Source organism: Protopterus annectens, chromosome 6.part0 (assembly GCF_019279795.1).
Source record: "Protopterus annectens isolate FY-2018-M chromosome 6.part0, PAN1.0, whole genome shotgun sequence".
Lineage (NCBI taxonomy): Eukaryota > Metazoa > Chordata > Ceratodontiformes > Protopteridae > Protopterus > Protopterus annectens.
This window is the reverse complement of record NC_056737.1, coordinates 329,819,101-329,891,189: the sequence shown is the minus strand read 5'-3', so window position 1 is coordinate 329,891,189 and position 72,089 is coordinate 329,819,101. Positions and strand designations below refer to the sequence as shown.

The window sequence follows — 72,089 nt, the reverse complement described above, 5'->3', positions numbered from 1 at the left end:
TCCCTGGATGAGATACCTTTACTTATGAGGTGGGCCATGTAGAAAGATTTCCGTATAATGGAGGCAACATGGAGGTCAAAAGTCAGGTTGCTGTCAATCTGGGTGCCCAAATCCCTCACGACTGACTGTGTGCTTAGGACATTGTTATTAATGTGAAAATTTGTGCGGACGTCACTCACCCCAAAGGGGATAATGATGCTTTTTCTGATATTCAGCTTGAGGCCATGTTTCTGGCTCCAGTCATTTGTTTGGGTGAGACCCTCTTGGAGGATGTCCACTTCACTAGGAGAACTGATGACAGCACCCAGCTTGCAGTCATCTGTGAACTTGGTCAGCCATATCCCTCTGGTTTTGGCCTGCACCTCAGAGAAGTATATCCCAAATAAGAGAGTCCCCAAGACCAAACCCTGGGGTACTCAGCTCAATATGGGTCTACTGCTTGAGGTGGCTTCCCTATTTTGACTAGGTGGGTTCTATCAGTGAGCCAGCTAGCTACCCATCTGGTAACATACAGATTGATGCCTAGATGAGAGAGGTTATCTATTATGCCTGAGTGGGGAATAGTGTTGAAGGCTTTGGCCAGGTCAAGGTAGACGGTGTGCACCATCTTCACCTCATCCATGGCTTTGATAACTGTCTCAAAAAAAGTCAACTAAATTTAATAGACATGAACTCCCCTTGATGAAGCCAAGCTGTGTGGGATCAGGTGTTTTGAGGTTGCCAATGTCCTTGTTCATGAGGTCCGTGATAATCCGTTCCTTGGCCTTGCAGATCAGGCTAGTTAGGCTGATGGTTATTGAATTTTTTACAAAATGATATTTCAGAACAAATACTGCCTTTAGTCTCACTTCTTACATGCAGTCCCAGCTTTCACTAGCAGAAATAGCAGAATTTTACATGCTCATCTCACTTTCTGTACTTAACAGTTCTCTAAGGGGCCTCACTCAAATTAATTTCTTTTCATTTTTATCTTCTCTTTTTCATTGCTAACATCACTTAATGTTTGGGTATATATTTGTCTTGAGCTTATTTTTACTATTGGTTGATTTTCATTTCTTATAGTGACTTTGGGTTTCAGTTGTTATGTAAATGGGATATGTTTCTGATAATAGTCAGGATACTTTTAACTGACTAACTTTAATCAAATTCTAGCTGTTTTTGAAGGGGTTAATGCCAGCTGATTTTGATTCTGGATCTCAGTACAAGTGGTTCTTTGTTTTCCCTCCTCCATTCTTATAATGAATAGCTCTATCAAGCTGCATGTGCTGTACTTCATTGTTGTTAAGTGTAACAGCCTGCCACACTGTGGCTACAGATTCTCCTCCCCCCCAGTTTTCCATAGTGCTTTGAAATGTGGAAAATCTTTTTGTCATGTTGCATCATGAGTTAAATCAGGGTTTACAGCCACAGGAGGTAGCAGTTTTCCTAGAACTGTTTGAATTTTTACATGTGCAAGGCCTACTCTTTTCTCCACCACAAATTCATACAGCGTCTCCTTTTGGTGATTACTAATATTATGATCACACACCAGGAGACCCTTGCCAAGGGAAATCATACTTCCATTGTCTAGCAAAGTTTGAACCTCCCTTCCTTCCAGAAATGCAATGTACTTCTCCAGCTTTGCTATAAACCAGTGACATTGCACTAATTCTATTATTCTATATGTAATCTCCTCATTTAAAGCATACATTTAAATGTTTACATTCTCTTACAGGACTCAACAGTGTGAGCCCTTACACAATTTATAACAAATTAACACTTTACTTGCTTTTTACAGAAGAAAATACATTTCTTATTGCAATTTTAGCATTAATAGTAGATGAGTCATCATCAAGTGGTGTATCATTTACTAATAAGCAAACTGTTATGATCTTATCAGATTTCTTGAAATCACTTTGTAATGAACATTTTCTTATATTACTGTGCAGAGGTCTTCTAAACCTGTCTGATACAAACATTTCTAATATCTTTACTTTGTTGTTATTATCAGCTTCAAGCCAAAATGTTAAAATATGCTTCAGCTCATGCATCTGTGCACTTATTGTTTTATCTATATTCTTTCCACAAATTACTTCACCCGTCCTCTATCACTGTCTACCCTCTTTCCCACTCTCACTCTTATATTTATCTCCTTTCTCCATCCCACACTGTTGCATTTCCTGTCTTTCATTTCTCTTAAACACTCTAAATTATCTAGAAAATGTATAACATCTCAATATTAAAATGTTATTAGATTCAACCTGCATATACTGTAAATACAAGTATTTTTTATTTTATTTTATTTATGTTACAGTTTATTTACAAGGATAGTCCATTGGGCTGAGAAGAGCCTATTTTCAATGCAGTCCCGGGGAGAAAACTCCATAAAAGACATTATACAATATAAACAAATCATAGGCAATTGAGTGATATAGTAATACAAGTGAAGAACATAGTAATAAAATGTCAATATACAACAGGAATTTTAAAAGAAAAGAAAAAGCAGTTAAGAAAAACATTAGTCAGTATTTACAAATATTTACAAATACATTTATTCGTGCAAACGAGATTTAACAGTAGAAGCAATGGTAATTCACATAGGTATCATATGAGAGTAACAGAAGGATAAGTGGGGCAGGAGGAGTTTTATGCAGAAGTAAGAAAGAAAGGAATAATAGAAGAAGTAGAATAAAGAGTTGGGGGCTGGAGAGAAAGGTAGATTAGGTGTCATATTAGGTTACAGTGAGGTATGAGATGAGGCAGAGTGTAATGCTGAGGGAGTTATTTGGGGTGAGAGCAGAAACATTCCCAGAGGGATATAAGATGAGAGTGAAGCAAGGTTTTAAAGATAGAGTGGTAATAGGTGGATATTCTTATCCTAGGTGCATATATTGTAAAATGTCTGTTTATCATCCTAAATACAATACTCTAGGTCATATATCTGTATTGTAGCCATCATCATTAACTGGAATTTTTTTTCTAACTTTCATAATACTATATTGTACAGGGTTGTGCTTGTTATGTATTATTTGTCTCTAGAGCCTTTCTCACCAATTCTCTGCTGAAAGGGGGCTTTGCCTCGGTAAACTTTTCCAGTAAAGAAATCCAAATGAATACATAAATAAACAAAATAAATAACTAACTAAATTGGAAGCAATTTGGAAGTGGATGGTGAGGGACACCAAGTATGCTTCCTAAGGACGATGTTTAGTATGGAAATGTTTGACTTTTGAGGGAACCCTACCTTATCTACATGATTACTTATTAGAAGTGGGCCCTGTCATTACAGCCATTGCATTTCACCATCAGAAATAGGCCTGGCAGTAACTATTTGAATTTGGATGGGTTATCCAGTTAACCAGGACACAGGTACGGTTACTATAAAGGTGCTGTGTATACAATGTAATGTAGAATAGTATAGTATAGTATAGTATAGTATAGTACAGTATGAAATTAATGGTGGTGGTATATATAGATAATACACTATTGCAGCAAACATATAGTAGCAGAGTTTAATCTGAATTACCTGCAAATGTGTTGTTAAAAATAACCCCTATAACCTAAAAAGGGAAGACACTTTTGCCTGTCTTAAGGAATGATTTTTCGAAAAATGAGTAGAGCCTTTTGTGGGCCCCTAACCAGAAGAAGCAGCGGAGTATGAGGAACTTAACTTTGTATTCACCTGTGGAGTACCAGAAGCCTACCTGTGAATTTACTTCTGGCGTACCAGGATCCTAATTATGGAGGGGTACCAACAGTATAATTCTGGTCGTGTAAGGAGTGTAACCAAAACTTCAAGACCTGACTAGTATAAGGAACTTTAACATTTCATTAAGAGATTTTAAAACTGGACTGACAAACACAGTATGGGAATTTAAGCAAAAAATGTACTTGTTTCACTTTTCAGTGAAAATTATTTATTTTTTTATTTTAATTTTGCAGTGGAAATAAACTGCCCTTAAACTAATGATAGCATCACTTTCTATTGCGTGTGTGTGTGTGTGTGTGTGTGTGTGTGTGTGTGTGTGTGTGTGTGTGTGTGTGAGTGTGTGTGCATGCGTGTGTGTGCATGCTCATACATACATGCATACGTACACACAGACACACGTATGAATATATGAGATTTTGATGGTCTGATTCAACTTGTATATAGAAAAAAAAGCACTTAATCATAATAAAACATATTGTATTTCTTCTTGAATTATCCTGGTGGATCTCATCTTGTCAGTGTGGTTGTTTTATTTTTTGGTTCACTCTCCACAAAATCTTCATCACCTAGGTAAGGGCTGCTCCCATGACAGACATTTTCTACATTTATAGTTTACTCCTCTTCACTGCCACTGCAGTACAATCAGATTAATCAGACTACCTGCAACAAAGGCAAGTACAATTACAATTCGAAGTGTTTCAGACTGAGGAGCAGACTGCAAATGAAAATCACAGAATAGTTGCAGATGTTCGTGAATCTTGACTCATACCAGTCTAATCTTAGATCTAAGCACAGCAGCAGCAGTCATATGGGTAGTAGTGACCTCCTGATGGCATGAAATTAATGGAATATATTCCATCCAGATACTCCATAATCTCATAACCTGTGGGCCATAATATTTTCCCTGAATGGCTAAAATCAAACTGTGATTTTTCTGGTACTGGCCTTGAATCATTTGCTTTTTATTTTTGGGCTGCTCACAGAGGATAGTCTAGCACAAAATGAATCCAGTAGTTATCTGATGTATTGTGGTTGCTACAAGATCCTGTTTTGGCACCACTGTTGTTCACTGTGTATATGTTGCCACTCAAAGATGTCCTGCAATACGTGCTATACTCTGTATCAGGAATTTTTACCAATCACCTGCTTACAATAACTCAGGAGTCTGTGACAGACTTTACCATTGGTGATGATTCTCTGGCATAATTCCATGAGGAGGAATCAAACAGCTGATACCTACTGGAAATGGTGCTAGCAGATGCCGCTATCCATCACATCTTTCTCTCCTTTTCCCTTTATTATATATGAGGTGGGTAAAATGGAAATTTATTCATAAGTGCATGATATGGGAAGGAATCTGATAATAGATTTCATGCTAAAGGAAGAAGTGTCATATCTCATCAATATGTATTTCCATCTCAAGAATATTGGTAGCTCTCGAATCTTATTGCATCATCAAATCTTGCAAAAGTGATCCATGCACTATTCTTATAATGCAATTTGCAGTACTGTAATACTGTTTATTTTGGGTTTACAGACAGGGACTTAACACAATTACAGTGGCTGCAAAATTCTATGACAAGCCTGCTGACTGGGGTAACTCACTCACTTATGCCACATAATGTCTTTATTGTGTTATTTTAACTGCCTGCCAATTAATGCCAGGTCATACCTTAATATTGTTATCATTTTATATTAGACTCTGCATATCTTAGGCCTTATTTATTTAAAACAGCTGCTGGCACCCTATTCTACAGATAAGGCTTTGAAGTTGTCAGATGAGGGCAGCTAGCTGTTCTGAGGCCACATCCTGAAACATCTATTAGATTATTAGTGAAACAAAGGATAATTCAAAGTACATCCATAGGAACAAGACACAGCTGCAATACAATTTCTCCATTGTTATAGGATTCTGTAAACGCCCAAAAATGCTGCTGCATACAACATAAATTAACTCAATATGCTTTATTGGTACCAGTAAGCACTTTCACCATTAAGGCTTCATCAGACCATGGTCATTCATGAGAGCACCCAGCCTGCAGTCATCTGCAAACCTGGTCAGTCATACCCCACTGGTTTTGGCTGCACCTCAGAAAAGTATATCCCAAACAACAAAGGCCCCAAGACTGATCCCTGGGGTACACCGCTCGTTACAGGTCAACTGCTTGGGGTGGCTTCCCCTATTTTGACTAGGTGGGTTCTGTCAGTGAACCAGTTTGCTACCCAACTGGTAACATATGGATTGATGCCTAGTTGAGAGAGTTTATCTATTATGGCTGAGTGGCTAGGTCAAAGTATTTTTATTTTTTATTTTATTTTTATTATTTATTTTACATTTGTTGACCGGGCTAGTCCAACTGGATATATGTTCATTTTCAGTGGAGGCCCAGGGAGAAAAGCTCCACAACACACAGTAATATTTACAGTAAAATACATTTTACAAATACATGTACAAAACAGATTTTTGCCGTTCCTTGTGATTCTGCTTGCTGAATCTGAGTACTTTTCAGCTATGGTTAGACATACAAAGAAATCTCTAATAACACTTTAAACAGTTAACTCACACTCTCTTTATTGTTAATAGAAAAGTAACTAGCTTATACAGGTGTGGAGATTAATAACCAGAGATAAGTGAGGTAATTAATCAAGGTTAGCACAGGGACATAACCACTGTGATTTAAAGTATGGCTTCAGTTTGCATTTAAATTGGTTTGTTGAGGAAAGGGAGATTAGGTCACTGGGGAGGGAATTCCAGGTTTTACCAACAGTGTTAGAGAACAGAGAATCACCAGCCAAATTGTTACTTTTACTTATTTGTACAAGTAGTTTATTTGATGAGCGTAGGGTCTTGATGTTATTATACTAGGGAGATAAGGTTTGTAAGTATAGGTGTGTTAGTAAGTTGATATAAGATTTTGTGGGCAACTGTTAGTTGGTTAAATAGTAATAGATTTGGCAACTCTAACCATCCTAGTTGTTGAAGATTGTTACAATAATGGGTTCTATAGGTAGATCCCATTGCAAATATTGTTGTAGGACATAGCCAGCTTGTTCAAGTTGCTTTTACTTAGTTTAGTATATATAGGGGAGGCATAAAGAAAGGTAGAGATTAAGTGGGTATGGACAATAGTGGTCTTGGCTAGTGGGGTCAGAAAGGGTTTGATACGGTAGAGGGAACCCAATTTTTTGTTGACTGTTTTTATAGTAGTGTTAATATGGGAATCATAGGTAAGGTTGTTATCTATTAGTACCCCAAGTAGTTTAGTAGTAGTATCAGGAGATATAATAGTACCATTGCTTGATGTAACATTAAAATTAAGAGGGGGGCCCTATGGGTGGGAGTGAAAAGTAGCAGTTTTGTTTTTTTGGGGTTCAAGATGAGACATCGGTGCAGTAGCCATTTTTCAACTGTATTAAACATGTTTTGGGTTAGGTACAGTATGTTTGCTGGAGAAGTAGCAGAGCATATTAATGTGGAATTATCTGCGTATTGGATACAGGTAGCTTGAGGTATTGCAGAATGTAGGTCATTTCTAAAAATAGAAAATAGAAGAGGACCTAATATGGAGCCTTGTGAGACACCAAGGGCAATTGGGAGGTGGGAAGATAAGTTATTTTCCCATAGAACAGCCTGCTGCCTGTTGTTTAAGTAGGACTGGAACCATTGTATAGCCAGTGTGTCTAGTGACAGGTTTTTGAGTATGTTTATGAGTAAGGTGTGGTTAACCATATCAAATGCTTTTGACACATCGATAAAGAGTGCAGAGGATAGAGTGTCATTATTGCGATTTTTATTTACAGTCAGAGAAGGATAGTAGAGCAGAGGTGGTACTATGAAATGGCCTGAAACCATGTTGACAGTTAGCTAGTAAGTTGTTTTCTAATAGGTAGTTTAACAGTTGTTTATGAATGCATTTCTCCATGATTTTTGCCAGTGGAGATAATATGGCTATGGGTTGATAGTTTGATAAATCATTAAAATTACCTCCTTTATGCAGGGGATTATATGTGAAATTTTCCAGATTGTTGGGATAGTTCCTTCAGTAATGGTTCTATTAATCAGGATGGATATGGGGTAAGCTATGGCTTTTGCAGCTTTTTGCAGGTATTCTGCAGGGAGTAGGTCTGCAGAGAGGGTGGTAGGTTTAAGTTTTTGGATAAGTGTACAGACGAAAGGGATGTAGAAACAGGTTGAAAGTGAAATGATGGGGATGGGTTAGAGATGAAGGTGGATGAAGATGATGTGGATGAGTTAGAGATGGAGGTTGATGAAGATGATGTGTCAAAGGATAGCTGATTGGCTAGAGATTGAATGGTCTCTGTGAAGAATGTGTTAAAGGTATTGGCTATTTGCTTGGGACTATTGTGGTCAGAGCCTAAAGGGGTGGGCATGACTGAATGTCCTGGGTGTAGCAGTTTATTGATTTACAAAGTAGGTGGTGTGCACCATCTTCCACTCGTCCATAGCTTTGGTGACTGTCTCAAAGAAGTCGACCAAATTTAACAGACATGACCGTCCCTTGATGAAACCAAATTGTGCAGAATTGAGTGTTTGGAAGCTGCCAATGTCCTTGTTAATGAGGTCCATTATAATCCGTTCCATGGCCTTGCAGATCAGGCTAGTTAGGCTGATGGGTCTATAATTTCCTGGATCAGTGGACACTCCACCTTTGTGCAAAGGGACAACAGTGGCTGTCCTCCATTCAGCTGTGATGAAGCCAGTGCTCAGGCTTTGGTTGAATAGGGTGCCTAATGGTGCTGCAAGTTCCTGCCTGAGTTCATGTAGGATGCAGCTTGGGATGGTATTGGGTCTCATGGAGGCTGTATTTTTTGCCTTTCAGAGGGCAGTGATGAGTTGCTTCCTAGAGATAAGGGGAGGTGCTGGAGATGTCCTGATTTACTGATGGGTGGGAGAGAGGGGTGAAGTTTTCACTGAGCCTGTCTACCAAGAGGTTGGCTATATCTATGGTGTTTGTGTATGTGGTGTCCTTCACCACCAGTTCTGAGCAGATGTGAGTGCTTCCCTTCAGAATGAGGACATATGCAAAGAAAGCATTGTGATTGTCTTTAGTAGATGTGGCCAGTTTGGACTTGAAGTTTGCTTTGGAGGATTTCACTAGTACTCTTATTTGCTTGTTCAGGCTAAGGATCCTTTGCCAGAAGCCTGAAGCCCAAGGGAGACAGATACTGGCCATCTCTGGCAAAGCATCGTGGCTTGTTACTCATGTCTTCCCAGGCTGTCAGGTACTGGAACCCCTAAGAATGACACCAGAAACTAAGCCAATTGTTAAAGTCAATCATTTTCTGTTTGTATTGTTCATCATTCTAGGTAGAATACTGCTTAAGGCTAGGAACATACCTACCTGGAACACATATTCAATGAGCTCGATCATGTTTCTTTTCATATACTCCAGGGGGGTACATCTCAAGTCATTCATGCCAACGTGGACTATGACAGATTCATAACAGTACCTGTTGTGGGCAGACTTGAGTGCATGGGTGATATGGTGGATTCTGGCACCTGACAAACAAATAACCGTGACTTTCTCCTTATCCAGCCTGGTGAGGGGCACATCTGTGTGTCTCACAATGGAGTCTCCTATGACTAATATTTGTTTTAGGTTTATGTTTAGGCCTTAGCGGCTGTGCGACACAGGTGTGTGGACTATGTGTGGTATGTGATGTGGTGGGCAGTGGAGTTTGAGTGTGTTTTTGCCTCAGATGTCTCTTTTGTTTGCATATGTTTTTGTTGAGGACCTCAGCATACCTCAGCATATGTGGGTGTGTGTTGTGTAGGTGTGGGTGGTGTTTGCATTGACAACCTTCTCAGTACCAGATATACTGGCTTATAAGGGAGAGAGCATTGACTGTAGGTTCTTAATGTAATTGTATCTCTCACAAATTGTTTACCTAGATGGTAGTAGTACAGTCCATGTACATGAGGCAGTTGCTACGCTGTCTCAAGATGCCTATATCAACTAGACTGGGAGGAGAAAGCAGAGAAATTGTTCATCTGTATTTGTCATAAACAGAGGGAGAGAGGCAAAAAAGAGCTAAGAGGGTAAAGGGTAGAAGGTCTAAAAGTATTACTAGTAGGTGGTCGCATAAGTGCTACTAAGGGAGAATTTGTAGCTGGAGTACCTCACAAAGGGTTTAAAACAGTGCAGCTGCAGCTCTGGATGCAGCAAACCTGTATCAGACTATGCTACTCAATTTAAGGTTAAGAACACAGTAAAACTCACAAGAAAGCACAGATTAACCACTTACAGACAAAAACAAAATTCACAGTATAAAAAAATACAGTTAATCAGTAATAAAATGCAGTTAGTCAGTAAACTGCTTTAAAACAGTAGAAAATGTGATAAATTAGCTCACAGTCACAACAGTAAAAAATAGCTCAAATAAGGTATAAGGCTACCTTCAAGCAGTGACAAATGCGGCAGACTAAATGCAGTTGAACACCTAAGCACAAGCAGCAAAATGAAGTAGGAATAGGCACAATTTTTTTTAGTAAAAAGCGAGGAGACAGAAGATAATTCAAGGTTAAGAAGCTAAATGGGTGAGCCTTCACAAATGATCTCATTGTACTCAGTAGACTGAGCTGATGTAATGGGACTGGGGGGAGTGTCCAATATCATATTTATAATAGAGGTGGGCAACTCAAAAGCCATCAAGCTTTAATATCCCAACAACACTTGGGCAGGTGGGTGGCATACAAGATCAGAACAGAGGTAAGGACTGAATTCATTAGGCCTAAAAAATAATTGCACTGTTTAAACAGATCAGGAAATGTTGTTTTAAATAGACGTGCAGAATCAGTTGAAAATAAGTACTTATCTTTTGTAGTCTCACAGCATAAAACAGCAGATGAAGGGCAGAAGGCCTAACTCACTGTAGCTTTGAGCAAACAAGTACAAATTGGGTTAAACACTTGATATTTAAGGCAGAAAAACAGGAACCAGCCAAATTATCAAATCAAAAAAGCAGAGCCCTGTGTAGTATCTCTAGCCAGATCAGACCAGACTGAATCATCTCCCACAAAGAAACAGCTAGGCTTTGCTAGACAAAAGATTGAACTACAAGCTCCAAAGGTCACAGTCATAGATATTCAGCTCTGTGCTAGTGTTTTTCAAGTACAGCAACAAGTAAAATGCACAGCTCTAGCCAGAGCAGACCAGACTGAATTCCCATTCCATGTAGAAACAGCTAGGCCTCTCTAGACAAAAGATTGAACTACAAGCTCCAAAGGTCATAAACAGTAATTGATATTCTTCTCTATGCTAGTGTTTTTTCAAGTACAGCAACAAGTAACAGAGAAACAAAAAGGAGACAAAGATCAGAACAGAGATAATGATTGAATTCACTAGTCCTGAAAAACAGTTGCACAGTTTAAACAGATATGCAGCAATTATTGTTTTAATCAAAAGTGCAGAAAGCAGTTGAAAATAAGTGCTTATCTTTTGTAGTTTCACAGCATAAAACAGCAGAGCAAGGGCAGAAGGCCTAACTCACTGCAGATTTGAGCAAATAAGTACCATGTGACTCAAAGGCCCAGTTTAGAAGGTCACCAAACTATTACTTTGTTAAGAAGGTATTCATAAATCCACTTAAAGGCTCTGCTTCTGTTTTTATGTTCACAGATGTATTGTAAGTGATACCGCTTGATCTTTTGACATAAATATGTTTTCTCTCTGCCCTTTCAGGTTACTAATAAGTTCATAGGCTCATAAATATGTACTAGGCTAACTATCCATGTAGGCCTTTTTAAGCCTAGGCATTTTCCAATTTGGTGCTTGAATTAACCAATCCCATTTTGATGTTAGATTGGCCTTACTCATCCCATGGTCAATAATTAATACTTCAATTAGTGAAAATAACTGAGATCATACCATGGGTAATCTGAAGGGACCCATGAATGGGAGAAAGCATTTAGGAGCTGCCTGTGTCTATTAGTACAGAGTGAAGTCCGGGGTAAATTTTCTATTGCCAATCTATGGATTCAAGTTGTGCTTGAATATGGACAGGGATGAGCTTTGTTTTACATGGATGGGGAGCTTGTACCAGAGCAGTGGTATCTTCTGTGAAATGTACTTGTCCATCCAAACCATTGTATTGATGTTGCAGGAGAGGTTTAGATCCCTGCACTGAGTATTTGTCATATCATTTGACTTGCTGATGTACAGTAGGTCCATCATACTGGGTCAGAGGATGCATTGTGTACCAGACACAGGCTGTCTTTTAGTAGTTTGCAGGATACTGAGTAGTGACAGATTTTGACAGATTGTTTATGCCTTGTACTCTCTTAGTAAGTCATCTCTTTGGGTGTTTCAGTTGTTGCAAGTGTCTGGACAAATACATGCCATAGGCGGCATTTAACTGACTGAGTGGCCTAATGGAGGGGTGGGTAAAAAGGGCAATGGCATCTCTAGATCTAGATGGAATATCTTTGTTTATAAACTGCAGGACTTTCTTAGGACAGTGGACCATCAGTCAGAAGTTAGGTCACTATCCAAATAAGTTCCCAAATCTCTAACAAATAGGTCAGCTCTTAGGGGAGTATTGCCAATGTGTTAGTTCTCCAGGGTAGACAACTTCACAAAGGGTACAATAATGTATTTTTGGCATTTAGTTTCAGTCTGTTATGTTTACATTTGCAAAATTCTTAGCTTTAAGTGATTATTTGGGTTCCTATTAGAATCTAGAATGCTTGAAATGTCGAACGTCATATGGTCGACACCACATGATTGACATTTCAAATGTTCGAAGGTTAAGTATAACGACACTGTTCAGTGCAGAATGGGAGAATTTCCCTTTTCTGCACTGAAGTGCGATCTCAAGAGTTGGTATATTTAAGTAGGGGGGTGTGGGGGGTGCATGGGGGCTTGCCCCCTGCCTGCACTGTTAAGGTAAGTTTTTGTTTTGTTTTTTGTTTTTATTATATATTCGAACTTTTGAAATTCGATCATATGTTGTCGAACATATGGGATTCAAAATTTTGAAAGTTCGATTATATAATATAGACCCAAATGTTTTAATAAATTAATAAATACATTTTGAATGTTTGTACTATAAGAGAATATAATGCACATAAAAGTTGCTCACAAACAGCTGTTCATTGTCATTCATTCTTTACCCACTCAAAGAAGTGTGGGTACAAAACAGACTACAGAAATTGCTGCAGCCATAGCTGGTAAAAACAGAAAAACACTGCAGGCCCCATTTTGTCAATGCTGGTAAGCAGAGAAATGAAACTCAGCAGTCAATATAGTTTACATATACAGTAATTCATCTAAGCAAACATGAGGTGCAAGAAATTTTAAAAATTTGAATAAATCGCATTCAGAGTATTTGAAGAATGTACAAGTATAATAACATGAGCATCTGGATACATATAAACTCCTAACTCCTTAAAAAACAAACAGCATCAGCTGCACTGAAGCTTATGTGCATGCATCAGCCATGCCCATGAAGGTATGTATGTGCAATACAGAAATCAAGTTCTGTAATGTAATGTAATGTCATTGAAAAGGTCTGTTCCTTTTTAATAATGTGATTGTATAATAGCTGCATATATCCTTTTAGGTTGTGGGATTCAGAAATTCACCAATTGTTGCCTTTATCTGCCCTTATGACCCTCGACACCAGTCATGGATGATTTGCATATTACTTAAACCTAGACAGCATACATTGCTTAAACATTCAATGTTTCCTTAAGAAGGAAGAAAAATGTCAGTACTCGACTGCTTTTCAAGAAATGCATTCCCTGAAGCAAAACTATGTTATCAATTAAACATATATTGGGCATGCATGTAATACAAGTAGAAACAGTGCAAGACTAAATTGTAGTCCAGTAATTAAAGATGGTCCCATTTTCTTCTGATACTTAATTCATATTTATTTATTTATTTATTCTTTTGTGCTGCACAGAACAGCAGTAATATACATCTGTATAAGCAATAAAAATCAACATGTTATAAATAATTAGATAATGCAACATAAACACAAATACATATAAATAATAGAACAAAACACTTTTTTTATCTCAGTTTCATATAATAATATTAACAATAAATATTTAAAAATAAAAGAAAAAATCAATTATTTAGTGCATAGTTTCAGCTTTGCTACACATTTGAGATGCTCGTTGACTAATTCCAGGAGGCTTGAAAACATTTTGGCTTTTCTGCACTCTGAAGGCTAAAAAGTAATAAATCACAACATTATTATGAGCAAGCAAGCAAACAATTGTATTGAGCTTTTCACTAACTATATTGCATATCACTGTATCAATTGGCTGTGCAGAGTTTTGTGCTCTATGCAATTATTAAGCTGTAAAGATAAGTAGAATAAATGTATTCAAAATAAGTATGCATGTATGCAATAAATATAAATGTGATATATTCATTTCAAATGAAAGGTGTAGCAATACTGCAAAGCTTGCATAAAATTAAATAAATAACATTAATAAAAATATTTACCTATTATAATAATGTTTTCACACTGTATCAATTCATCATCAGTTAATAAGTATAAACTTAATAAAGTTTTGCTGACATGTCTTCTGAAAAGCAGCAATTAATATAAAATGTAATGTTTATAGTAAAGTAGGAAGTTAATATATATGACTGAAAAGGTGCTGGCATTCATTTATTATAAGTTCCTCGCCCTCTCCAGAACCTCTGAATGTAAAACTCATGCACACCTGCTCTGGAAGGTTAGTAAGATACTTTGGCAAAACAGAAGTAAGCTTCACTACAGCAATCTTCTCAAATGAAAGGGGGATATTATGAAATACTGGCAATGTTATAGTGTAGTGGTAAATATCACCAAACCAATGGATGAGGGCAAGACTCTGCACACAGCTTACCTCGACCTGGCCAAGGCTTTTGACACAATACCCCATTCAGACATTTTAGACAAACTCACTAAATTAGGTATAAACCCTTTTATCACCTGCTGGAAAGCACCTCGCTCACTGATTGGACCCAGTAGATCAAAATAGGTGAGGCCGCCTCCACCAACAGGCCAGTCAATAGCAGAGTCCCCCATGGCTCGGTACAGGGCCCACTCCTTTTTTGCATCTAATTCTCTGAAATGGAAGCAAATGCTGAAAGTTTATGGCTGAATAAGTTTGCAGATGATTGCAAGTCGGGGGTTATCATCGACTCCCCTGTAGACACTAGCATTCTTCAAGGAGGCCTGTCTCTGACAACAAGTGGTGTGAAAGCCACGGTCTTAAACTCAATACTAAGAAATGTATAATTGTACTCTTTGGGAAGTCAGCCATCCTGGTTAATTATGACCCTAATGGCCAACCCAGGGATCAGGTCAGATACACATGTAGACAGTAGCCTCAGCTTCAGCCAACGTACCTCTATGTCATGCAACGTATAACTAAGGGCATAGCATTCAAGTCTAAAGAGGTCATTATCCCACTGTACTCTGCTGTTATCAGACCAATCATAGAGTACAATGTCCTATTTGGATACAGGATGCCATTATTCTTTTGGGAAAACTTGGCTAGGCTTAGAAAGGCCCCCTAGGTCATGCGCCTAATAACAGTCTATGAATCGATGAAATCAAACATGTCAAAGAACAGTGTGGTCCAATAATGCTTAGGTATGTAGAAGGACAAGCACAGCACTGCCACTCCGAGAAAAAGGTTACATATAAATTAGAACAGCTGCATTGCCAACAGCAGTTGTACTACTGAATACTAGAAATGAGATTAAGCTTCAAGAAGTCACTTTACCTACATGACACGAACAGAAGGGTGGTGTGTTAAGGTCACAAGCATTCTCAACACTCTCAGTGAAGATCGTCATGGTAAGCAGATCACAGAGGGCCAGCATACCAAAATGACAGTTCAGTTCCCTATTTAAATTGGGAGGAGAGTAGCAAGATTAAAGGCTGAAAATTGGGAATATGAAGCAGCGGAATACATAAAATCGCATCCTTAAGGAAAGATAAGTTGGAGGAAGGAAGGTCATATTTTTTGTGGAACAGGTGCCTATTTTATATTTTATAAGAAGAAGGGAAGCTGTTGAAGATAACAAGGAGCTTCTGTTAAGAAGGTAAAGCTAGAGGTAGGAAAGGTAGCATGGACAGACAAGCAGACATAAAATGTATACATAGAAAGGTGAATTATGAATGCAAAGTGTGGAGACAACAGTAGAGGAAGGCATACATATAGAGGGAGTGCATGTGGTGATGGGGAGGTCTGGACTATCAAGAGGGTATGAGGAATGGCACATAAGGGAGACAGACACCAGGATGGGGAATAGGGTGAAGTATAGGGAGCCTGTCTGAACAGCCCATAAGACAGCCCACTCAGGCATCAGTCACCTCTGTGGCTGATGTCATGGGCAGTCCACGCATTTCATGACAAAGTTGTTGTGATGACTGCTGATGCCCCAGCAACAGGGGCATCCTCCTTCATTACGCTCTGGTCCATACAGCATTTTTCCAGTTCAGCCCTGCCTGCTTCCAGCATGGCAGTCTCCTTCCTCTTTCATTTCTGAAGACTAAAGTTAAGTGCTCAGTCAGTATTTGCTTTTTCCATGGTTTCCGTAATCTTCTTCTCACTCTTACTCATCCTGGTCAGGTCAGTGAGTTTGTTCTTTTTGCAATATAACTAAAATACCTTCATTACATTGGGAAAAGGAATGAGATGGGACCATAAAGATCCTGGGTTTATCAGTCTGATATTTACATAGTTACATTTGTCCTACTTGCTGCAACTTGTTTTGGTAAAGTCAATTAATATTTGGGTGTTTATTTACTGCTATGTCATTTACACAATAAGCGCCTGGGGCACTAGAATCTCCAAAATTATTTATTGTACTTTTATTTTTGTATCCTGAATTATTCAAGATATCCTCATGTTCTAAGGGGGTATAAATAGTGTGCATTAGGTTCCTGTAATATTATATTTAATAGCAATGATATTAGTTACAGTGTGAGTGATTTGCACTCCCCTGATTTCTTGGTCTGTGACTTTATCTCATCAGATTGTACAGCAATGAAAAGAGGTATAACCTGAAATTTGTGATTTACATTTTGGCAATGTCACAAATACTGACATCTTCTAAACACTAAAAAGCTTTGAATTAACTCATTTTGTTTTTGGGACATCTTGCATTTTAATAAATTTCTTTTTATCTGTAATCTTATCATGTATGTTTTTTTGTTATGTTTTGATTTATTTATTTTTGGGGGGAGGGGTCGGGGAGGTTTAAAAAAATACATTTCTGGTACATGATCTTCCCAGGGTAGCAGATAAATTCCATCCAGTACAAAGCAGTCAGGCTACCCATCTCAATGCAGGCTGACAGACACTGAAACCCCTGTCAGTGACACCATGTCATCAGCTACTGACTAAATGCCAATACGTTTCTTTCATATGCAGGTGGCCTTTAAGGTGCTGTCAGGATTTAGCTAACCACATGTACTTTTCCATACTAGTCAGGATGTATGATGCGCCCACTACATTGTGTTGAATATCTCTGAGGAAGGACATCCTTAGATAGTTCACTCCGGCATGAATAGTGACTTTGTCTAGAGGTGTCCATCATTTTGGCCCCATGTAAACATGACACTGTTATGAAGTTCTTGCAAAGTCAATTGAGATATTTTTGATTTTGTGCAAAATGCTGCTCTTCTGGTGACAGTGTCTGCCTTACTAACTTCTGAGCCTGAGTTAGTTCGCTTTTATCTCCTGATAAAATGAGTTTAGCCTCAGTGTTATGGATATACTTGACCTCTGACAGATATTCAAAGTCTGATCATTAAGTAATATATATTCTATGAACATAAGATGGTTATTATAGGACTTGAGATTAATTATTTAGCAAGTTTTTGAATGTTAGCTCAGAAGTTACTCCTATAGCTAATCAAAAGAAAAATTACTCCAAACTGAGAATGAAAAAATAAGGAAATGCATTATGCTACTTAAAATCTAGTTTGACATTTGACGTAAGTTTTCATTTTAATCAAAGTACTTTTACATCTATGTCAGGAGACAGTATGAGATACTGATACTCACTGGAGATTTGAACAGTGAGCTACAGAAAGAGGTGAAGCCGATGATACTGGAGTATGCATGCAGTGGGTGTGAACATATGAATGAGAGAATAACTGAGGTTTAATTTGTTTTAGGGAGAACCCTTCAAAATATGATCTTGTGGTAAACGTTGGTAAGAGTGAATGAGACAGGAATGGAAGAGGCTTTTAAAATGAAATCAACATAAGAACTCTGTAACTCAAAATCAAATAGAACATGAACAGAGCAGGTGAAGTGAGAAAATCAGATTTCCTCACACAAGACTTTGCTCAGACAGCTGACTTAATAAAATCTTTATACAAATTTCCTTTTTACCTTACACAAATGCGATTTTTTTGGATATCATCGCAAGTCACAAGTGATTAATTTCTCATAGACCTCAAGAAAATGAGCAAAATACAATATTTGCCTTTCCCCTAACCTGGAATATTAAAGTTTCTAAAAAAGCTATCTTAAAAATAATGCATTTCTCCAGATCAAAAGAAGGATGTAAACTGTATACAATCAAAGAAAATTAGATTTTCCCCTCACACAAGTCTCTTCTGTAGTTCTAATTAATGTACTGAGGTAATATCTCTTACTAAACACAAGACAACTACCTTCTGGAAATGAGTCATTTCTCTTTTCCAGTAGCAAAAGACAAGAACGTGTAGTTACATTACTGCAGTATTAAGCTGCTTCTTGCCCTGTCATCAGTTATACCCAGTTTTATTTGCATACTTATTGGTTGTTAGCATAGTAACTGGTTTGACTTGTAAACTGTTTATTACTGCTAGCTACTCAAAAAATAAATCAAGCCTATAACTAGAAATTATTCTATTAATGTAAATCCGTATTAACCTGCTAGAGCCATAGCAGCATGATGCTAACAACGCCTTATCGGTCTTTCATATAACTCAGCTTATCTCAGTACACATCATACCAACTTACATTTGAACAAACCACTCATTAAAAGACTAGGTTGTTAATTACAAAAAGTGCAGTGTTTATGGTGTACGGGTATTACCACAAAACTGAATGACCATTAACTTCTCTCTTAGTATAATGAAAACAGTACTGCCTCCACCGTATCCACCCTTATGATATACTTACTGTAGTGCACATATATACCTTTTAGTCAGCAAGGAAAGGGAGTGGCAAGCATTGTTGGATATCTCCCTGAAGTATGGCATCTTCTGATAGTTAGAAATCTTATCATGGCTAAGTGGAAACATTGTCCTGAATGATTTTACAAGAGATTTCTTACTCGTAGAAAGGAATGAACTAAAAGAAGTACTTAGAGGCTGAAGTCAAAGTGCTTTAGAAACAAGCATAGTTATTGTTATAGCCAGGATATTTCAGAATTTTATGCCAGCCTTCAGAATGTAGTCCTTCTGTCTCACAATTATACATCACATCACCCCCCCCCAAAATAAAAGGACTAAGAATTTTTTAACCATAGCCCATTATAGCTGTGTATTTTTTTTTAAATTTTAGCAAATTTTAATGCAAAAATAAACAGATTATTATTATATTGTAATGTAAACAGAGTATGCCCGCATACACTAAAAATCTTGTGATAAGAAATGCATTTCTTGGCTGACTAAATCAAAGAATGTAACATCCCTTAGTCCTTCATGAAGATAATTTTAGGAAAGACTTTACTTAACATTCTTACTATTTACCACACAGTCATATTCAGTTCTAAACATAAAATAAGAAAAATGCAGATCCTTTTATTTTCTTTCTTCTGCTGAAAAAAAATCTCATTTTTTGACTGAAAGTGTTATCCAGGTATATATGAACGTTATTCCTAATTTCTTAAAATGTGTACATCTTAGGTCTGCAATCCTTCAGATATTTGTGTTTAATCTCTAGTCTTTACCCAGGCTTATCACACTCTGGTAAGTCCACCATTATAGCCACTTCAAATAATGTAACTTCACTGTTTTCTCTTTCTTATTATAGTCGAGTTCTATCCTCCACATTTAAGTAAAACTACTGCAGGGTTTAGTATAAAAGCAAGCACTGATGGGCCTTAACAAATGCCTTATTTGTAAAAGTACAGCATTGCTTTAGACATGACTACAGTCTGCGGATTAAAGGATACAGTTCTATGTAAGGCTGTTCTAATAGGTTCACTATTTGTTGATGAAAGTAAAACATTTCATTCTTTTAATCATACATTTCCCCTTTAAACACTGGAAGACACAGGCATTGCTGCTGATCCCTTAGTCACGTTCCCAGACAGTCCATCTGCACCACCTTACTAATATGTACTAACCCTAATGCTAACCTTACCCCACCCTTATCCTTAATTTCAATGACCCTACACATTACATTATTAAAGTCCATTTCTTCTAACAGTACCACTTAACAACACCCCACAAGCCTGAAATTAAATGTATGCCATAACCTAGCCTTTACTCTAATCCTAACCTGTGAACACTCATACACACGCTCTCAGCTCCACTTACAATCTTACACATATAATTCCTCACCTAAAGTAATGTTTGGTGTTACTTAGTTTGTTAACTTGTGTACTTGCTCACTAATGTATGCGACCATCTATAAGATGCTACTCCTGCACTCAACCACAAACAAAATCATCAATTTGTGAATGCAAAAACAGCTGTCCACAATCTGTGCACTCAAAATAAAGAACACATATGTTGCAGGAATGTAAAGACTGATTTCTCCTGATCATAAAGAAAGTGTATTCTACAATCTTGGAAGGTGTTGTGCAATATATTTGCCACTTTTTTTTTATTGATATTTATCTATCCAGAATCTGGTGTTAGCCCCCCCCCCCAGTGGTGTCTTCCAGGCTCAAACTTTCATACACAACTATATGAGACATTATCTTAATGACCAAACATGTCTAAGTAATCTATAAAAAACAGAATATAACAACAGTTCTTGAAGCCTTTCAAAATAGTTCAGCTGTTCCAGCCCTATGTTCTTCTAGTAAGGAATTGCTGTGTCTTTTCAGGTTCTTTCACAAGGATTGTTCAAAGACTACAGAATATAAAACTGAATTCAGTGCTTGTCAGATCGGTGTTGTATGGAGTGATACAGTCATTTTTCTGCAGTGACTAGATATGCCATTTAGAATGACATGGACCACAGAATATGCTTTCCTAACTTTGGTTGATACATAATGGTCATAATTTAGGTTGCTTGAAGATATTTATTTGACCATTTTTGTGATAGTAATTGATGTCCTCTTTGCCAAGCATCATAAAGCTCCATTTAGTGACATGCATGTTTCTATACCATACTGGAAAACTTCAGTATATTTTATTTAATTATGCTACCCAGTCTGTAGTCATCAGCAGGGCCAGTTATTGATAGTGTGACCTGTTCCATTTTTATATCTGAGAAGAGTAGTCCACAAAATAATTGGCCCACTGCAGAACCCTGTGGCACATCACTGGTATCACCTATCAGACAAGAGAGGTAATCCCCACCTTGACTTGTTTTGACTTATTGCTTAATCAGTGTTTTCCCGAATGAGTTATATATGATCTGTCATTTAATGCCTTACAAAGGTCAAAATGCACAGTATGGACCATCATGCTTTCATCAAGTGCTGCTGTTACCTTTTCAAGGAATGTGACAAGACTAAAATGAAAGAGTTACCTTAAACAAACCCATACTGTTGCATGTCTAACATGTCTGTTTTCAGACTGAATAAGCTAATATTATGCCTCTGCATGATTTTACATAGAGTACTAAATCAGATTGAAGGGCTGTAAATTGTTTGGGTCTCACATAACCATCCCTTTTTGTGAATTAGTACCACTACAGCCTGTCATCATAAAGTCAGGGACATACCATTGTACAAAAATTTATTTCATAACACATTTGATAGGAGCTTAGTGCAATTTGTCTTGATTCATTATAGGTACTGTATGCTGTTTGTTCCCATAGAACTTGAACTTGAATTGTAATTTTAACTTTATTTGTGATACCAGTTATCACATACGTAAGAGATAGCTCCCCTTGTCTCTATACCACTTGGTCTGCACAAAATTTTCTTTAAGTGCATGTTTGAAATTGTGTTGGTGTGCTCACAATTTTTATGTCTTTTTATGCCACTCGACTGCGGGGAGGACATGCAGACTCCACACAGAAGGTGCTCCGGCCGAGAATTAAATGGGAGAACCTCTTGCTGTGAGGCGACAATGCTATAGCTGCACCACTGCAACTTCTTTTTCATAGTTTTATGTTCTTCTTTCGGCTTTTCCCGGTTAGGGGTCGCCACAGTGGAACTCCGGTCTGCTAATGATTGGCAGAAGATTTTTATGGTGCCGAGGTGCCAGCTCAACACCCAACCTTCAATGAAGGCATGCCCATTCACGCATGTCTTTCAAATGCCACTCGACCTCGGGGAGTACATGCAGACTCCACACAGAAGGTGCTCCAGCCGAGAATTGAATGGGAGAACCTCTTGCTGTGAGGCGATAATGCTACAGCTGCACCATCGTGGCTTCTTTTTCATAGTTTTATAATTAAGGTAATTTCTGAAAGCTCAATACTAACTCTTTCTAAAGTATATCTTTATTAATTTTGTGATTCCACCAAAGATATTGTTGAATTTACCAATATATCATTATATTAATGATATGCATTCATAAATGCAGAAGTAAGTAACACCATAACATTTATTGAGACTATCCTGAGCTGACTTATTTGGGTTATTGAGGATAATAATCCAGTATATTTTCTTGCATATACCATTGATTACATTGGGTTTTTTTTTCATTTTTAAAGTCTAATAAGGAAATTTCAGTGATGTTTCTTGTTATGCTAAGGACATATACCAAGTTTCAGCAAATATCACCACATTGGACTGAGATATATACTACATTCTCACTAAAATGTATTATATAAATATATTGTCTCATATACCTTCACAATAAATGCAAATGGCAGCATCTACTTCTGCATCTGGGAAAGATTAAGGTTCATAGGTTAATAAGTAAGTACAAGGCGAGTTTCCCTTGTGGAACATTTTTAAGCCTAGTTAGTTTCCCTTTTGTTGCTTGAATTAACCTACCTCATTTGTTGTTAAATTGGCCTTAACCATGCCATAGTCTATACTTATATATTACCAATAGTAAGAATAAATTGGGATCATACAAGTTATACATTATACATTGGGATAATATGAGTGGACCTATGCATGACATAAAGCACTTAGGAGCTACCTATGCCCCTTAGTAGTACAGGGAGCAGTCCTGGTGTAAATTTTCTAATACTCATGCAAAGATCCAAGTTGCACTTAAATATGGACATAGATGATCTTTGTTTTACATGTATAGGGAGTCTAATTCAGAGCAGCGGTATCCACTGCGAGATATACCTGTCCCCCCAAACCGTTCTGTTGATGTTACAGAGGAGGTTTATATCCCTAGACCAAGCATTTCTGATGTGCTCTCACCTGTAAAAGTCTTTTGGCTTTTCCCAGGTAGGGGTCGCCACAGCAGAACTACGGTCCGCTAATGATTGGCAGTGGATTTTTACAGTGCCGAGTTTCCAGCCCGATGCCCAACCTTCAAAGAAGGCACACCCATTCATGCATGCACCTACCTGCATATCTTTAGATGTCACTCAACCACAGGGAGGACATGCAGACTCCACACAGAAGGTGCTCCAGCCGAGAATCAAACAGGAGAACCTCTTGCTGTGAGGCGACAATGCTAACCACTGCACCACCATGGCTATGCTCTCAACTGTAAAAGTAATACACATTAAACAGGAGATGAATTGCTCTTATTTATTAGCTGTAGCCTCGTAACCATGTTTGTGGATAACATTAGGGAAATTCTCCTTGCACAGACAAATAGAATCGGCTATTTTGTCTTTATCCCGCCAGTGGGAATGAGGTCTAGGTTCCAGTGGGCAGTCATCCAAAGCACTCTTTTTTATTGAGTCCTAATTCAACTCTGGCAGCTATTCTTCATGATCAGTATCATCATCATCATCATAATCTTACATGCTGAGACAAAGTCCTTAGTATGCAGCTTAAACCAGAACTATAAATGAAGCACTATCAGATTCATCCATCTACTTTCAATATCATCAAAACTCACAGTCTTTTTATTTTCTTCAACAAGTGTATTCCATTTGTACACCAATTTGCCTGAGAACCAGCTGGTAGCATGCTGACTTCACCTGAAATTTCTCAACTATCTATGTGTTCCTTGTAGGCTGGAAGATATGAGTTTCAATCATTGTTGCATGAAAGTGCCATTGGAAGCCCTATAATCTAAGATGAGATCTCCTCTGAGATGCCTCTAAGAAAGGGAGAACAGATTTAATGTTCTGAGCCAGGCAGAATATGGCAGACGATTGAGACTATCAGTTCCCTTTGTTACCTTTTTCTACAAATTTTAGAAAGATTAGCCAGTTCATTTAATTGGAGGATACACAACCGGGCAGCAATTTCCCCTTTTAGCTTGAAAGTTGGATTGACATCAATATGAGATTTTACAGAACTTTTTATGAGCCTCTATTTCACAATTCAGTGATATGGGCTGCAAAACCTAGATTTTTATCTATTAGAATATGCATACCTTTGATGATAGGTACCCTTTCTAATTACTCATCATTACTTTGCTAACAACCCTCCACCACACAAGTGCTAAAATCATATGGGCAGTTTCGCCTGCATTGACTGATAAATTATCTTGATCCGTTTTAATTAAATCACACAGTGTCTTGTGTGCGTATCTCCTTTCCTAACTTGATATATTCTGTGTAAATGTTATAAAAATTACAGTTACCAAAATTCAATGAGATATAGGCTGAATATATAGGTCCGTAAAAGCACTCCCAGGGCACACCCTGACTGATGTTTGGCCATTCAGAATGGAAATTTGTAAGCTCTACTGCCGACTCTGTTGCTTATGCAATAATATAATCAACAAATCAATGATAAAATTAAACCAGTTTTTGCTAGTTTAGGTATCAGTACTATATGACTTACCATAGCAAACGTTTTAGAAAAATCGATATAAACTGATTTAACTTGTAGTCCTAAGTCCAATGCAAAAGATATGCATGAGTAAAAGGAAACACTATATGTGTTAGAGGATATGTTCACAGTATAGCATGCTGAAACAATTAACCACATTACTGTGCATTCATTTAGCCTACTTCTTTAATAATATTGGCATCTCCATGATTTTCTCTGATCCAGTCACGTGACTTATAAGCTTGTAGTTGGTTGCAAAGCTTTTATCACCTCTATTCTTATAAACAGGTTTTGTAATAGCTTGTTCCCTGTCATCAATCACAATGTTTTCATTGTAACTAGTTGTAAAAGGAAGTTTTAGAGGTCCTTACATTACATTTCCTGAAGTATACAAATCTTTATCAGGGACACTACCATGACTAACTGCCTTACTGATTTTCAAAGGCTAAATGATTTAAAATAAACTGCCAATGTTTATTGATTTTCCAGTAACAGTATGTTCCACACTGAAAACACCTGTGTTATTCATAGAAAAACACCTGAATACTGTTAAAAAGCTGATATAGAAGTATTTTCTCTTGAACACTGAATCATTTAATATTTCATTAACCAATATGATTAGTCTCGTTTCTTTACACCATGCCATGTTTTATACCTAGAAAGAATTTTCTGTTATCTTTACAGCTTGGTACCAAATTTCTTCCAAAGCTGTTGTCTTCAACTTAACTTTATGCTTTACCTGTTTGTACATGCTAATATATTTTACTCTGATGTCTCCACTTTTATTAACAACCTACAAACTGTAAGTTCTTTTCCCTATTTATAAGCAAGTCTGACTTTGCCGTGAGTTTGCACTCAGAAATCATAGACATAATTTATTGTTTATTTATATATGGCTGATAATTGGATGGGTGAGCTAGTCTATTGACCCTTTTCTTTATAATATACTGCAGAAGCATCCAGTCACAATAACTCCTTTTGCTTCCATCTTTCAAACTCCATTATTGATTTTTCTAGTCAGTTCTTAAAGCTAGTGCCAAACCAACTGTAGAAGTACTGCATGGTTCCCTGTATCTCAAATTACAAGATGTAACAAACTGATCACTACTTGTTAATGGGGACAAAGAGCATTGCAGAACTCTTTATTCATACTAAGCTATATCGGAGATGTTTCTGTCCCTCAAAGTATTATCAATCATCCATGATAAGTGATCCTTCTTGACAAGTGTTGCTGTACTGTACTGTTTAACTCCCTCTGGTAATCTGGTCTAGGGAGGTTAGAATCCCCTAGCAGAATATTGTTTTTAGCTTCAGTGCCATCAAAAATATCCAATAACATAGTCAAATCCTTTGACTTATTCTAGGGGGCGTTGCTATGGACACACCACAATAATGTTGCCAACTTGATTAATGAGCAAATTTAAGTTAATGCAGTTGATGGCATTGCTGAACTCTTCAAGCACATGTCCTTTCATTATATTAATGGAAGCCTTGATAAAACTACATGCCCCGCCGCCCCAGATAATATAGATATTCACTGACTTGACAGACTGCTACATCTTTCCTGGTGTTTCTGTATACATCCACATACATGCAGATATGGCTGCTACATATATGCAGATTGGCAGAGCAAAGTACACATCCCTAACCAACACTCCTCTTGCTGTACTCCTGACTCCCAATAGGTGTCAGCAGAGCAGTCAATTGACCCAACCCCCTCATCTCAATATGACTGTGATGGCGTCAGTCATTGTCTTAAAATACACTTTCTGAATCATAGATTATGCACCTGCACTACCCCTGGCTAGTAACTTATTATTCTTTGTTTTTATCAACTAGAGTAACAGCATATCTATAGGTTTTTATTGTCTATATGTGTAGTTGTAAACTCTCATCATTAACAAGAAAACCAAATGTGAATACTTTTTCTCTAAGGTTTAAAAAATATGTCTTGTATGTTGTCAAATCTGCCTTCTTGTTATACTTGCTGTCTCATATTTCTCTAAGGTGTATAAAAAAATGTGTCTTGTGAAAGTTGGCAAATGTGCCTTTTTTGTTATACTTGCTACCTTTTATGTTAACAATTAAACTGCTCTGGAGCTTTTCTCCCCTGGCCTCCACTGAAAATGGACATATATCAAGTTGGACTCTCCCAGTTAACAAATGTAAAATAAATAAATAAATAAATCGTCATCCTCATCTACTGAGCCTTCCTGTGCCTAGGTTGCTAACTGCTCTAAACACATGTGGGTTACAGTTAAAGCTTCAGGCAGTCTTAAGAATTGTCATTTGAGGCATTATTCTCAGCGCTACTTTCTATAGATAATCTTATGTTTATGTATACATGACTATTTTATATACGATTAAAAATCCTCTTTTTCACAAACCACTCATGGCATAAAGGGATAAACCTTTATTGAGACGCAGATGTTCTAACAGCTTCTGTCAATTTATGCAAAGGATTGCACATGCATAGAACAGGGAGGGATAAACAGTCTCTTTGGTGAAGCACCTGAACATGACACAACCTGGGGAGGGCAAGGGACTAAGTAAATAAGTCCTTGGCCAATGTTATGGGGGAGACAGACTCCATGAGATGATTAGGGTCCATTCAGGAACATGAATGACATTGGTCTTTGGGGGTGAAGCCAGTCTTTCAGGCTGACAGGATGAGAGTACTGCCTCCATGGCAGGTGATAGAAGTGAACATGCAAAGGGGCATAAAATACTCTCATGGCTGCTAACATGACAGTTTCCTCTGGACGGCTGTCACCCTTGAGTATTGATACTCAGCAGTGCAGGAACAAGTGCACTACAGTCTGATAGGAGGAACACAAGCAAACATGGGCAAAAAGATATAAAACAAAAATCCTTTTTTTCTCAAGGATCTGCAACAATTTTGAGGGCCAGTGCCTTAGTTTAACTTCTGAATAATATCCAAAGATATGTTCACTGTGACATGCACAAAGAGAACAAATGGGACAGCTGCACAACTAGGGAAGGCAACATATAAATGGTCAAATCTTAGTTTCTGGATAAGTTAAGATATCTGACTTGATACATATCTAAGTTTTAAACAGCATCCTGTACAAACATCCACTGAACTATTACAGAAACTATTTATTTCTTTATTTCTTTATTTCTGTTTGATATCTGGATATATGAGTTGATCAATGAGCCTTTTAAGCCACGAACCAGGCTTACATATGTAATTCAACAGTATGCGTATTCAGTAGTGTTTGCATTTGCAAATTAAATAATCTATACAATCATGGCAGTGGGCATGCAAATAATAGCACATTGAGGCAGTAGTAAATACTTCAGCTTTTTCTCATGTACAGTCTAAGTGAAATGGAGGGTGGCACCGTGGTGCAGTGGTAGGAGTTGTTGCATCATAGCAAGAGGTTGTCCATTTCAATTCTTGGTGGGGGGGTGCCATCTGTGCGGAGTCTACATATCCTTCCTGTGTTCACATGGGTTTTTTCCTGGCTGGTGCCCCAGTTTCCTCCCACATTCCCAAGACATGCTACAGGTGGATTGGACATTCTAAATTGGCTCTAGGTGTGAGTATGTGAATGTGTGAGCCTTCTGAGGAAGGTTGGGCACCATGCCGGCAACTCAACACCATAAAACTCTGCTGCCACTTGTTCTGTGGACCACTGAACCACTGTAGCAACCCCTAACAGTTGCAGCTAAAAGGAGAAGAAAGAAGAGTCTAAGTCAAATGGAGCTTCAGAGGTGAAGTTTAGCATTAGCATTTACAGATTCCGCACCCCCAGATGATGAGGTAATCTAACTCTGGAGTACAGCAAGCAGCTCACTGACAGCTCATAGCCTTAGTCATCCATATTATATACATATGTAGAGCAATATCTATCTATCTATCTATATATATATATATATATATATATATATATATATATATATATATACACATATATACATATATACATATTTTCTTTTCTTTACACACACACACACATATATATATATATATATATATATATATATATATATATATATATATATATATATATGTGTGTGTGTATTTTTATACACACACACACACACACATATATATGTATATATATATATATATATATATATATATATAGATATAGGTAGTCATATACAAAGTATTTGAATATCACAGGTAAAGTCAAACTATGGACATGTTACAAAATAAATCAGTTTCTGGGAGATAGAGAAAGGGAAATGGCTGGATAGAAGAGGTACTCTTTGCACACTGAATATTGATGCCATCACTCCCAACTTACATTCCTTTAATCACTTTAAATAGAACTGCATGCTTCACCCTTTTTGTATCACCTCTTGGGCACCAGTGCTGCATTCTCAGAAGGGTCAGCTGATTCACAGTAAAAGATAGGTCTGACTGTGTTCCTCAGCTAAATAAATCACCCATTCACCAGTCATACCCCTAACCTCACTGGGCCACAAGCCACAACCCAAAGAACTACTATGCTTAATGAGATTCTTTGCATACCCTGGTTCTTATGTCACATGGAAAAGTCCAAAGACAAGAACTTATCTTGGTGACAGTGCTGTTAGAAAAATAGTCCAGATGAGATAAGAAAAAACAGCACTGAACAGAAAAAAATTAAACTGCATATGCTGAATATTTATCTATGAGCTATTGAAACATGCTCATTTGACTCACCAGTTTCTGAAAAATAAATACCCAAATTGGTGAGTTGAAAACAGAATAAAAATGCACAAAATATATATTTTTGCAGAGGGGTAAGCTCCCTGGAAACTGTTATCCCACTTTTGCACCACAGTGGAAAAAAGGGGAAAAGTCACATGTAACTATGCCGAATAAACACACTGTTACCTCCAATAGATATAGAAACATGCTGAAACCTTGGAGTCTGAATTTGCTGTTCTTTTCCAGCTTAGCTTCTACAATGACATTTTCATCTTCCTGCACCTAGTTTCCTTGTGTCCTTTGCTTAACTGATCTCTGCCCCTCTTGTGGTATACAGTCACTAACGCTGCGTAAGTCATAAGAAATCCGTCTCCATGATCTGTTTTGGTCATTACCTTTCTTACTCTGAACTTGTCATCAAGCTAAAAGTAGCTGCCTCACTTCCATTCTAAGCATTTGTAGCTGAATGCCTAGTCCTGTCTAATAAAGAATGTTTCTGCACCTTTGTTCTTGCTCTTTAGAGATACTGTGCATTCTTGATAATCTGAGGAAGGCAATTTACTGTCTCATATTTACTTAAATGAGATACAGTAATTGCATAAGCTGGCTATTTTAACAAACTTTAGTTTTTTTTTTTTTTATGAAAGCGTATTTTTGGTAGTGTTTTAGTAATGCATTATGGTTTATGCTTAGATATGTTGGTGTTTATTGGTGGGGAATGCTTTTTAGGCACTTAGTTGTGTTTTTATTATTTTACATTTTGCTCATTTTTTCATTTAATGATGTAAATTAACATTTCAAATGGATTAAGTTAGTGTGTATGAGTGTGCATATATTTTATAAGTGTAGTGTGCAAATGTTTTTGATTTATTTTTAGTTTAAGTGGAAACTGATGACTCAGATAGACTAATGATAAATGCTTGACAATGCAGGCAAAGAATTTTAGGTAGGATGGTGATAAAAGATATCTGCACATGGAGGTCAGATGCATATTTCTCACAGTCCTTTATCAGCATCTGTTGTGAGGATGTTATGAGTTGACTACACCTCATTCCTGACTACATAACTGCCTGATTAAATGCAACAATATTGTACTGCATAGAGTGTTACACCCCTGTAACCTAAGTACTCATTCCAAAATTGCAAAGACTACTGATTTCAATAAAGGCCTTAGTTTCTGGTGTCATTCTAGGAGATACAGTGTTTGTCACCATGGTAGGACATTGTCAACAGGCCATGTTGCTTTGCCAAGGACAGTCTGCACTTGTCCCTGTAAGTCTTTTGAATATTGGCTAAAATGTTATCCTTCTTCTTCTTACAGCCTTTGTAAAGCAATGTTGGACATAGCAAATACAACTCAAAGAAACATTAATGTGTTACTGATCAATGTCATGAACTTAAACAAGGAACTATACACCCTTCAAGCTCTCCTCATGTTGAGAATATAGATGTCTGTGTTGTCACCAAGATTTGGGTTAAAGCCACAGAAAGCACTCAGGCAGTGCCAGGTCACAGTGCCTTCCACACATCTAGACCATCAGCTACACAAACAGGGACTAAAGAAGGAAGTGTCTCAGTTACATAAACAACAAGCAGACCTCTGGGTTGGTTAAACAAGATGATGCACTGGAGCTTCTCCATGTGCAGGTCACCACAGACAAGATCCCACACCATGACCTATCCAGGTAAGCTACAGGTCACCTAAGAAACCCACAGTTCATACTTTGATCTATCCAAGACACTCACCATTCAACCAAATAGCTTTCACTTGGGGGACTGAGATACCTACCTGGCCTCAACCCCCAGGTACTGAGATTCATGCACTTTGTAAACACAAAACCCCTTTCCCAGATGGTGCTCACACTCACTAGAGGTCCTAACATGTTAGACCTGGTACTCCCAAATATGAGTAAATAGTGCACCGTCCCCAGTAACACAAAACCAGTAAACCTAAACCAACTTAAAAAACATACCACACAGGTAGAACCTTAATTTAAACAGATTATACAATAAAAGGAAAAAATGTTATGGCTAAAGTCAGACACGGCAACTCCAGTAAAGTACTCTCTCATCAAACTAGATGGGAAACTAAGAAGAATAAAGGTCAATATAGCTTCACCAAAAGGCAACCACAAGGCCTTCTACAGCTATGTGCAAACTTCAAGGGCAGCACAGTGCAGTGTGTCAAACTTGTGATTAATAACACCACCTTCACTGAGATGAATGACATAATGAATCTTTTGGCTGGCAAATTCTGCTCAAACTTTAACACCACTCATCCCCAGCCATCCCCCCAAGAAATATCTACAAACATACCCTCCCAGCTATTAATAAGGAGCAGGTCCTGGTGGTGCTCGCAACAGCCAAATACAGACTTTGTGGACCCCATCAGTATTCTAGGAAACCTCCTGAATAGCCTGAAACATGACCTATGAGGGCCATGTTAGCGAGTATTTATAGTCTCAAAACTGGCTTTGTGCCACAAAAGTGGAGGACCGCAATGATCATCCCTCTTCACAGGGCAGGACCATCAACAGACCCTGCAAACTACAGACCCATCAGTATGACTAGACTTGTATGAAAATCATGGAATGAATTATCATGGAAATTATCAACAAAGACATAGGCAGCCTTCAAGCACTTGGACCCAACCCAGATTATCTTAGTCAAAGGAAGGTCATGCTTGCTAAACTTGGTGGATTTCTTTGAGAAAGTCACCAAGGCAATGGAGGAGGGAAAATGGTGCATACTGCCTGCCTTGACCTTGCTAAAGCATTTGATATGATACCCCACTTGAGCATTGTCATCAAGCTCTCCCAAATAAGCATAAAATCCTATATTTCATGTTGGATTGCCAACTGTGTCATAGATTGGACCCATGAAGTTAGGATTGGTGAGATAACCTCTACACAGAGACAGATAACCAACAGGGTCCCCTCAGGGCTGCATGCTGGGCCTGCTCCTCTTTGGCATCCACTTCTTGGAAGTCGGGGCTATCCAATTTTTGGATGTCAAGGCCAGTGTCAACTACCTCTGGCTGAACAAGCTCATAGATGATTGCAAAGTAGTAGCAAGTGTAAATTTCCCACAAAACACTAATATTTTGCAAGAGAGTCTAACACAGACACTTGACTGGTGCCAAAGTCAAATCAGAAATTCAGTCTGGGCCTGGCCCCCATGTCTCTGATGGATAAAGATAAACTGTAAATCATGTACAAACTAACATAACCCCTCTAAAACCCATGGCAATATCCAAACTAACATACCTCTCTCCCACGCCTCTCAACTGTCCAGATTTTTGACTCACATTTTTGTCTGTTCTTCATAAAATTTGTGGTTTACTGGCAAATCACTGTGGATTGAAGTCACTAAATAATGATTAAATAATGACATATATTTGAGATTCAGACTTCACATCCTTCAGAATATGCATGCTAACACAAATTCTGTTATTCTAACAACTTTCTGAGTTTATAACAGCAATATTTAAAATCTCTCCCTATCTTTGGGTCTTTGTCCCTCTCATTAGTTTAGGCTTGGTCCAGATCTTTTGTGATAAGAGGTTGAGAGTTATGTCATCTCCCAAAAATGTATAAAGGGACTCATTTAGGTTGCGCAGCTTGGCTTATAAAGGCCCTAGTGGACATTGGTCTGGTATACACTTATGTACCTATGAACCTAATGTAACAGCTGGTTTCTTATAAAACCAGGTTCTGCACTAATCTCTGAGGCTGTGTGTTTTTAGAATTAGAGCACTTAAGCTACAGCATTTTGGAAGGTACACCCTCAACATGAATACCTCTAAAATATCCCTGATTTTGCACATCATCCTTATTTTTGTTCCCTGTACGTACATCATACATGTTTTGATTTTCTGTTAAATTACTGAGGGTTGCAGTCAGTCAATAGTGCCAGACATTAGAGGCTCGTACTTCTTATTCTTTAGATAAGGCATGCTAATGCAAAACCTGTTGTTTAGAAACTTTTAAATTAGAGTAAAAAAAAAATTACTAATTTTGGGTTTACCCCAATTATTGTTGACTTTAGCCCTGAATCTTGAAAGAAGTTGACACCAAACATGGAAAGTACATGAGGGCCTACCCTCTGCATAAGCATAAAGCTCCATATTTCCCTTGCTGATCATGCCTACCATACAATAATGTACTACTGTTCAGTCTCTTAGGCTGAAACATGCATGTCCGCAGCTAGTGGAGTTTGGCTTTATTGGCCTGAGTGTCCATAAAGACCTAAAAAGAAAAGGAAAAATTCATGGACATCCAGAAGCCATATAGCTGAAACAAAGAGGTAATTTGCATATATTCCATGAGTCAGTATTACAAGAGGTTTAAGGTATCATACATTGAAAACTATAGCTTGGCTAGGCTTTTCTTGTAGTTTTTACACTGCAGCATGCAGATATGACTTGACCAGTTAAGACTGCTATTGTCAAGTCAATCAGTAAGGAGGTGGCCCGTCAAAGAGAACTATATGTTTAAATATGAGTCAAGAAAACTGACCCATCATATTACTTAATGATCCATTTTATGCACAACTAAAAACAAGTCCCAGCAAATACTAATAGTTTTAGAAATAAAGCAGTAGGCAGATTTAGAACCGATCCTCCATTTAAGCATGAATGTTGTCTTTATTATGAGTGAAAAACTCAAATTAAAAATGAACCAAATAAATGAAAAACTTTAGGAAACCGTTCTTACAAACCACTGGCAACTAAAAGATATATTAAAGCATGGTTAAAACCTTGTGAAAACAAATATGCATATTTACAGTACAACTTTATTAATATTGTGGAAACTTCGTAAATTGCCATTACTGCAAGCTGAAAATATATTACATAGCAATTCCTTTTGCTCTATTTTACACACACACACACACACACACACACACACACACACACACACACACACACACACACACACACACACACACACACACACACACACAGTTTATACAAGAGTGAAATCCTCAGCAGTTGAACCCATGTCTTATGGGATATTCAGTGACTGTCACTGTTGGAGTGACACCACAAAAATGGGAAAATGGGCCTTGTGGTTGGATGGATGGATCCATGTGTTTTTTGACCACCTGCTGAAATTTTTAACTCAGTAGTATGCAACATACTTTTGTAGGAAACTGACGTGAAATGAAAGGTAAAATATGAAACATATGCAAGTATTTCTGGCTTACGTATCTATGAAACATTAGCAATATTCTTCAAAATGCCATATAACACTTTGCCATACATTCTGCTTTACTGGTATTCCTTTTTCATCATAATAAATATGAGTTTCTACATCAATCCCTCACATAAAAATCAGTTAAAAATCCCAGCATATATAAGATGCCATTATTAAATGCAACCACGGTAATGCTATTTGAAAATAACTTTATTAAGCATGCAAATAGTATCCATTACTACTTTGTTATATGAAAACAGAACACCAGAAAGGTGCTGTTAGAAAGATCTTACTGTGTGTGTCTTATGATTCTCCTTCAGAATACCATTAAACACTAGACCAAATATCTTTCACAGAAGAAGCAGTGTATTATGTGTTCAGATAAGCACTACCTTCTTCATGTGGTCTTCATTTCCTGATTAGGTTCTAATGTGAATGCTTCTTCTGTTACCTGTAACACACTTAACTACTAAAGAATTATTTCTTGTATAAGCTGAATTCTACAGTAGAAAAGCAAAGGCACTAGACACTTAAACAGCACCTTTGTGGTCTTTCTGTTGTCAGATGACATGATACAGATACCATCTCCACAATGTTAACAGAAAGCTTTTTAAGAGGGATAACTAAGTGATTGTTCTTTTTTGTTCTAAAAATAGGTGGTATTTTCTTGTGCTGAATAAGAAACTCCTTGTGGTTTGTAGTGTATAATAGTTTGATTGTGGTTAAATATGTCTGTGAGGTAAAAGATATGTAAAAACTTAATGAACATATATTACATTATCTATATGCCTACCTAAGACTTTGTTGACTGAGTAACTAGGTTGCCATGACCCAGGTGTAATAACATTGAGAGTTACACTACAGTTACATCAGATATACTGAGGAAGCATCTTTCAGTGAGAAACCCATCCCTAAATGTCTAACTCCACCTGGACTACTTACACGTTTAACCTTTAGTCACCTGTAGTTTATCCTTATAACAGAGCTGTACTTTTAGATTCTTTGCACTTTTATATGCAAAAATTGGTCTGTCAGTAATAAATCTACCAATATCATTATTATTTTTGTAAAATGTGTAGGTACATTTAACAGATGTTTTCAGCAAATTGTTAAAATGTTTAGAGGAACTGGTAAATTCTTACAAATAATAATGATATTTGTAGGTTTATTAGACTCATTTTTGCATTTAAAAGTACACAGGCAAATGTGGGTCAAGAGGTAAAGTCTGAGATCAGCCAAAAACACTGCAAATCAAGCAACAGTTCCAAAGGTGGCTCAAAGAAGAACAGAGCAATGTAAAATCCAAAGTTTAATAAAAATCACATATTAGACAATCTCTAAGCTTGTCAGTTGTTTTGCGTGCAGTTCATTTAAGTTTATATCCTACATTTTAATTAATTGAACTTTAATAGAGGAAAGGTATCAAAGTTAGGGGATGCTTTTTACAATCAGTGTAGCCATTTGCATTACATGTAAAGTATTAATAAATATACTATCATTGCATATTTTCCTGATCTCTTTATATTGCTGGGTATTATAAACTCTCAAACTATCCTTTGTCTTTGTAGCTTGTTTTATAACTGCAGTTTCAGAAATACTCGGTTTTCTTTCCTATGGTGTTTATCTTTTAACTTTCGCAATGGTGATAGCATCTTAAATGTAATTAAGAAAGTAACTTGGTATTATATTTCATAGCTATATGTTAAAATGCATAATTTTTTATTTACTTTTCTATTTATTGACCATAAGTTGTGGTTGTATTAAAATGATTGCCATAAGAAACAAAGTAAGGAAATGTCTTATGAAAATGTTGTGAACTAAAATCATCAGTGAGTGTTTCTGCCCTCTTGTATAATGTTCATCCAGTCATATGCACCTGACTGAGAAGTACATTCATTAAATTAGGTTGCTATGAATAGAGGCTTGTTGTTGGCCCAAGGTACACTGACCAAAGGCTTAATTATATTATGTCTTGGAAACAAGAGATAAAGCCCCCTGTAAGGAGATATTAAGGAAATGCCCCTCTTCCAAGAAGAACAAGCCAATTACAAATTACAGTAATCACTTTAGTTTCATTTGGCCCACTTTTCAGTTAAATGGATTTTAATTGATTGACAGTGATCCATATCAAAACAGATCTCTTTTGCCTGGTAATGTATTTGATATTTTCTTGAACAGTTTTTATACGTCCATCTGAAGAGCCTTCTGTCAATATAAACATTCTACCACATATCTTTAGTACTTAGTGACTAAACACAAAAAAACAATTCTTATTTCCATGGGGACTGCACAATTAGTATAAATACCAATACCACCCAAGGCAATAAATGTTTGCAATGTGCATTTTATATAAATGTTAGAAGATATCATTCATATCCAGAGGAAGATTTCCAGACAGATCCATGTAATAAACATATACGTCTGGTGTTAAAGAATGGCAACCTTACTGACAAAAGCAAAGCCTGTTAACAGCAATGACCATGCAACATAAAGAAACAATGTGACTGGCTATCACAGTTTTTGATCTCTGTAATAAGAAACTAAACTGATATCAAACGCACCTTTTCATACAGTTTAAGTTTCCTCAAATGTCTTCTTAGGTTTCTGCTGTATGATTTTATAGCAGTAGAATTCACCTGCAAAATAACAAGTAAATCAAATGTGAATATATACATATATAAAATAGTCTATGACTAGTTACGTTTTTAAGTGATGTACATCACATGTAGAGTAGTCATGTTGTGAATAAAATATTTTGTGTATACTTTATACAAATCAGCAAATCCATTCCAGCATCACAAAAACTTCCTGTCTAACCATAATGGCTATCATTCAGGATGATAAGAATGCAGTCCCTGTGTGGCACGTATGTTTCTGATTACCCTAGCCACTTGAAAGTTGGGGAACTGCTGCACCAAACACTGTAGAGCTGTGTGTCATACGTTAAAGGAAAAAATCTATTTCTGCCCGACCACAGATTTATTTTATTTGTTTTCTGGGATGGAGCACTGATCTTCATGGATCTCTTTTAAGATTGAGTCCAGGAGCAAGACTTGCACAGAGTCACACAGGCAGGTAATGGAAGTTTCAGGAATCAAACCTTGCACCACTAGACGAGAAGAAGAAACTCATTAATAGCTCATTAATCCTGTAAGCCAACTGACTGGCAACTGCCAATTTCTATACCTTTATATCCATAGTTTATTAGAAGACTTGCCTGAGCTAGATGGCAGTTGCACTGTGACATCCAGATTTGAATCAGCCTCATAGAGAAATTAAATCCAACCAGTTTCAACAAAAGGCTGCCTTTATCAGGAAAAAAAAAATATATATATATATATATATATATATATATATATATATATATATATATATAAAATATGGTTCCCCTTCACAAGATCGAATTCCTATAAACTTAAAATTCATAACTCCGAAGCCAGAATCTCGAGTTTACAGAACCTTGAAAATGTGAAGGGGAAATAAAAAAAAAAAAAACACCTTTCTAGTGTTTTTGCAGGGGGGCTTTGAACTCTGCACTCCCCACACCCCCCTACTTAAATATTCCTGCTCCAAGATCGCACTACAGCGAAGGAAAGGGAAATATCCCATTCCGCGCTATATGCATAAGCGCAAAACGGAACATTTCCCAGTACTCCGCGATAGTGCGGTCACACAGTTCTTAGATGACAGTCCCCTGCAAAACGGTAACTGAACTCTTTTTTTCTAACCCTAAACTTCCCATTCACAATTCCGAGTGAATGGAAGTTCGGGATTCTGGTCTTGAGCTTATGGATTTCGAGCTTCCATTCATTCGATCTTGTGAAGGGGAAATATATATATATATATATATATATATATATATATATATATATTTGTATCAAAATTGCAGTATTATTATGTGCTGAAAGCATATAAAAGCCCATATACTGCATCTAAACTGAAGTCATAGACAAGCTAAACTGTATTTCAGTAGGATTTTTTGCATAGAAAAAAATCATATGGCTTCACATTATGCAGTAACATATATTATACCATAATTTAAAGTGCAACAAATTTAGTAGTTTGAAAAAATGTACAAAAAATAAAAAGTGTGCAACATATTTATTGAACTACAAAATGGCATTGGTATGCAGAAGAAAATGTACAGACTTGCAGCATATGGTCTCACAATAAAATGAAGAACAAGATGATAACAAAGCTTTTAAAACACAATGTTTAGAAAATATAAATTTTGAAAAGCCAACGTGATATCCTCACTGACTCACCATGCTACCAAAAGTCAATTAATCAGCTGATGTTCAGCTGTTATCTCACCCATAATTAATATAGGCATCAGCCCTGTTTTTCCCATTTTATACATGGGGTTGAAGGGTTACATCAACAGTGACTATTACCGAAAGCCAGTTTTCACACATCCAGGTAGCATCCATCAAATAAAACAACTTATATCATGACTGCAATGACTGAGGGGCAATGTAATATTTATGATAATATAATATTATTACCTAAAAGTAGTTACATGTTTCCACATTGAACAATAACAAATAAAGTGAAATAAAGTATTCAAAATACATAAAAACATAATAAATACACCTATTAACACTAATTACCAAGAGTGGATAAAATTAAATTCTAGACAACAGAAAAAAAAAACAAAAAAAAAAAACAAAGTCATCCTATGTGGATTGTGTTTATGCCTCCATGCCCACTAAACTGGAACTGCACATGTGATGACATCATAGATAAAAATAAATATTAAGAAAAGTGTCTACAATAGTACAGTGACTGTACATGACAAATGGGTGCATTAACTTGAAAAATTGCAGACAGGTCAGTTTAAAGACCAGCTGCATTGAAGCCGATAAAGTAAAGCTTATTATCCACTTTAAAAATTTATGCCTACTTTTAACCCATTTACTAACTGTTGAGCTCTGTGATAGCTAAGGCAGTGGTAGATTTTGACTTTCATATAATACATTTAAAATCAGTTGTGATTATGTACCTTACCATTTCAAATTTGTATTTAAAACACACTGCAGAAATGTTATTTTTCCAAGAATAACTTCTTGAAAACCTGGCAGGATGCAATTTTCTCAGATCTCCCCAAACTTCTTCATAGATTCACAATCCCAGAAAATATGCCCTCATGAGCATAAAGTATCTTGTTAACACCTCCAGCACACTGGATCAGAAAATGTGGAATATAATTTAGAGTTCTTACATTTATAAAAGGTAGAGATTAATCTTTCAGTTCAATAATCTCTATTTCCAAGTGCCCTTACCAAATAAATGTGGAAAATAATCCACAATTAGTACCCTTTTTACAATTAGTACCCTTTTCACAACATCTGTCTGAATGCTTATCTTTTTACTACATTAACCCAAAGGATTTACATTTAGATGAAAAGAATGCATATAATACCTCAGTTGCTTTACAGAGGAATTAATAACCTTAAAGACTATATTTAAGGAAAGGTGACATGTACGCGACCACCTCTGGATGGAAAGTAAATGTCAGACATAAATGTACCTACAGAGATCTTTATGGTAGATGTTTTCCTTTGAATTTATATTTTGAAACGATTTAAACATAACCCCCCCACAAAAAAATTGCATTTTTATATCATATAATGACCACAAACTGAGAACGCTGTTCCATTCTTGTGGTATTTCTTTATATAACCCTCATTTAGGTAAAACAAAGGGGATTGATTCTTAAGCTTGATAACACAGCAAAACTTCTTGATTGATCCCAGCAGAATTTTGATATTTGAACTTGCCATCTGGCTTTTCCCTAACTATACTTTCTTAAATGTATTGTCATATCATGAATCCTTGCCTTCTAAGGTCACTGGTAGTGCTGCCACTCCAGAAAAATCCAGGTCTTGATTTTAATTGTTTTCATGTCTTGCTATGTTAATTAAAAACTAAAACATATCAATGTGTCGAATCTGTTGACAGTTATGTAGGTGAGTGCTGTTTCAGCTGAAAGCACTTTTGTCATTAGGGGAGACCTTCCTTTTCTCCACAGATGTGCAATATCAGAATTGGTATATTTACATTTAGGGGTGTGAGAGATGCTTTCCCACATAGAGTTGCATGGAACTGTGCATGGGAGAGGAAGCATGAAGTAGATCTTTATCCTCATGTGCTCTAGAACAAGCATTAAAATTCAAATGTAGCTAGTCTGTGACCTCACAGGCAGTTTCTAAGGACACTACAATACCATACGATAGCATGGCTAAAGAAACTTTCCTCTGGGAGCAGCAACAATCCAGGTGACATGTCTTGAGTCCTAGCCAGTGGGACCTACAATTCCTTTTGATGACACCATGGCAGTAGACAGCGTTACATTAACTAAAGATCTGAAGACCATTTGAGCTTTGCTTGACTCATTAATGGATTTACTCAGAACTACAGCTTTAGACAGCTGCCTCATGTGAAGCCAAACTGCACTGCAAATAATGAGTTAGTGATGGGACAGCAACACACAGTGATTACAGAGCAGGAATCAATCATTGCACTCCACTCTAGAAAGGTAGAGGACCTCCAAGAGAGTAAGGAGAAATTAGCTCTCAAAATAGACTACCATGAAGTCCAGATCTGCTGCAATAATTTATGAGTAACAGCCTGCTGCAAAATGGAATGCATTAAAAAGGACCTTTATATTCAAAAACATCTAACCCTTCCATCATAGAAAGGACCCGCCAAATAAATAACAAAAACAAATCCCACAACCTGTCTAAACACTTTATATTTCAATTCTTAGATTTTAATGAGCCAGAGGTCATACACAGAGTGACTAAAGAATGGAGTCAAGCATTGAAAATTGCACCAGACTGGAGTGCCACCTCATTTAAAAAAGCAAATGGTGCCTTATCTGCAAACTTTTAGGGACCTGGGCTATGAAGTCAATTTGTTCTTCCCTGTTTTTCTCTGTATTAGTAAAGCATCTATAAAAACTATATTTCATTTTCCTCAGCAAGATGAAAATGTACATTGTATATCAACCAGTTGTAAAGTAAGGTCTTATGCTAATGCTCTCTGTGTTATGAGTGGGTCCTCTCAAAGAGGAAGGCAGCATGAATGACTGGCCTCCAATTCACTATAAAGCAGCAGCAGCTTAAGAAATACAGAGATCTGATAAAGCCATCCGTCACCTGAGAAGATGTCATGAAATGGAGTTTACAAGAGGAAGGCATCTCTTTATCCTCTACCAGAAGCCAATGTAGCCTGTGGGTTATGCACATGAAGTAGAGGGTTTGACAGATAAAGAGAATATGTCTTGTTTGGGCACAGTTATCTCATCTATTGCAATTGGTCAGTTAGAACAGTTATGGACTGGCAATGTGGACCCCAACCTTGTTTTAAATTTGACTTTTTGTTATCCATTGGATAAGGGAAATATCCAAAAAAAACTGAGTGTAGTCAGACTCAAACCTGTGTGACAGTCTAAGTAGTGCTTTTACAGCCACTGACTGGGGTAGCTATTTTGTTCACAATATGCAGCTGGATAAAACTCTGTTAATTGTCTCAGACAAGCAAGTCAATGCTTAAGGCTGTTTTTATTATTAGGCATAATAAACAAACCTGGATGGACTTATATGAAGTCACAAGGGTATGAGTTATTTTTTTTTTTACTATGGGTTGGCTTGTCAAAGAATTATACAAATTGCAGATAAATGACCCCATCTCTCATATAAGCACTATAATGACAGAGTTAAATGGAAGGTTAATTTAGATCTATTCTTTTTACTTCTTTCTTTTTCACCCAAGAGTTGTTTTCTAACTTTATACGTGCACTCTTTTTTGCTGATTGGATAAATTGTACCTTTTTAGTTAGTGCAGTTGTTTCACTGGGGACTTTTCTGTCCTCTTCTGGTCTAGTAATAATTAACTATAACTCTTCCATTTCAGTATTACAACGATGTTTGGTTCATTGCCTGGAATGTAAAAGGAGCATCCACAGTGATAAAAATGAATGCCATACTTAATGAACTTTATCAGTGTGGTGCCAAACTGGGTCTATGTCATACGAGCAAATCACACAAATTGTGAACGCTCATAACATTGAACGTACAGGACCTCGAATTTCCTATTGTGGGGGGCTGTGCTCCCCACACCCCCCGCTAAATATATATTCCAACTCCAAGATTGCACTACAGTGAGGAAAGGGCAAATATCCCATTCTTCACTGTACATCGATCTAAGAAAAAGCACTTCGAGGTCCGGTACTTTCGATATCATGAGTGTTCACAATTTGTGCGATTTACTCATATGATATAGACCCGCCAAAGTACCCTATCTACTAGAAACAAAGATTAAAAGAAAGTTGTGAGGATAGCCTTTGCAAAGTGAAAAGGGCTAAAAGTTTTTTTTTTCATGTGCATCTGCAGCTAGGGGTAGTGACTCTTACACATCATTCTTTGGGATGGATGCTTGATAAAATCAAGACTTATCACCAAGGTACACTGGTAGTGGTTAGGGTCAATGTAGGATATAAACGTCAGCTTTTAGCTGATTTCTATAGCCTCAGCAAAGACAATCCCAATATTTTGGATGCCTTTAGTAAGGAGATCCATGCTCTTTTCTGAACTCAAGATGGTCTAATAGTCAACTAGTAACTATTGCGTCTTCCCAAAATCTATAAGAAGCTGTGTTTACATATTTTTGATGTATGGAGCTTGCTCCAGCTGACAGACAAGTAATATTCCTTATTATGCCTTGAGGGCTGTCATTAGGCTTAATTACTGGTTGGTAAACAGTGCAGTTTTGCATGTAGTAAAACCTTCAGAACTGTGAAACAGTACTCTTTTGGGCCATTATATAGTTACTCAGCATTTTACAACTTGCTCACCAGCCCCTACTTTCAAATAATGAAAGTTAAGCCCTTTATTGTTGCAAAATACTGACACAACATAATCTGGCCCATCTTATAACAAATTATTTAGCTGGTTTATTACATTCCGAGGAAACTGCGGTGGTGGTGCTGTGGTAGCATTGTCACCTCACAGTAAGACGCTGTCCAGTTCGAATCTCAGCTAGAGCATCTTCTGTGTGGAGACATGCGTGAATGGGCGTACCTTCGTTGAAGGTTGTGCATCAGGGCTGGTAACTCGGCACGTAAAAATCAACTACCAATCATTAGCGGACCGGAGTCCTACTGTGGCGACCCCTAACCGGGAAAAGCCGAAAGACACAAACATTACAGTCCAAGGGAAATATGCTTACAAAATGAGGAAACGTCAAATATAAATGTTGGGCATTTGTGAGGCAGATTAGGTTTGAGACGTCAGAGGCACAACAGCATCATCTCCCTGTACTTTCATCCAAATGTATTGTCGCAGAGAGAATTTAAACAATCTAGTTACTCTATCAAAGAAGTATTATGGAGAAGCAAAAGTTGGAAACATGAGAAAAGGTTATACAATTTCATAATATCCATGACTTATGAGAATGATCTAAGTTGCTAAACTGAGCAGCAGGGATGTCCTCAATCAAGATACTGCAAGAGAAATGTAAAGATATTGATCGCAAATCATGTATTGCTACTATATGGGATTTAGATGGGGTGGTGCATGTGGGACCCTTACAAATAAATAAAATCCTCCTTAGAGTGCATACCACTATTGCCACCCACAAGGTTCTAGCACCCTGGAATTATGCACCAAGCTCTGTCCTCCTGATCTATCTTGAGATCTCCTAGCCTCACTCTCCTGACCTATCACATTGAAGAAACAGAAATTGCCATAGACAAGCTTGCACAAGGGAAAGCACCAGGGATGGATGACCTAATGTCTGATTTCTATAAATCAATTAAAGAACAATTACATTTCTCCCGGTTATGTTTTTTTTTATCAAGGAGCCATGGAAGTTGGGGTTGGGGAGTGTCCCTAATGATACTACTACAGCACAGGTCATGATGTTCCTTAAACCTCACAAGGTTCCTCTGTCACCAGCTAGTTCTAGACCATTCTATTTATTACAAATAGATGTTTTTCAGGATGCTGGCATTGAGACTGGAAAATATTGCACCAAGAATAGTCTCTGACAATCACCTGGGTTTTAGAAAAGCAAAGGGGAGACCCGGCCCAATTAGAACTTGGCTCAATATTCAGAACCTATGACTGGGTAGTAAATGGCTGACTGGTGCACTCTTACTAGATTTTAATAAAGCATTTGATTGTTTGAACTTCAAGTGTATTTGGAAAGGGATGAGACTGAGTTTATTAGCTGGGTGCAATCGATGTTATCAGAACCCCATGGCCTGCCAGTATCCCTTCTGAACTAATACCACTGTTGAAAGGTATCAAAGAAGGTTTTCCTTTTTCCCCTTCTGATTTTTATCTTATTGGTCTCAGTTATAGATGAATATTTCCAGACCAAGTGTGCTGGCTATGGATAAGACCATGCATCCACTCACCACTTGGTTTGCAGATGACTGGGTAGTGTGGTTAAGGGTTCCAGCAAGTTAAATTAGCACTGTTCAGATATGTTTGAGTCAATTACTTTGATCACATGGCTTCAAGCAAACAGATCAAAAACCATGTTCCACACATTTTCTCTTTGAATCACAATCATTAATACCATCTCTTAATACTATTTCTGTTATGAATAAAGCTTCTTATTTGGGCATTGCTATGTCCATAGACATGACTAAATTGGTGTAATTGAATATGAAGCCTATGGAAGACATATTGGGATACTTAAATGGAAAAAGAAAAAAACTGCACTTTTGTAGACCACATCCAAGCGACTAACACCTTTTTTGATTCCCAAGATACTTTTAATTCTGCAACACTGACCTTATACAACTTTTTCTGACTATACTTATAAGGCACGAAGGATGGTTGCTGACTTTATCTGGGATGGGAAACAACACAAAATCAATAGGAGAAAATATTTATTCCCACCTAGTAGGGTGTTTTTAAGTTCCCCACTTTCTGGGATGTGACAGAGATGTGATTAGGCAAGGATGAAGAGGAAACCACTGCTGGAGCTTTGTGAGGTTTTTGTTAGATTGCAAACAATGCCACCCTTATGACCAATTCATACCTTCATAGTTTGGGATCCAGGGGGTTAGATCTATGATTTGACACTGCCTTAATTCCTTCCCCAAAAAATTTAATATTCTTATTTAATCCTCTTTACTTTTATCTATAACCATCCATGTTGTTAGTGAATAGTAACAGAACTGGATTGAGGCAGGGATATATTCTCTTTCTGATATTTTGGATGGGGTTCTAAAACCCATGACAACATGGATTGATATTAAAAGGGTTAATCCATATTTACAGCTGCAGTGCTGCATCCCAAATAGTGTTTTTAAGGATAAAACCAAGTAAAACCAGTATAGTTACATGGGATCTGGTAATTCCATCCTTTCATTCAGAGGTGCCTCCTAGGTTGAATTTTTTTATAACCATCTGATGGAGGATCCTATGGACATCAATGATAAATGGAATGCAATGTTAGATACCTCAGTCATTAATAATAAATTGAATATTTGTCTTAGTAGATTATGGGGTAAGAGATATATATTGCTTTCAAGATTTGCCTACTCCAAAATGCTATATCATTGGCACCTCACTCCAAACAGGCTCTTTAAGTTTGGACTTAAGAAGTATAGCAATTGCTGGCACTGTGTGACATCAGATGTTCACTGCCTGAGGATAAGCAGGCTATGGAACATCATTACTGATTGGATATTTGGAGCTTTAAGGATGCCTAAGCTATCACATTCAGATTTTATGGTCTGGGTATTTTAAATTCACACTTCCAGACTGAAAGTCTACAAATAAGATGGATATTCACTGCAATTGCTACCATGTTATCTACCATGTTTGCTAAATGTAAGAGTTATGAGACTTGTAAGTACTCAACTTTTTTAAAATATCAAAATATACTTAGTTAATGGTCATATAAAAGGGCAGACATGGCTGAGTGTCATGGATATTGGAGTATTTTCATTTTTAAACATCAGTCATCATACGGTTTTAACCTCCCTTTATTGTATCTGTTTAGCTGTTTTCTGTACTGTACTATAATGTATTTCTTTAAAACCATCCCTGACTGATGTAGTGTTTAAGCTAGTAAGCAATGTTTCTACAACAGAACTGTATTATATACTGTAGGAATGAACACTATTGCAATTATTATATGAACTTTTTTTACAATGAGTTATCAAAATAAAGTTGTGATGAGTTTAAAAAAAATCAGTTAAATGTGGTCTATTGAATACATACAGCAGGCACTTAATGTTTTCCTTATGCATCAACACAGGCTGAGCTATAAAATAAATAATTGCTTGTGTGGGCCTTTGTAATATTTAAAAAATTAAAATTTTAGTTTAAAAACTACAAAGCTGGGTATGAATGACATTGTTTCAATAAATGTCAATATCCAGTGCAACAGTGTAATCCTTTTAGAACAATCATATGTTTAACTTTTACTTGCAGTAAATATGAAAATATCAATAAAAACAGTCAGAGAGATTTACTTTGAGTTTTTTTGTCTTCAGGAATGTGTCATCGAGCTTTCAACATGACTCCAAGAAATCTATATTATTCATATGGATAGAACTGAAGAGTAAATCTGTTAAGAGGGCCACCTAGCTAATTTGTATGTCCCCTTGCACCACTTATACTGAATGTCAGTGGGAGGACCTGAACTGTTTGCTATAGTGTAACATGCAGTTTTTTGAGAATAGATTATTATTATTATTATTTTTAACAACATCTCATTTAGTGAGAGAAAGAGATGTGTTTCCATCTACTGAGAGTCTTCTCCCAAATTTTTCATTATAAGGTTAAAGTTGTACCCTGACACTTCCCTATGTAAACCCCCTGCAAGCTCTCCTAAATATGCACACTTACTGAAATTTACACTGAGCCTTTAGTATTCAAAGAGAGGAATAACAACTAGAAATAACAAATTGGGAGGACAACTGTCTTCACTGAATTTAGAACATAACATGAGATAGTACCATAGTGAGATAGGTTAAAGGGTTAAAAGTTAATCCAATGGTTTGTCTTTGAAAAATGTAATATACTGAATTTCCATTTGGTGTACCAGTTACCTTTGGATTATTCCTGATACATACAACTGGTGTGCAAATGGTAAAGGGGAAAAGGGGTAATCATGCCTGGTGCCCTTGCCATACCCCTCAACCTCTTAGAGCAAGACATTTGGACAAAGCCATATATAAAAGTGGAACACAGGTCCAAAAATAGGGATATTTTTTAAATATTGCTCTTACAAACTTAGAAAGTTGATAGAATAACAGGTTTTACATTAGCATGAATTTTTCTGAAGGGTATGAAGTCTGAAACTCAAATGTATTTCATTATTTTCTAACTTCAGTCTTTAATGATTTGCCATTAATTTGCCAGAAAACCACAATTTTATGAAAAATGGACCAAAAATATTAGGGGAAAATCTGGGCATTCTGCGAAAATCTGTAGAGTTGAGAGGTATGGCCCTTGCTCATACTGATACCTGTAAAAATGTAGTGAACAATGTTTATAACTATCTTAGAGTTTGGTTATGTCTAGTGTATTTTCCTTTGAAATAGCAAGCATTCATCTCCCCACTGTACTCATAATCTTAGGCCTCAATTATGCCACTATAAACAGGTTTAACAACTACCTCAATAACAGCCAATTCAAAATCAAAATTGACATCATTTTTCCATTCTGTGCTCCTCTTAAATAATGTGATCCTCAAGGTTTTACTCTTGTCTCAGTAATTTTCTCACTCTTTGTTAACAAACTGCATTCCAGCTGTCATCATGCACACACTACTGCTGTATGCGGATGAAATAGTTCTAGGAAGATCTGCTTACAACCATCATACAATCAGGTTATCTCTAGTGGAAGACATCTACATCATATTTACCTGGCTACAGAGCATCCACTTAATTCTTAACATATCTCAATCCAAAGCTAATTTATTTGGTTCATCACAGAAACTCAAGTAAGTAGACTCAAATTGGCACATAGCAACTAATGAAAACAAATTTCTAGCCACCACTAACTATTTTTCCTAACCCTTATTGTACTTGTACTAATCACCCAAAACTTTAAATACCATATTTAATAAACCAAAGCTAAAAGTAAGTAATATCTTATTTGGGCCTGTGAAGTTCTCACTTATTATCCCCTAATATAATAAGCACAATAGGTAAGGGCATACTACTCAGTCATTTTGAGTATGACTTATACTTGTTACATCAACTGTTTAAGTAAAATTTGACCTGCTGACAAACCACTGCTAATTCTGTTCTCCATTTCATTACTCTAACTCCTGAAGAAAACACCATTGCTCTGGTCTTAGGAAAAAACATATGGCTCAGCTCACAATTCAACAATAACTTGATCTGATACAGGGCTCCCTACTTTACAACTACTTATACTAAAGTTGTTTCTTTTCATAACAATTAAACTCACTACAAGAGAATCAAAACAACTAAGATCTTTGCCCACCAGTGCCATAGCTATCTTGATGTCCTTCACACGAGTTTACTAAACCTACCATAGTTTATCCATCATTGCTCTGAAATGTTTGGAACCAAATCCCCCTAAAATCAGAGACTTCAGCTCTTCCTCAGTATTAACAACTGTGCTAAAATACAATCTTACCAAGTGTAAAAGCTGTAAATGTACTTTTAATGATCACCTAATTTAAAACCTACCTTATTTACATACCTGGCTCGGTCACATATCTTTTCTGTAGTCCTAACACATGCTGTTTTTAGGCGTTGACATTCTTCTTCAACTCCACCTATTTCCTCCTCTTCTTAGGGTGCTAGAGCCCTGAGTAATTCCTTGAATTGTTGTACTTTCTCTCCTGTCAACTTCCAGGTTTTCAGCCTGGTCTCTGTTTACCTTGGAGCCTTCTCTGACCACTGCTTGAAGCTGATTGTGGCAATTAGTAGTTTATGTTGCAGGCCGACTGTTTCACTGGGGATGACTTTGCAATCATGGATTCAACCTGGTGACTTTTCCTTACTAGGAGGAAGTCTACCTGAGTTGCATGTTGACTACTCTTGTATGTGATCTTGTGACTGTCTCTCTTTCTGAACCATGTATTGGCTACTATCAAGCCATTTGCCAGACAGAAGTCTAGAATGGCTTCTCCTTCTTATTTCCTGTTGCCCCACCCATGTGGGTCCAGGCAGTTCTCATAGCCTGTTCTCTCTGTCCTGATATGTGCGTTCAAGTCACCCATTATCAACACCATTCTTGTTGTCCTACTTTATCTAGTAGGTCCTGCACCTGCTGTCTGAATGCACTATTTTCCTCACTATCACAACCCTGCTGTGTGGCATAGGCTGACATTATGAATACTGTCCTATCATTACACTGGAGTCTGATTGCCATGAGTCTGTCATTAATTCTGACGATATCCCTTACTGCTTTCTGAAGCCTCTTTCTCACAACAATTCCTACACCATTTCTAGCCTGCCATCCACCTGAGTAGTAGACTCTGGATCCCAAGCCAAGTGGCTTTGCTGCACTGCCCTTCCATCTCATCTCTTGGATACGTAGAATGTCCAGCCTTCTCCATATCATCATGTCATCCACATACATAAGGAAAACTGGTGATGGAATGCAGAAGTCCAGGAAGACATCAAAAGAAGGAAGGAGTGCAGGAAGAAATGGGAGACATAAAAGACTGACCAGGCTAGGAAGGACTACCGGTTGGCTAACAAACAAGCTAAGAAAGAAGTTGCAATAGCAAAGAATAGGGCATTGGAGGCACTGTACCAACTTCTGGAATGTGACTCAGTAAGGGGCACAAAGAAACTATATCAGATTACAAGGCAAAGACAGAAAGATAAAGAAGATAGTCAGATACCTTTCATAAGGGATGCCAGCAAATACCTGCTCACCAGTCCAGAGGACATCAAAGGCAGATGGAAGGAGTATTTCCAGCAGCTTCTGAATGAAGAAAACCCCACAGAGGCTGTACTGCCCCAGACACACCCTACAATGAGAGAAGAAGAGGAGCCCACCCTAGAAAAAGTAAGAACAGCACTAAAGAAGATGAAGTCAGGGAAAGCAGGAGGCTTAGATAAGGTCACAGCAGATATGATAAAGATGTTGGGTGAGATAGGGGAGAAATGGCTTTTGAGGGTACTAATAGCAGTGTGGAGAGAAAGGTGTATCCTAGATGACTGGAGAATAAGCATACTTGTGCTAGTATACAAGAACAAAGGGGACATCCACAACTGTGGGCAGTACAGAGGCATCAAACTCCTATCACATTGCATGAAAGTTCTGGAGAGGGTGATTGATAAATGGATATGCAGAGTAGTAGAATGTAAGATGGGAGATGAGCAGTTTGGATTCAGATCAGGATGCAGCACAATTGACCTGATGTTTGCATTGAGACAGATACTTGAGAAGAAGCTAGAGATGAGGAGAGAGTCCAACTGGGCATTCCTAGACTTGGAGAAAGCATATGACAAGGTCCTGAGAAAGCTGATCTGGGCAGTACTGTGGTGGTTTGAAGTCTCAGAAACACTGGTGCAGGCTATGTACAAGGACCCAATGACTCAAGTACGAGCAGTGTTTGGCCTCACAGAGGGGTTCCCAGTGGGAGTGAGTGTGCACCAGGGTTCAGCTCTGAGCCCACTGCTGTTCATACTGGTGATGGACTACATTAGCAAACAGGTTGGAGGGGACGGATCAACAAAGCTGCTGTATGCAGCAGTTAACATGATACCCTGACCCCATGTAGAAAAATGGGAAACAGGGCTGATGATGATGATTAAAACCTACATTTCTTGTACAACTCTACTTTACTCTCTTCTTACTCAGAGCTGTATTATTCTCTGTTGAACATCATAACCATACCCTCCTCTCACTCTTCTTCTGCCTTTCCTTCATCATGCAATCCTCGTTAAAATAAAATTAAACATTAAATTAGACATTTTATTTATTTATTCATTTTTTAGTTGACATTTGTTAACTGGGTTGGTCCAACTGAACTAAAGGCCATTTTCAGTGGAGACCCAAGGAGAAAATCTCTAGATACTTATACAATTTTATGAAAATAAGCAACGTAAAAATAAACAAAGATACAAATATCAAACAATGGCAATATATAACAGTTTACAAATTTGAGAAAATCCAAAACAAATTATAAACATAACTATGGTAGATAAAATAGACCAAAACGTGAAATAACTTTGTATATGTTCTTATTACATAAGGAATAGGGGTAAAGCTGTTTAAGCCTTAATATCCCAAATGTGTTAGCAGGTAACAGTAGTAGGGGAGGACACAAGTAGCAAAAGGAAGAGGTCAGGGTTTACGTGGGGTCATGACAAAGGCACATCCATGATTTAACTAGACAATTTTTTTAGTTCTTTTTTGAAACTATTGGAGTGTGTAAACATCTCCTATGTTTCTAAATTTCTGTTCATTATCCCTGTTTTGTCCATGCCTTCCTTTCATTAAGTTTGTAAATATGATATTGCTAAGACTGTTTTTATCCTTTGTAAAATACAAGACATTGTTCACGTTAACTTCAGTTCTCTAAGCAATAGATTTTGTTTGATACAAAATTATACTGTTCTTTATTAATCTATGTTAAACAATTTAGCATTTGTATTTCTGTTTCATAAACATATGCCTTGTTTGGCTACATATTGTGATCTTTATTACTAATTTCTGTCAAAATTCTTTTTTTTTTATTTTCCTGAGTTTAATGCCATGTCCTGGTAAAAAAGAAATAACAAATTAGCCTTTAAAAGTGCATCCTTCTGTGCATACGAAAGTAGCTTGAGAATAGTAGAGCATAGGTTTTGAGCAATGTGTTGCAGGGCAGGTGTTAATGATCATTTAGGTCTTTTTCAATGTGAATAAATCATAAGTCTGTGCAGTAGTATGGGTTCTGACCTTTTGAAAAACAATAAACATGTTCCTTCTGTTTTCCAGGAATGCAGCAGATGTGAAGAGAGCATCAATGCCGTCTATTGCTCTCTTCACATCTGTTGCATTCCTGGAAATGCATGCTAATGAAAGTATGTTATTCTAACAACTTTCTATGTTTGTAAGAGTAGTATTCAAAATCTGTCCCTGATTGTGGGCCTTTGTCCCCTCCTTTATTGTTGGCTTTGCCCAGAATTCTTGTGCTGATGAAAGTTGTTAGATAACATATTTTCATTAGCATGCATTTTTCTGAAGGAAGTGAAGTCTGAAACTCAAATGTCTGTCATTATTAAGTAAGTTTAGTTCTCAATGATTTGCCAAAAATCTACAAATTTTATAAGGAAAAGACCAAAATATGAATAATCTGGACATTCTATGAAATACTGGACAGTTCCAAATTGTACTCCAGATCATTCATTTTAATAGATTAGTAATGAAGTCACTCAGAGATGGCATCATTTAATATTTTCAGCTCTGTAATCCTTAAGTTATTGTCTTGTGTAGTTGACTGTAATGTTTTGCTTACATCATGAATTGACAGCAGACCTTTAGTTTCTTTGTGTGTAACATTAGGTTCTTAAAATCCAATAATAACTGCAGTCATTATAAAGTCTGGCATTGGAAATCTTCAGCTGCACTCCCGCGCTTGTAGATTCTTTAATGCATGTCTTGGAAACGGGCATATAGGAAGAAAGGGTTGTAGGTATTACATAAAACAGTTGTACTATGAAACCTTGAACCTCAAGACACTACAAAGTAATATGGTAAACATAAATGCTCAAAACAACAAAAGAATAAACTTTCAAATGCAAGCATTTTTGCAGGGAGAACAAGACTCCTGCACTCTTGTATCAACTGGAAGTAAGTCTACCAACATTCCCTGAACTTATATATATATATAAATTATACAACACAGCCACACAAACACAAAGAAGGGAGGAATCTCCAACAACAAACAAATAAATGCAAACCACATGTATAAATCTCAACATCACTGATTTTCTATGGAAAACAGTAATTAGCATTCTGCTTCCCAGCATCTTCTGCCTTGGACAAATGACACTTGGACAAGTACATATTGTCAAACTATTGGTATCCCCATTAAGAACTTTATCATTTTTGATCTCCAGCATTTTAATGACTGAGAGTGCCACATGGAAGAGACAACTTGTCAATGATATTTAGTAAGGACATCAGACAGATATAATCTCAGTGAAATCAAAGAAGGTAACATAGAGCCTTCAAAAACAGAAAAAAATAATTACTTAGGTAGCTGCCATTATCATAATATATATATATATATATATATATATATATATATATATATATATATATATATATATGTGTGTGTGTGTGTGTGGTTCCCCCTTTATAATCTCGAATTTCAGTATCTTGAGACCATAAAGGCGAATTTTTAAAATGCAGATTCGAATATCTAGAATTTGTGGTTATGACTTTATGCTTCGTTACCTGTGGTGTTTTGTGTGGATGGTGTCGTGTGTGGATTTAGGTGGAATTTAAGGTAAGTGAGTGTTTTTTAAGGGTTTTGGGTGGGAGTTTGAGTGCATGTGAGTGTGTTTGTAAGTTGTACATGTGGGTTAGGGTAGGCAGGTGAAAGTATGAGTGTGCAAGTGTTGGATGTGTTGGTATTTGTATATGTGTGATGGGTGTGTGTGTGTGTGTGTGTGTGTGTGTGTGTGTGTGTGTGTGTGTGTGTGTGTGTGTGTGTGTGTGTGTGAGGGACTGTAGAATGCCTGGGTGTGAGTTTACTTTCTTTTTCTGTTTGTGTGATCTCAGAGTTAGTATATATAAGTAAGGGGGTGCTTATTTGTAGTGTAGGTTTATAGATGTGTGGGGTCTACTTTGTTTCATTAAAAGCTCATTTTACTGAATTTGAATTCACCCTGACCAAATCGCTGAAAGCTCAAATTACTGAAAACTCATTTCACAGAATCTCATTTCACTGAAGTGAAGTACTGGCACTGTGTAGAGTACTGTAAGGCAAGTAAAAGGTATATGCCCTTTTCCCCAATGTAGTGTGATCCTGGAGTTAGTATATCTAGTTACAAGGTGCGTGGAGGGGCACAGCCCCCACATTGGGGGTGTGTGGGTGCGTAGCCCCCCATTTATTGTAGTTTGGGTATATATTGTCTTTTGGAAAGAATAGTCATTGATATTGTAACTGTGTATGTCTATGATTTAAACTGCATTGTTCTGAAGTTTTCGGTGAAATATAATATAAAACCAAAGTGTATATATATATATATATATATATATATATATATATATATATATATATAAATTTCCTTTTCCTCACTGTAGTGTGCTTTGGCGCCTCAGTGTTCCTTCGGTTAAGTGCACTTTTGCATAAGTGTGGGTCTACTTCTCTTTTTCAGAAAAGTGTTTCTTCGCTAAAGAGAAGTAGACCCATATATATATATATATATATATATATATATATATATATATATATATATATATATATATATAAAATACACAGGAGGTGCAGGAGATTTTTCTTGTTTTGTTTTGTTTGATGCTTCAGAAGTTGATCATATGGCCTCGACCATCATAGCTGGCCTTAGGCATAGGCCAAGTAGGAGACCGCCTAGAGTGCCGCTCTAGCAGGGGTGCTTTTCCTGTAATCTGGATAGTGTATATAGACCAGGATGGGGGCACTGGATGGTGTTGGGGGGGGGTGCTGTGGACCACTTTTACCTAGGGCACCAGTTGACCAAAGGCCATCCCTGTCGACCATAACACATTTGACTTTCTGAAATGTCGATCTTCTGACTTAGATCCATACACACAGACACGCACACACATATATGTATATATATATATATATATATATTTTATATGTAGAGGGTGTGTACTGCCACGTATGTATCATCTCCTAAATTACATATATGATTTTGGGACTGGAGGTTTAAAAAATCTCTGGTACTTTCTTTGCTTTTTTTTTAAAGCTGGAAAGTTGCCTTTTCAAAACAACAACAGTGCTATAAAATATGTGATTATTGTCCTTGTTACCTGGTAAAATGTCTTAAGTGCCTTCTACTACCTCTGTATCTCTTCTAACCCTGATAATAGTCCACGCATACAACAGTTAAATAAAATAAATATTTCAGTCTCAAGGAGAAGGAATTCATTTTGCAATTAGCACAGTCATCTATTGTTTTCTTATATATGGCATGATCACTCTTGCCAAACTTCACACACCAAATCACAGTTTGCTCAGTTATGATATTATACATTGTAATACTCCATGAGTGGGGTGGGATGATGCATATTCATTTAACAAAAAACAAAACACAAGCCTCTTAGCTTCCCTTAAGGACTCCTTTCGAACCTCTTGTAAAAACAGATCCCAAAACAGATCCAGTCTGATGAAGGTTTTTTTTAACCTGAAAGCACTTACATTTTATAATAAAAGATTTTGACCAGTTTGGACTCTGTTCCATTTGTTTTTGGATTCATTTAAAAGAAGTGAAAAGGGTTTTAAAGCAAAACCTTTATTTCTTCTCCTGACTAATTTTAACAAGGACATGTATAATGTATCTTTCTTTAGCAGTTACTGAATTCATGACATTGAACATATCAGTCTTTTCTGGCATGACAAACAATGAGGATAATACTTGGTAAATCTTAATAAGTTTGAACTGATAGGTACTATGCTAATATTATGTTTATTTTTTATTCAAAATAACGGCAAACAAATGAAATAAGGCATAATGACATTTTCAGGCTTGCTTACGTAATGAAAGGGCTGACCATTTAAAAATAGGCAACATGTGAAAGGTCAAGGTATTAGAAACAAAACAACACTAAGGCTGTTGATCTTAGTTGATGGTAACCACTTTTTCTCACTTGTCATTCATATTATATCAACACTTTGATAACTGAGCAAAGTGCATGTTAGCAAAAGTCATAGTGTGAAATTTCATGGTAGGGGAGAGAAAAATGCACTGTCATTTTCCACGTATAATGCACTACACTGGAAATAGTGCTAGCTGTTTGCTAGTAATTATAAAGATAAACAACATTTTAATATTTTCATCTCCATCTGACTTACAGACTATTTAATGACAGAATTAGTTACATTGCTAATTTTGAAAATGGCATACATTTTCATATCAATGTAAATTAATCTGTAGCTAAAAATCAGAAAGGAATTTTTTGTTACCATGTTAATGTTCAAATCTGGTTGTAAAAGCACCTCTTGAAAATGTATGCCTAGGCTGTACAGTTTACAAACTATAAAAAGTTACTGAGAAAAATATAATACAACAACAACATTATTTTGCACTATAATATGTCCCGATGTTCTTCCATGTTTTAATGCCATTTGTTGTTCACAAGATATTTATAACTGTTTTGCTTATGTGTTTTAACATGATTATTTTTCAGAGCATGCACAAGAATTTAAGGATCTGTATAGGCTGTTAGAGATGTGACATTCCATAACAGACAAGTGCAAATGAGTTGGAGTGTAGCAATGCAAAAGTCTGGGATCAGGAGCATTGTTCCAGTGACATTTACATTTGTTTTATGTATTATAACATGATTATTTACCAGAACATTCTTAAGAGTTTAAGGACGTATGTATGCTCTTAGGTGTGAATGAGTTAAACTGTTACAATTTAGCAATGTTGTTTGCTACAAGCCATATAACAGTGCATTTCTGTATTGCCATTGTAAATGAAACATTCTGAATTATAAAATTCAGGTAAAGGCAACATTTAGATAATGCACTTGAATTTTTTTAGGGAAAGTAAACTTTTTCCAGCACACACAAGGAACATTTAAGTCACTACATAATAAAGTCAGTGCAACGGTTACTCATTTGCTGGTCTGATTTGAACTCCATTCCAATATGAAGGACAGGTTAGGACTCTTACAAGAAACAGTTCAGTGATATGATTCAGTGAACAATAATAGTCAACTCAAACATCACATCTAGCAGGCATAAAACAAGAAATTATACTGACTTAAACTATAACTGACGAGCAAGCAGCCATTCATTAAATGTTAAACGTCAGCTACCATGGAGGCTTCTAATTAATTGCTCTAGGCACTGAACTGTTCATTTCACAAACACAGACTGGGATAAGGAGCAGGGCTATTGGAGACATTACACTGCCAGCACTGTTCCAGGAATTTCACAGAATACTGCCTTTAAACCACACACCAATATACTACCTATGTTTACAAAAAATGTTGTTTTTGTAACTGTGATATATTATCACAGACCTGTTTATCTAAAAACTGCATATAAAATCACTACAGGTAGAAGTCAGGATACTGCTTTATTGTTGCTAAGTGAGACTTTGTGAAAACAAAAAAATGTAATAGATATTAAGATTAGAAATCCAAGCCTACCGTACTATTAGAAAACAAATGTTCATAGGTTCATATGTTCATAGGTGTTTACTGGCTAATGACCACAAGGGGCATTTTAAGCCTAGCCATGCATCCCAAATCTCTGAAAAGTTCTGATACCCTTGCTAAGTGTAAAAAGGGGTTTGGGAGAAAAAACATTTACAAAGACTCAATTCACTTAAAAAAAACAATGAATGGAAAGTGTGTATTAAAAGAAATTGATAAATAAAAACTATTTGTACAGTGTGTGGTTTGCTAAGCTGGTCTTTGATCTTTATTTAGGGTAGTATTCAGTGATGCACCTCAAATCAAAGTTGATAAAATTTTGAAGTGTCAGCTGTGCTGCTAGAAATGCACAACTAATACTTACTGCAATTAAATTGATACCGTTAATGTTTTTTTATAGAAGCCAATAAAGCAATAAAGATATTAATAAATTAGGTCTAAGGCAATATGACTTGGGAACTGGTTCATAAGCAGTTAAGGAGTTGGATTCAGTAAAGACCAGGGTAGCATATAGGAGGGCCACTACCATCCTGCAAAAAAATTGCAATACTACATTCCAAAATGGGCACCTTGTTATGACATCACACCAGGGTCCAAGCGCTCCTATGCTAGCCATTATTAGGCCAATACTGCTAGTGTCAGAGATAATTCTGTTAAGTCTGGAAATGTTTCATTCTGAAGAAGTCTTTGTTACATACTGATGAAAGTGCTTAATGTTTTTTTATTGTTAAATAAATCAGTGTGTTTTATAGTTTGCAGACAGCCCTGAGTTTTATTTCCATTATTTGTTATTGTTAAAGTCTATTTGGTTCTTGTTTTTTGTATTGTAGTGTCAGAGATACCCATTATGACAGGAATAGGTAGCAAAAATCACAAGCATTCACTGTTAATGGACCTCATTGCCTAATGCTGGTAGAATCTAGTGACCACTGAACCCACCATCCACTAACCAAGAAACCCAAAATCAGTTGTATCCACAAGTCTACCTATATGAAAGATGTTATAATGCATGCATAACAGATTAAAAATGCTCATGCATGCATTATGTTTATAGAAAATGCAAGAAAGGGGCATGGTTTTGATTGTTCTCCATGTAAACAGTTTGACTTCTTAAAGAAAATGTGTTTGTTTTAGTCATTGCTAAGGTATGAAGGGGATGACTCACAAAACATATCTCTACACATGCTTGTGGTCCTCCCTATCCATAACCTCATTCCTGCCTCAGTACATTTCCACATTTATCATTTATTTATTTTTATTTATTTGTCTTTGTTTACTAGGAAAGTATGACTGTGCAATGTGTCTTTCAGTGGAGGCCTGGGGAGAAAAGTTCTGAAGTGAATACAAGTACAGATTAACAATCAAGGACAATTGAATACAAGATAAAAGAATACAAAATCATATTAACATAAAAGTATTACATGAGAAAATGTGTTAAAAAAGGAATATAGGGTGCAATTAAAGGAGGTGTATGAATATGATATGAGCAGAATCCACTAGGTGTGCTAGCAGGTGAAGTAACAAAATATGTTAATTAGTATTTCTGGTAGATAGTTTTAGGACGAGAGACAGAAGGTGGTGGTGGAGATAAGAATGTTAATATGTTAGGTCCAAAATGGTGCTGGTTCATAAGTAGGTATGGGGCGGCATTAATACGAATAAGGGTAGCACAGAGGATCAGTAGCCACATGGTGTGTAAGCATTTTGCACAGAGGATCAGTAGCCACATGGTAAGTATTTTGAAAGTGCTGTTTTATGTATTTGTGCTCTGCACTGGAAATGTCTGCAGTAACAGGCTGAGCTCTACCGATACTGTCCTGGCTAGTGACTTTGTTACACAATTCTAGTACTTAGCTGCACCGATATTCAAAGGCAATTTAAAAATTCTAGATAATGTGGGTGAAATCAGCCTATGTACCATTTTGAAATCATCATAAAACTCTGAAATTGTTAATAAACCTATATGATTTGAAGTACCCCAAGGCAGTTTTTTTGGACTAAGGCATGAAGTTCCTGTTCTTCACAGCATGGTGCAACAAAAATAACTTATTCTAGAATTCCAGCACTGCTTGGTGTGGACAAAAATACTTTCTGAAGCTGACAACTATTTGTCAAGAATAAACTGTGTGAAGCACAGCTTAGGAAATTAGGTTAGAAATGTGTGTGTGTGCTTATGTGTGCGTGTGCGTACATAATATACACATACACAAATGTGGGTCATAAATGCTGAAAACGTGAAAACAAAAATAGTGAAAGTGGTGACATGGGAAAAAAAGTTAATGCATGTAAGTATGCCCAAACAGTACTTGATGTAAGTGTGCCCAAACAGTACTTGATGTAAGTATGCACAAACAGTACTTGATGTAAGTATGCCCAAACAGTACTTGATGTAAGTATGCCCAAACAGTACTTGATGTAAGTATGCCCAAACAGTACTTGACTTTCTTCTCGCATTACATTTGTCTATCGAGAATGAAATAATGTGATGCTAGAGGTTTTAGTGTCACTGCTGATGGAGCTTATAAAACTAAACCTCTGCAGAAAGAGTGTATGCACATGTTAAACTAACAGAATATAGTCACAGAAAATAACAGAAATAGAATGTCTTGAGCTAAAATAGTTAAAATGGGACTTGGGTGTTACATAAAGATAAGATGATTGTATTTTGAAATGATGGATACACATATGAATATGGAAAAAAATACATAAGTAATGCAGGGCAAAAAAATCAATAGATGCAACAAAATAGATGTGACCTCATATTGTATCAAAGAAAGTAATTGATTCAGAATGTGCTCTTTTTCCACCACTCCACAGAACTGTACAGTAACTGATTATATGGGATTTAAATAATGCCAAAAATTATTAATATCACATACCATTCCTTTTTAATGCCACGGTGAGCAATGAGGCAGGCCAACAATAAATAAATCAATAAACAAACAAACAAATAAATAAATAGAATAACCAAGATAGTACTGTTCAAAATATTTTCCCACCACAAGTACTCTCTGTTCATGGGTAACTTTGAGTGTGTGTAAAAGGATTTAGTTTAACAGCTGTCCTATGTAGTTTGATGTGCAGCTCAGAGGCTCTTCTTTAGGATCTGTCATGTTACAACTTACAGCACAGCTGGAGGTGTATTACACTTTTAAAGATAGCCAAAGACAAGTCCATGTATCATGTCAAAAAAAAAAAAAAACATTCAGTGGAGCAAAGACAAGCAATAACAGAACCTCTGAAATGAAAGGAAATTTCCTTCAAAATTAATATGACATTGAAATAAGCTAACTTTTTAAAATGGCAGGTGATATGCATAAAGAGCAATCACGGTATTTAAGATAGTCTTGACTATAACTATAACTAACTGATTTGACTGTAGATATTTCCTTTCCTTTCACTCTACTGTCCCTGGTTTTGCAGAACATCATTCATTTTGCCTGCTGTTTTTATTATGTTCTGCATAACGTTGTTTTTATTTTATTTATTTATTTATTGAGGGAAATCATTGAGGATTGCAATTAATAGGCAATGTCAAGTATAAGCATTTTTAGTCTATGTGTTCTTCAGAAAATGCATACAATGTAAACTTTGTTCTCGCAGTATTTAAAAACGGTCGCTGATTTAGCAATTTTGCATCTTGTTAATTTAGGTTTTGTCCCTGATTGTTGAACTAAGAGCATAACTCTCAACTGTCCGGATTTTCAGATCTTATTTTTTATTTTGTTCCTAGTAAAATTTATTTATTTTACTTTATTTTACATTTGTTTTGCATGGTTTTCTGGAAAATCATTAAGAATTTAAGTCACTAAATGATGATATACATTTGAGTTTGAGGCTTCATATCCTTCAGAAAATGCGTGGTAACACAAACCCTGCCTTTCTAGCAACTTTCTAAAATTATCAGAACAATATTTAAAATATGTCTCTATTTTGGGCTTTCCCCCATTATTTTAGGCTTTGCCCAGATTTTTGGCATCAAGAGGTTCAGAGGTATGGGCAAAAGGCTGAATCATACAGATCAGGAAAGTAAGAGCTTAGGTATAACCTCAGTAATTAAAAAAAAACGAGAGAGGGAGAGTGAAAAAAAACGAAACTTGGGGAACGTTGGCCTGGTAAGCAAATCCATAATTCTGACAATTGTCTAATTCATGCTTTAAACATATAAACTATAAGAATTAGTCGTTCTCCTGAAATTGTTACAGAGATAAACGTTTGTCATATATTGGTGAGCATGTTTTATAACATAGTTCATTGATTCTTGGATTAACCACTTAATTCACTTCACGGTAACTGTGGAGAAGTGTTGCCACCTTTCCCGGTATCTAAAGTGAGAAGTTTTTTTTTTTTTTTTACGGGAAAGGTAATATTTTACTGGACAAACTAAACTCACAGCCAGTGGGAATTACTAAACTTCACTTTTTTGGTCGCTATTGTGGAATGTTGAGTTGTTTCATTCGTTGCGTGTGCGACTAAGTTGCTTCAGATATAAAATAATTTATTTCTTGCAGCTATTAAGAAGCCCCAGAAACATCCGTGTCCTAGAATCTCAGGACATTTGCCATTTTGCATGTTTTTTTCGCAGCTCAAATAGGAACTGTCATGCATAAAGGACATGTGGTGATCTTACTGGGATGCAGCAGCTATAGTTTTCAATCCCCAACCTCGTGTATCTGGGTTACCACCAGTCCCACTTTGCGAGGGACAGTCCCTCTTTGGGCAGTTGTGTCCTGCCAAAAAAATTGTAAAAATGGCAAATGTCCTGAGATTTTAGGACAAAATGATTTCATATATTTTATGTAATAGTTGCATAAAACAGTTATTGTGTATCTGTAACACCTAAATGTTATAAAAAACAGAATAAGCAACTAAAATGCTACAAGAATAAGCTTTTACTTAGGCAAAAAAGTGAAGTTCTGTCCTTTGTACTGGCCATGGGTGTTTCAGCCTGCAAAATCATGCATTTGTACCAAAAATGTCCCACTTTGGGCATTTGAAAATGTGACAGCCCTACGTGTATCCAAAATCAGGAACGAAGACAAAAATAATGAGAGATAAAATTCAAATCAGTGATTTTTTTTAAAGACACTCCTCACTTATCTGTTTGAAAGAAAAGACTTGAACTAGCCCTGAATTTTATGAAGTAAAACAAGTCTGTAACCGTACTGATTGTCATTATCTTGTTGACTAAGGTCATTAGAAATTTCTGAGAAATTCTTAGATTTTAAAAGAAACGTAATAAACTCAAAATGTGGGGTAATCACGAAAATCAGGGACAGTCGAGAGGAATCACTTCGTTAAGACTTGCAACGATTTGTGTTAGCGGTCCGTGATTCATCATTCAAAGCTCTGTAGTCGGGTAAATCACAGAGCATACTGTCCAGATTATCGCACCATGTCCAGATTTTGGCTTCATATTTTAGGTCTGTTCCTCCTAAAAATCTGTAGATTTCTGACAAATCCCTGGACCGAAGTCGCTAAATAATAGCAGATGCGTGAGTTTCAGACTTCATATCCTTCAGAAAATACATGCTAACACAATACATTTTTTTTGTATCAGGTTTATAAGTTTGTAAGAACAATATTTAAAATATGTCCCTATTTTGGAGCCTCTGCCCCCATTATTTTAAAATGTGTCTAGATTTCTTGCGTTAAGAGGTTGACAGGTATGTCACAGAGTAATGAATGGTTGCTTGTGCCTTTGTATTATTTTCTAAGTAATTTGGAAGCAGGCTTGTAAACTTTCGTCCGTTATGGTTTATTTCTTGGGCTTTATTGTTTCTCGTCAGAAAGAATAAGGAACACCTACACGTTTAACAGCACTCATTGTGAAAGCTAAAAATGCACTCTAATTAGTAAGACGTCTTAAGCATGGCAAAAAATACCTATAGTTTCAGATGAATGTTAATTGTTATAACTTACACAGGCTTTTAAGTCCGTCGAAATTTGCATCAGAGTTTCAACTGCCATCTGAGTGTTTGTTGTATCCCACCGTCTATTGTTTTGCAGAGAATTTGTAAACACTTCAAACTCCTTCTTCACCAGAATTAGTCGTTCTGAGACCTGTCATAAAATACGCAATACAAATACAGATGTTGAATCAGCACTAAACACGATTAATTTTCTAGAAAAAAGACGCAATGTCTCTTTAATAGTTACAAATCATTAATTATGACCAGCAGTTGGGTGTTACTAGTAACTGATAAAAAAAGTTTTCGTTTTTCGATAAAAAAGAAGAAATTACATATGTCATAAGCCATTATTCATACAAAACCGTTGTCATAAAATAAAAAAAAATATGCGCAATTATGTATACCTCCCACAGTCTATCTATTTATCAGGCCACATACAAACATTTAAATTATATATTTTATACTGTGTAGGTTATGTGTTGTATTTGTTGTTACAAATTAAAAATGCTTTTCTAGTACAGCTGTTCTAATTTCACAGTTCACAAAAGACACTGGAATGAACAACCGTGCTTTCTCCTCCATGACCGTTATTTAGAAATCTAAATTCAACCAATGAATACTCTTAGGTGGGAGGCAGAAGTCCGTCAGCCGTGGATCTGATCTGCCCAAACCGTATGCAGAGTGTGCTTGGCTACTGACAAGGGGAATGTCATCATGGCTTTAATAAAAGCACTTCACATCATTTCCCTAGTGGTAATAATAATAATAATAATAATAATAATAATAATAATAATAATAATAATAATTTTATTGTGATAATTTCCTCTTGGCAATCTGAACGACCTCTGGGTACCCTTGGTTACTCACACTTACCTTAAGTTCCTTTAGCTCAGCAGTGGTTGTAAAACTTCTCCCTTTGCACTTTGGTGTGGAGCAGGTAGCCTCCTGTGACAACAAAAGAGCACAGGGATTTAATTGCTATAATTTTTGTAGGTCCATTAAATGAATGTAATGTGGATACAACGTTTACAACGGAGCACAATGGGACACAATTCATTTGATGCCACACTTACGTACTGATCCCTTAGCTTTTGAAATGCTATCATTGCGTTTGGAGCCAGTGATCGGTATTTGGATAAAGATGCACATGAGTTTGAAGTAAGTGCTTCATTATAAAACTGGGACAAATGCACTTGGGCTGCCTGCATTGTTATGGCCATCAGCAGTATAATTACCATATCCATTTTTGCACTGTTAAAAAATAAAATAAAACCATAAATAAAGTGAGGCTAACGTTTGGTTTCCTTCTTATTACAAATAGACAGTGTCCTCAAAATGTTTTATAGTTAAATATTTCAAACGTCGACATCTGCAGTCCACCTCATATTTAGCTTACCTTGTTTTTAATTCTTCTGATCTCTTCTGGTCGGTCACTCGTCGTTTTATTCTTGGCTACTCCTTTCATTTTTATACTCGATTCTGAATAACAATTTCCACTATCACCTATTAGTTGGCATATGCTATGATGAAGTTGTTACACAGAAGCAACTCAGCAAAATCTACTGTAGAGTTTGAGGAAAAGAAAGAAAAAAATAAGTGCAAAGAGGAAGTTCGCTTAGACTTTTTTCTGTCTCACAGACCCCTTTATAGATCGGAGTAGAGATATGTATAGACGTGTGTGTGTGTGTGTGTGTGTGTGTGTGTGTGTGTGTGTGTGTGTGTGTGTAAAATTGTCAGTGTGGTTATACTGGGTGTTATACAGCGTGGGAACACTGAGGACTAACTCATAACTTAAGAACTGCCGATAGGACATATAGTTCACTTTGACATTGTTTTCCTGACTTTACTTACCTTGAATAGCATTTTCACATATCCAGTCACGCTTTCTTATTTCTTTATACTATTTAGGTGTGTGCGTGTGTCTTATTGTATTTTATTAACTGGGACAGGCAAACTGAAGTAAAATCGGGCCACTTTTTAGCAACCTCACAGGAAGAAAAACTCTTCACATCATCGAAGAGTAGCATTCAGAATAAACAGTTACTTTATATGGCAGATACCAGCTACTAACATAGCAAAAATTCAACATATTCGTGGCATGGAATAACATAATAATTATACAAGTGAAGATAATAACGCAAGTGTAGTTAAAAATAAAAATGCAAACATTTCAATATATATATATATATATATATATATATATAGATATATACATAGAAAAAAAGATTGGCAGACAGATATATATAGCGAATGTGAATTTTACTTATGTGACTTACAGCTGTTTGTTATCTGGACCAATGAGGTGGGGAAGTTTTCAGTTATAGAAGTAAATACAAAGTAAGAATATTGTTGCATCAGGTTTAGAACTTCTTTTATGCAACTCAAAATAAGATATTGCTTACTATAGAAATAAACATATTAGTTGAGAGAGTTAAATGTGATTATAGTAGGAGGCAGACTGCTAGGATTGGCAGTTGTTGCAGAGGTTGAGTTTGTGAGCTGTCGTTCCCATGGTACATGCAGGGTTTGATTGTCTCAGCTCATGTCTGCCTACTGTGTGACTGTGACCAAATCTCTTAACCAGACAATGTTCCCATGTCACCTGTGAAAGAGAAGGTCTACCTGGATGACAAATATGTTCATAGTAGATTGTTATTCTAAAGGCCCATAAGCCCTTACAAGCCTATCCATATGTAATCCGAATTTCCTAATTTGCAATAGCTAGGTGAACAAAGTTCACAGAGGTATGAACCTATGTTATGGTATCTAATATTGACTGCCTTTGTCAATTGATTTATCTGTGCTTGAAGAGGGTCAGGGAAGGGCTTTGCTTCACATGAATTGGAAGTTTGTTCCAGAGAAGGAGTAGTCTCTGTGAGAAGTATCTATCTCTCCAGCATGACTTATTCAAGTCAGAGGCTAGGTTAACAGCCCTGGAACAAGTGACTCTCATGCAATTTGATTTACAACTATGTAATATTTCCATCAGAACCAGATCATAGACTGCCCTGCAGGTCAGACACAGCTCACCCCTTAGTTGTCTATAGGAGACAGAATACAGTGATAGGGCTTTCAACCTTTCTAAACATGACTTGTTTTTTGTACCCTGTATCTTCCTGGTGAAAACCCTCTGAGGTCGCTCCAGCTGTTGAAGATGTCTGGTGAGATACATGTAAAAGGATGCATTGTACTCAATTATTGATCTGATGAGGGCCGAGTACAATGAAATTATAATGTTCTTTCATATGGAGGCATGCTCTTACTTATTGTGCCACATAGAAGGCCTTACTCACCACTGTAGACACATGGTGGTCAGAGTTCAGATTACTATCAACCTGAATACCCAGATCATGTACTTAGTGGTCTACTCTTAGGGGGGTGCTGTCTATATTGTAATTAGCTGGGGTATTTGCTTTCCCTAAGGAAATGATTATGTTTTTTTTTGCGTTTAGTTTCAATCCATGGTTCTGGCACCAATCATTTGTCTGTGTTAATCCCTTCTTCAGTATATCAGCAGCATTCAGGGATTCAGTGATTGCCTCCAGTTTGCAGTCATCCACATACTTGGTCGGCCAAAGGCTGTCTATATTTGCCTTGACTTCTGAAAAATAAATTCTTAAGAGAAGAGGGCCTAGCACAGATTTTTGTGGTACACTGCTTGTGACTGGCCTCTTGCTATAGGTGAATTCACCCACTTTGACAGCATGTGTCCTATTTGTGAGCCATTTGGCTATCCACTTGGTGATGTAGGGGTTTATGCCCAGTTGAGAGAGTTTCTCTGTAATACCTATGTGAGAAATTTTGTCAAATGCTTTGGCCAGGTCTAACAAGGTAGGTGGCATGCACAGTCTTTCATTACTCACCTTGGTGACCTTCTCAAAGAAGTCAACCAGATTTAGCAGACATGATCTACCCTTAACAAATCTGAACTGGGTTAGGCCTAGAGTCTGAAGATTTCTGATGTCCTTGTTGATAAAGTCCATGATGATCCTTCCATGGTCTTACAGATGAGTCTAGTTAAGCTTATGGCTCTATAATTCCCTGGATCAGTTGATGGTCCTCCCTTTGTGCAGAGAGAAGACTGTTGCTGTCCTCCATTAGGCAGGAACATAGTCCTGATTCCTGTCGAGACAGACTTCTATATTTCATTTATGTAAACTGTGTATAGTGATTGACTTACATGATGTAAGATTTAGTATTGAAAGTATTCTTTGTTGAGATCTTAATACTTCAATATTTCATTTTCCCTTTTTTATTTAGTTTTTAATTAATGTAAATATGTCGTAGTTGAAAATATGCTCTAATAGTCCTTGCCACTTAACACCTTATACCTCTAAACTGTTCAGATTTTCCCCTCATATTTTTGGTCTGCTCTTTATAAAATGTGTGTGTGGTTTTTTTTTGGCAAATCATTGAGAACTGATGTTACAAATAATAACATACATTTGACTTTCAAACTTCATATCCTTCAGAAAATGCATGCTAACTCAAAACCCATTATTCTAGCAACTTTCTGTTTATAAGAATAATATTTAAAATGTGTCTTTGATTTTGGGCCTTTGTCCCACTATTATTTTTAGGTTTTTCATGATTTCATGTGCTCACAGCCTGACAGGCAGGTGTATATATATATATATATATATATATATATATATATATATATATATATATATATATATATATATATATATATGAGTCTACTTTGTTTCACTGAAAACACACTTCACTGAAACTCATTTAATTGAAAACCCATTTCACTAAAAATCAGTTGCCTGAGCACAATTCACTGAAAACTCACTTCACTGAAAACTCATTTGACTGAAACTCATTTCGTTAAAAGGTATATGCCCTGTTCCCCACTGTAGTGTGATCCTGGAGTTAGTATATATAGTAAGGGGTGTGTGGGGGGCTCAGCCCCCCACATTGGGGGTGTGTGGGGGCATAGCCCCCAATTTAAAAAGTTGGAAACTATAGACATGGATACTTACAAGTTGAATGAATAACTCTTTCCAGAAGATAATATATACCCAAACTATGTGGGGGCTGTGCCCCCACCCCCCATATTCTATATATACATACATATATATATATATATATATATATATATATATATATATATATATATATGTATAGATATATAACTCCAGGATCACACTACAGTGGGGAACAGGGCATATACCTTTCAATGAAATAAGTTTCAGTCAAATGAGTTTTCAGTGAAGTGAACTTTCAATGATTTGTGCTCAGGCAACTGAGTATCAGTGAAATGAGTTTTCAGCAAAATGAGTTTCAGTGAAATGTGCTTTCAGTGAAATAAAGTAGACCCCCCCCCACACACATATATATATTTTGTGTGTTTATAAATGTTGGCAATTTAAGATGCCTTATGACATTCATACACAGAAGTGGTTAACACAAAAAATATGTTGAGTAATATGTTATTCGACAGTGTACATCTGTAGGTAGTAGGGCCATGCTAAATTATTTTGATTGTTATTCTGGCTTGGGGCTCTGCTCTTTCTTAATTACATTTACCTATTTATTTCTAATTTTTTTTTACACTTTTGAAAATAATCTGTATAAGTTTGTTCTAAATCTATCTGTATGTGAAGATGACAATTTCTGTTTGAAGAAATGTGCAACTCATATGAGTTTACAATTAACAATAATATGCAGGTTAATTTATTGCATTTAGGTTTTCACTGTTAGATCACTGTCTCTTATTGTTTTCAGAAAAAAAGCTCTTAGAACAGATCTGTAATGATGATGCCACTTAAAGATTCTGGTGGCTTTTGATATTATTATCTTAACAAATGAAGATGTTCTTAAATATTTTCAGGATCTTTGCAATTAAAGATGGAAGTAGTTTAAAGAAAGACTACTCCACATGGTGAACACAACTTTTAACTTCATTAAAAGGCGTATAACTGTGAAATGTCTTGGAATGTATTTTGTTGATATGATGACAATCTGAAGTCCTATTCACTATATCACTCTATGCTAGGCATGAAAAAAATATAAACTATTATGATTTCTTTAGTTATGGCATTTTGTTGTGCATTAAATTAATCTTCCATACCTCAAACCTGTTCAGAAAATAGAAGAGAGTATTTTGGTTAGTGGCCTTTTTGAAATTCACTAGTCCAGTTAGAAAAAAAGAATGAGTGCACCGCAGTAAATGAATTAACATTGTGAGCAGTGATACACAGAAAGAGAGTGATTAAGAGACAAGTAATGACTCTGCACTGGTAGGAAGATTGTGTGGTATGTGTCTCATGCTAATTAAGTGTATAATGACATGCAACTGAGTGCCATTGTGGAAATGGGAAACATTGCCTAAGCAAAGAAAAAAAATCAAACATGGTATGCAGTTCAGAAACATATACATTTGCGTGATGAATTGTGGTGATCAGCTTATATGGAGGGAACCACTTATCAGTTGACAGGCATATTACTTGAGCTAACATGCTAGGACTGACATCTGATTTAACTTGTCAGAATGTGTTAGTTGCTGCCTTGGGAGTCAATGTCAATTATTTTGCATGGCAGCAGCCTCTGCATTTCAGAAGGCTCTGTCAGAAGCTGGCATACCATCACCGCCATCACTGGGACATAGACAGCGGGTCTATATTAAATGAGCGAACGCTTGGAAAAGCGAACGTTGATTTATCGACCCCATGTAAGCAAAAGCTTACAATCCCGAACACTCAGAACAGTGATTTTTTTTTCCCAGGGGGAAAAATCGCTGTTCCAAAAAAACAAAAAAAAAAAAAACTTTAAAAAATTACATAAAGTGGGGGGCTTCACCCCCACACCCCCTGATGGGAGGGCTGCACCCCCCACCCCCTACTTAAATATACCAACTCCGAGATCGCTGCAGCAAAAGAACGTAGTGGAATCTAGGATATCCAAAAACAAAGTCCAGCAAACAAAAAGATGCCCAATGCTGAGAGTAAGAACACTTTTAATTCCAAAAAACAAATAAAAACAGGTAAGCCCTTTCACGATTGCATGCTTGTTCAGACCTTAACTCCGAGATCGCACTACAGTGATGAAAATGGCAAAATACCGAAGGCGGCCAAGCAATTTCTTTCCCAGGGAAAGAATTCGCTTATATCCCGTTTTGGTATTTTGCCGTTTCGCTCTTTCAAGTTTGATCAAGACGCATTCGAAAGAATGCATCTTCGATCATCTAATAGGGAACCATAGACAGCTACTAATATGTTGACAGTGGCAAACAATATCAAAGACATTGGAGAGAGCAAGAAGTATTTCACCAACACATCTGCTAAAGACTGAGTGTGTGCGTACTCGACAACATCCAGAAGGCTCAGTATTGGTAACATAGTTGGACCTGAAGCTTTGCTGGGTGTTAAAAAGTAGGATGGAATTTATAGGAGTAGTGCACAATAGTTCTGAGGGTGGCTGCTGTGGTGCAGTGGTTAGCATTGCTGCCTCACAGCAAGAGGTTCTAAGGTTTGATCCTCGGCTGGGGTGCCTTCTGTGCAGAGTCTGCATGTCCTCCTTGTAGCTGAGTGGGTTTCCTCCAGGTGCTCCGGTTTCCTCCCACATCCCAAAATCATGCTGTAAGTGGATTGGACACTCTAAAGTGGCCCTAGATGTGAGTGTGTGTTTTCTGTGGAAGGTTGGGTGCTGGGCTGGCAACTCAACAATGTAAAAACTCCACTGTCAATCATGAGCAGACAGGTGATCCACTGTGGCAACCCCTAACTGGAAAAAAGCTGAAAGAAGACAAAGAGGTGCGCAATAGTTACAGATGCACACACTATCCAAAGATTTTTGGAGAGTGGTGAAATAATAATAATAAGAAGTAGTTAGCAGTTATTTAGTAAGACTGAAGGTCCATGTTTATGTCATGGGAATACAACTATCAATTTCCAGACAAAAGGTGTATATTGTTCCTTGATGATCCTGTTAGCAATTATAGAAAAAGAAATGGAGATTGTTTTGGCTGAAATTTTTAGAAACTCATGGAGCTAGATTGTTCAAGGCTGCTAAATGTGGATATTTGGAGAGGAAAGGACAAAGACCTATGGGAGAGTTGTGCTAATACTGGTCATAAGATGATTGAAACGATTTTATGTATGGAATCATGAAAGTGATCAACAAGCAATTATTTTCATTACCATCCTGATCAGGAAATCAGATGACACCTGGCAGTGATTGTTTGAATGAGCTAGTCTACATGTTTTCAGAATTTGTTCTAGAACTGTGGACATGCAGATGCTTTTACTACAAAGGATGGCACTTTGTACCT

General features: G+C 36.8%; 1 protein-coding gene across 1 annotated transcript; it reads right to left on the bottom strand.

The window, feature by feature from the left end:
* Positions 1–13,786: 13,786 nt before the first annotated feature.
* On the bottom strand, positions 13,787–65,358 carry LOC122803833 (interferon lambda-3-like). The gene is made up of 6 exons (XM_044073517.1): positions 65,208–65,358; positions 64,885–65,062; positions 64,685–64,756; positions 63,822–63,962; positions 37,134–37,208; positions 13,787–13,885 (listed from the first exon to the last, which is right to left on the bottom strand). Exons 2-6 carry the CDS (start codon positions 65,053–65,055, stop codon positions 13,787–13,789), a joined length of 558 nt encoding a protein of 185 aa, XP_043929452.1. The 5' UTR covers positions 65,056–65,062; positions 65,208–65,358.
* Positions 65,359–72,089: the final 6,731 nt, after the last annotated feature.

Excerpts from the sequence above, each read along its gene's own strand:
- LOC122803833 (XM_044073517.1), bottom strand. The coding sequence starts at position 65,055 with ATGGATATGGTAATTATACTGCTGATGGCCATAACAATGCAGGCAGCC. Across the intron at positions 63,963-64,684 it reads CTGAGCTAAAGGAACTTAAG|GTCTCAGAACGACTAATTCT; the intron begins GTAAGTGTGAGT and ends ATTTTATGACAG. Across the intron at positions 37,209-63,821 it reads CGACGGACTTAAAAGCCTGT|GTGAATTCTACTGCTATAAA; the intron begins GTAAGTTATAAC and ends GTTATTTTGCAG.